This window comes from Cornus florida, unplaced genomic scaffold, assembly GCF_030987335.1.
Source record: "Cornus florida cultivar Cherokee Brave unplaced genomic scaffold, ASM3098733v1 CherokeeBrave_3.0.0_Hap2_Chr01, whole genome shotgun sequence".
Taxonomy (NCBI): domain Eukaryota; kingdom Viridiplantae; phylum Streptophyta; class Magnoliopsida; order Cornales; family Cornaceae; genus Cornus; species Cornus florida.
The window spans coordinates 33319972-33392060 of record NW_026775571.1 but is presented as its reverse complement, the minus strand read 5'-3'; the positions used below and the strand labels follow the sequence as shown (position 1 = coordinate 33392060).

Sequence of the window (72089 nt, the reverse complement as noted above, 5' to 3'; positions counted from 1 at the left end):
ACAGATCTTGATTCATCACATAGAGACAAGTTTTATGCAAAAATAAAATATGATGTATCATTCAATTAACAGATTAAATACTTACATCAAAGGTCTGAGTAAACCTTTAAATCTTTCCTCTAAAGTGAATTTTCTTACTTATTGTAGATCCCTTAGCGAGATGTCTTCTCCTTGGATCTCTATCTTCTTGGTAATTGTTTTGCCTTTAGGAATCACTCATAAGCCTTCATGAATGACCTTGAAAAATTAGGCTTGTGGGGGCCTTCATTAGATGAGAACATTAGCCCTAATTTTCTAGAGAAATAAAATATATTCCTTTTTTCCTTCTACGAAAAATCACACCTAAAATATACATGGACTATGTATATATATAGGCAACATAAAGATAAGGAAAAGGAAACAATAAATCATTCTCAATCTCTAATTCACATGTCTCAAATCTAATAGGATTCCAATATCAAGTTAGGTTATAAATGAGAATCCTTTGGGCTTATTATTTTATTGGATACAATGAATTAATAATTGGCCCAGTCCATGGACTCAATTCAATTAATTCATAAATTAATTTCTACTTCACTAAAAGAAATTAATTGAACTCCAATTAAATAATAAATAACCTCTAAGTCAATGTTGCACTTTGACCCCTCTATGCATAATTAGTTATCGGATAAATAAAGCCATCAATCCAACTACTTAATTAATATATTTATTTTGGTACCATTGATTATTTCTGGCTCAATCACAATAAAACATTTGTTTGACAAAAATAATAATTTAAATAATAAATATATAATAAATCATTTTGTCTAAAAACACACGAAGGCCTTCGAATTTACTTTGTGATCAACCATAATCAATAGAAAATAAATACAAGTAGCAATGATGCAAATGTTGAAAATATAACCCTCTAACTATTAATTACATAACTACCCAAAATGTCGGTCTAAGGATCTCGAAGTATCTGCCGAACAAATCAAAGTAATTATTAAATAATAAAAGAGTTTATAATTTTCTCATGCTTAAGAGCCAAATGCCATGACAGTGATAGGGAGAAATTGCATACGATGGCTCTCACAATATATCTTAACTTAATGCGGATCCAATTCAAGTCTTAATTAATTATGAGTCCATCCATAATTACCGACGATGAACAATTTATGATTACTATTTATATTCATGTATTGATCGCCATCACATACATATATAAATATCTCTTGTAATCAAGTGGACACTATCAATTCTATAATGAATCGAAATATAATACATTGAATTCACCAATTGTATCAAGCATAAATATTTCAAAAATGTCAGGAACATATGTCACTATAATCCAAATAAGAATTTGCTATGTCAGGGCATATAAATCCCAACAGCTCCCACTTGCCCTCATAGCCAATTCAAATTGCATCTAACTCCAATGTTATCCAGGTGATGATCAAAACTATTGATCGATAACACCTTTGTTAATGGATCAACAAAGTTGTGTTCCAATGCAATATTCTAACCATGAGCATATTTTCTTACCAGACAATATCATGTAGGACATGATACTTTCCTCTTAGTATACCTTGTTCATCTATGAAACCTTGGGTCATTGGTTTAGACTACTTCTGCACTATTGTCGCAATATAGTTCGATAGGCAGGCTAGTATGCTCCACAATCTCTAAATCAGTGAGATCAAACCAAAAGGCTTCCTTTGCTGCCTTTAAAGCTACAATGTACTCCACCTTCAGGTTTGAGTCTGCAATTGAAATCTGCTTAACAATCTACTAACTGATTTCCCCTCCATTGAGTGAACATACACTAAGTCATGAACCTCATAATATCTACTTCTGATTGGAAAACAGTTTTTATCATACCTGACTGGAACCACATCATCACATCCATAAATGAGTATGAGATCATTGGTTCTCCTAAGGTACTTTATGATATTTTTCACAACAGATCAGTTATCAAGTCTGAGTTCGGAATGATATCTACTGACTATCCCTACAATATAGCGGATGTCTTGTTTGGTATAGACCATGGCATATACAGACTCCCATATACTGAAGCATATTGTTCTAGTCTCATTTGCTCAATTTCCTCTGATAGTCTTAGAAAACTACTTACTAGAGAGAGCAATCCATGTCAATAATGCAATAACTCATTCTTTGAGTTTTGCATACCAAACCTGGTCAAAACTTTATCAATGTTGGATTATTAAGATAAGCCTATTTTCCATTTAACCTGATCTTGCAAAAGCTTGATCATAGAAATATAACTTACATCTTGAAAATCCTTCATTTCTAAACAACTACCTCTTTACTAATGACAAAACTTTCCATATCATACTAAATGAGTAGGATGTCATCGAAATATATAGATTTGTATCAATTTGTAGATTAACTTGCCTTCCATAGGTATCACCCTACTAGAAAGTTCTGCAAGATCCCAGACTTTATTAGAATACATAGATTCCAACTCTGATTTCATAGAAACTTGCCAAAATGATCTGTATCCATATCGGTTCACGCTTCCGTGTAGCTTACTGGGTCCAACTCATGTTTAGCAGGGATGTCCATAAAGGTCTCACCTAAAAACATGATTCTGTCAGATTGGATGATAATCCTCCCACTACAACAATGTACCGATCCAGGAATCTGTGTACTAGATGATGCTGACACATCAATAGGGAATTCATATATTGTTCTTAATCTCTATAATAAGTGTGCTCACATATGGTACATCTGGTACTCATGCCATATTCTATAACATTATGCTATTAGGTATGTGATTCATAATATGATCCTCCTATAGATAAACAGTGAGTGTAAACAATCAACTTTTATCATTGAGACCATAAAATAATCCATCCTAGTGCTTTTTAGAGTAGCTATCAAATCTATCGTGCGTATGATCTGTTTCCAACTTACTTGTCCATATCAAGCGCACATGTGTAAGACTACCCCATATGTGCATGTGATTCAAACTAAGATTTAGTCAAAAACACAGCTCAAACGGTATCCTTGAGACAGACTAAGATGGAATGCAGTTCATAATGTGCATTGATATTGTTAAAGCTAAACTCTAAAATGAAAGAGATAATGTAGCATAACTGATCATAGATCTAACCATGTTAAGCGGAATTCTGTTATTCCTATTTGACACCTCAATTCATTGAGCGTCAATTGCGGAAAACTAGTACACAACACCCTCATTAACCATATAGGCTTTGCACTATCCCAAGAAATACTCATATCTACGATTAGATCGAAGTGTTTTGATAAGTTTACATAATCTGTGCTCCACATTAGTCTTGACACTTTCGGAATATACCAAAAATTTAAAACTTGTGTTGCATCAGGTAAATTTATCCAAAACGTAAGTAATCTTGCTTGGATGTTCATAAGACCACACGTGTCAGTGTGTACTGACTCCAATTGTTCTTTATATCTATTTCATTTGGCTGATTAAGCCCTTAGGGTTATCTATCCTTCAAAACAGGATTCACAAGTTTGGTTTAGGCTCCTCTGCCTCACTAGGTTATAAACCTTCTTTGACAAATTTTTGAACTCATTTTGACTGATTACAACCCAAAAATAGACATTAAAAATACAGTGAGTCAGGAATAACAAATTTTCTCTTAATATTCAATCTGGAATATGCAACATTAGTTTCTACATCCTGCAAATATTAAGAGCTTGTGGTTATAGTATATTGACCATCTTTCAATACACCAGAAATTATCGCACATCTTTTCAATTTGATAAAACCAGTTTTACAAAATAATAACACAGTTTTTATAAACCAAAAGTGAAACAAGAATTAGATTGCGTCTAACATCTGTGCATAAAGATAGTTCTCTAATACTCATATCCTCATACTCTCTAATTTCATATATAATACTCCCACTGACTTAGCTACAACATTGGCATCAGGTCAAAAGACAAATATATATCCATATCATCGAGGCTTCTGGATTCCTGAAATCCTTACAATGAATTGCAAACATGTTTAGTGGCTTCAGAATCTATCTATCAGGAATTAATAGATACAACCACATAACATGGTTCAATGATTAAATATACATTTTCCTATGCCACATCATTGCTTAGACAGTTCGTCCTTTAGTGTCTTAGTTAGCGGCAAAAGAAACAGTGTCCTTCGCCCTCAACATACACTGCCTTATGCCCTTTAACCTTTTGGATACCCATATTTTGTGCTAGCCTAGTCCTATTATCATCCTTCTCCTTTCCTTTGCCCTTCCACTTGGGCCTAGAAGAAGATGGTATAGACTAGGTTAGATTGATAGGAATGTCCATACTTTTGATTATCCCTTTATCTGTTACCAATTCTATAAAAATATCAGCGAGTGTGAACTCAAACTGGTTCCTTAGTTCACTCTAAAAGAGTCGAATGAGTTTGGTAACAAGGCAATAATTATGTCAACTTCAAACTTACCACCCAAGTCAGCCCTTTTGACCTCCAGTTCAATTTTTAAATAATAAACAATCATTTTCAAAATACGATATTATACTGGAGTTTCTTAGGCTATCTTGATGGTATTTAAATTTGACATAGTACTTAGGCATATACTCTATCTAATCTCAGCAAAACATCACATTGATATTTAACATGATGCCCGAAGAAAATAATGCAAATAATAGCTTTGGAACGTATTCAAGATAAGTTCTAGAATATAGCACCAAACCAAATCATTTTCCTTATTTCACTTATTAAAAGCATTAATGTTCTCTTGGGTATCTTAAAGTAAAATAATTAAGTATGGGAGTAGTAAATATATTTTGTACCACTACGTTGTGAATAAAATATCTAAGTTCATTTTCCAGTCAATATAAATGAGGTCCAAATATATTGAATATGTAAGCAAACAAATAAAATGGATTAGACATAATATCTGAATATAAATGCATTTATACAACATGCAAGGTGAATTATTAAAACTATCATCCATATTTAAAATTAAAATGAGTTTGTTAACCACATAATATAATAAATCTCAATAGAATAAGATTTCATTATCACTATTGGTGAACATTCCTTTTTAATTAGTGTGGGTCCCTCAACTCCGTAGTATAATAAATCACACGACTAATACGTCAATAACTTATCCTGATGGAGGAGTTCATTATTACTATTGCTGAGATTTATTTGCTATTAGGCGAGCACTTCCATTAAAATAATATGTGAGTCCCTTAACCACTGCATGAAAAATCGGATAACCAATACGCCAATAACTTATTCGGTTGGCGAAGTTCATTATTGCTATTGGCGGGCAAATCCCATCATCTCCATATCTCTTAAGACAATGCCTTGTCTATCTATATGAAATGATTCCCGATTATATTTAGCCTTTCTAAAATCACCTAGTGTAGACCACTCCGTTGGGGAGCTAACACTATTGATTTTAAATTGAGTGTATAACGTTATTAATGCTCTAATGAAAAAATAAAACATTAAATATCTTGTCATTATAATCTAAACTCTTTAAATCATGTGTAGGGCCTTTTTTTTAAAGATCTAATTACAATGAATATTTAATATTTTTATTTTCATGAGACAACCATTCTTGTAATATTAAGACTCTTCAAATCATGCGTGGAGCCTTATTTTTTAAGATCTAATTACAATGGTTTTAATAACGAAGGCCATGGGGTAATGTATAAAAATCTCCGCTCCCACTCAATTTTTAATCATTCAAAATTAGGGTTTTCAATTTATTCATTTACATGATATAATGCATACAAAACGCCTTGATCTTAATCCAATTAAATTTAGAAAATATTTAGACTTTTAAATGATTCACTAATATTTAATTTGAAATACACTTTAAAAATAATTTACAAAAATAATTTTTCGTTTCCCAATAAGTGCTCTCAAATTAATTAGTAATCAAATCCAATTAATTTTCATAATTTAATTAATATAAATCAAGTCATTTAATTAAATATCATAGATCCAATGCATGAATAATAATTAATAAACAATTATTTATTATATGCATCACATACATCAATAAATGACAGATCAAGCAAATAAAAATGGCCAATGGATTTAGCTTTTAACATTTAATTGCTTTAAGTATTGCGCGAGGGTCAATCAAAGACTTGTGAACACCTGCAGGGAGCTGATACGCGCCTGCGGAGGCAACACAGCACTTGGAACGCGTCCGGAGGACCCCACACACGCTGGCACGCGCCTAGGGGGTGCAACAGCGCATGACACGCGCCTCCACACGCTTGCACGCGCGTGGCACGCGCAAGGACGCGCTTGCACGCGCACGTGGAAGAAATTGGATTGGCCTGGCGCGTGCTCCTCACGCGCCAGGAACTCCTCCACAGCAAAGCTTCACTTTGGTGCGTATACTCACGCGCCTTATGATTAGGTGCACTTCATTGCTGCGTCACATGGGATTAGTCTCCCCTATTCCGGAGCTGCCCTCGTCGTCGGCAACTCTCTGGTCGCCGAAAATTCACCGATAATTCTAGAAAAATAAAAAAATAAAAAAATCCCCAGAAAATTAAATTAAGCTCAAAAAATTCCCGAAAAATTCTGGAAAAATTCCAGAAAATTCCTAAAGCCTAATTTAACCCTTTTGGACCTTCTTGAAACTTCGTAGCATCATTTGATGAAGATTACATAGCTTTAAAAATATTTACAATTTAAAATACAATGGAAAAAATTAAATTACATTATTTAACTTTCAAACGACTAAATCAAAGCCTTAATTACATTCATCCAAATATAAAATTACATTCAATTGACCTATAAGCTTCATCCATGGCCCAATCACACATCATCATCCATTCACAATTATATATACATCATTATGTATCAATATATATCAATATATTAATTCATACATCAACATACATCAATAAATAAATATATGCATATTAAAATTGGATCCATGAATGATGAATTTTGATAAAAATATGATCTCTAGTAATGAATAAAACCATGCTCTGATACCACTATTGGGAAACGTGCAAGTTTTAAAAACTTTTCGAGAAATTTTCATTCACAGATCTTGATTCATCACATAAAGATAAGTTTTATGCAAAATTAAAATATGATGTATCATTCAATTAACAGATTGAATACTTACATCAAAGGTTCTGAGTAAACCTTTAAATCTTTCCTCTAAAGTGAATTTTCTCACTTATTGTAAATCCCTTAGCGAGATGCCTTCTCCTTAGATCTCCATTTTCTTGGTAATTGTTTTACCTTTAGTAATCACTCATAAGCCTCCATGAATGACCTTAGAAAACTAGGCTTGTGGGGGCCTCCATTAGATAAGAACATTAGCGCTAATTTTCTAGAGAGATAAAATATATTCCTTTTTCCTTCTACTAAAAATTACACCTAAAATATACATAGACCATGTATATATATAGGCAACATAAAGATAAGGAAAAAAAAATAATAAATCATTCTCAATCTCCAATTCACATGTCTCAAATCTAATAGGATTCCAATATCAAGTTGGGCTATGAGTTAGAATCCTTTGGGCTTATTATTTTATTGGCTACAATGAATTAATAATTGCCCCGGTCCATGGACTCAATTCAATTAATTCATAAATTAATTTCTACTCCATTAAAAGAAATTAATTGAACTCCAATTAAATAATAAATAACCTCTAAGTCAATGTTGCACTTTGACCCCTCTATGCATAATTAGTTATCGGATAAATAAAGCCATCAATCCGACTACTTAATTAATATATTTATTTTGGTACCATTGATTATTTCTAGCTCGATCACAATAAAACATTTGTTTGACAAAAATAATAATTTAAATAAATAAATATATAATAAATCATTTTGTCTAAAAACACACGAAGGCCTTCGAATTTACTTTATGATCAACCATAATCAATACAAAATAAATACAAGTAGCAATGATGCAAATATTAAAAATATAACCCTCTAACTATTAATTACATAACTACCCAAAGTATCGGTATAAGGATCTCGACGTATCCGCTGAACAAATCAAAGTAATTATTAATTAATAAAAGAGTTTTATACTTTTCTCATGCTTAAGAGTCAAATGCCATGACAGTGATAGTGAGTAATTGCATACGACGGCTCTCGCAAAATATCTCAACTTAACGCGGATCCAGTTCAAGTCTTAATTAATTATGAGTCCATCCATAATTACCGACGATGAACAATTTATGATTACTATTTATATTCATGTATTGATTGCCATCACATACATATATAAATATCTCTTGTAATCAAGTGAACACTATCAATTCTATAATAAATCGAAACATAATACATTGAATTCACCAATTGTATCAAGCATAAATATTTCAGAAACGTTAGGAACATATGTCACTATAATCTAAATAGGAATTTGCTATGCCAGGGCATATAAATCCCAACAGTCCGGTTGTGAGCATGGCGATCTTTTTGCTCGGGGAAGATGGCAATGACGTACTCCAGTGGTTCAGTACTCCAGTGAGCACAGAGAACGATACAACGACATGCTTGTGTATGCCGGTGATGGACATGGGTGATGGGTTTTAGAGAGAGTTTAATGGATAGAGAGAGAAATAATGGTAGACATGGTGCTGGCTTTTGGATCTGGGTTTGAGCGCAATGGAAGAGAGGAATGGTCAGCGCAGAGGAAGAGAGAGAGAGAGTTGTGCGCAAACGGCGTTTGTTGGCCTTTTGCAAATCTCAAGAATATCCTTATCCTACGGCTGTAAGAGAAGAGCTCGTTGGTACTGCTATGAGAGCGCCCCCGTTGTATCATTACTCCTAGCGAAATGAGTGAGATGGAAAGATGGCAAGTGTTAACTTAATGAAAGTTGAAGATTATTGAGGCAATTCCAAAAGTTAGAAGCAAGTTAAGGGGCTCAATGAAGAATAGCCAAAACATGTGCTTTGTTTAGCCAAGTTTGTCCCACATTGGTTAAGAGAGAGAGAAGTGGGAGACAAAGTTTGGTTATAAAAGGAGAGGCTGGTGAAAAAACAAATCACACCTTTCTTGGCCTTTTGGCTAAGATCAAGATCAAGTGTACTAATATCTGTTCTTATCAGTTTAATATTTGATACGTGGGCCAATGACCCACTTGATATTAAATTTATTTTTTGAGGCGTAGGGGCCACCACAGTAGCTTGCTATGGCGTTGCACTATAGCCCCGGCCTGGCACACTCCACCAAATCTGAGTTGAAATTTTAAATTCTAAATATAATAATAATTAATAGAATTTTATGATCTATATTAATAACAACTTGTTATTGCTATTTTGGGCTTGTTTGGCTGTTCTTTGTCTTGCGAAATGATCTTTAGTTTGTTTGGGCTTTACTAGCCAGATCAGCTTTGTTTGGCCATGATGCCCCTTCTCACTCATTGTTATTCCTGTACTAGCGAGATCGAGTATGGCACTTAGGCTTTCTTTGGAATCGATTATTTTAGGATTTGGAAAAGGAATCGGAATTAGAAAAGAAATTGGAATTAAAATGAAATTTCATTTCTATGTTTGGAACCAATTGAATTTAAAAAGGAATTTGAAATAAAAATAATATTATACCATTTTTACCCTTGTTTAAATGATAAATAAAATATTTTTATTGTCAACAAACAAAAAGAAGGACTACATGATATATGATATAACTGAAATATAAAATTTACTTATTTGACAGATCACGTAAAAGAAGAGGAATTATTTTTTAATTAAAAAACTAACTTATTAAACATGACCAACATACTTAAAAAAAATCGCTAAAAAAGTAAAATAATGTTGGTAAACAGTTCTATGAGAAAATAATATAGAGTTAATTAAATAACGGAGATAGAGATATGATAGTATATATTTAATAGGATAGGGTTAGACGAGAAAGAGAAAAAGACAGTTGGAGATTGAGTAGCACACAGGATTTGAAACACATCAAAAACAGTATTTGAAATCCCATATCTTTCACAATCCGATTATTCCAAACATTGTAAATCCTATTTCTAAATCCAAATCCCAACAAATCCAGCATTCCAAACACAGTGTTAAATGTTATAGAACATTAATGGCGGTCACGGTTCTCTTTGTGATCTCTTTCGCAGAGATGAAGATGGATACTCCTTCGTTACAGTGCCTCCACTTCCTATTCTCCAACTCCTCCTTTTCGTCGTCCTGGCATTCGAATGTGCAACAAGCCCTTAAAAGTTGAAACAATGGTTTCCAAGAGACCACTTTCTTTGAACCCTACATGTGAGGGTGCTTTGGATTCTTCAATTCACGATGATACGATCGAATCAAAGGCGTGTGTTTCTGCTCTCGAACTGCTCCAGACTTCAGCTACAGAGGGTGAGTCAATTCTCAAATCAATACTCATTTTATTTTCTGCCTCTATTTTTATTTTTTATTTCTCCAATTTTTGTTGTTATCCCCTGTTATTTGAAATTGGGACATAGTCTTTGCTTTTCTTCTTAAATGAAATTGTTTCTTATTTTGTGCTCAAATGGTACTAGTTTTTGTTGTTTTTCTAACTTGTTCATCATTTTTGTTTGGGCCATAACACGTAAGATATAACCAAGTTCATTGCCATTTTAAGATTGCATAATGAAGAGTACTCGAGCTCAGATCAAAATGCTTGTATCGGAATGATTCATGTTTATAAACAAATCCAATCTTTTATTTGGGGAAATATGTTTCAGGACAAGTCTTGACTGGTTTCTTTTAAGTGTCCACAGCCCAATACACAAATTGGCGACGTGGTGAAGTGCCCTTGTTAGAGTTGAAGTTCCATTAAGCTTTCAAGTAATAGATCTTCTTGTAGATAGAGGAAACCTAGAACCGCAGATATCCATGATTTGTTTATGTAAAATTTCTGAGCTTTATGCTGATCTTTGTTGAAAAGTTGTTAAAACGGGAGTTAGAATTATCTTTCTAACATTTCTTTTCAAATAAGTGAGAACTGGAGGTATAATTTATGAGTTACACTTTACTTTGGTTAGAATACTTCACATCATGTTGTGCATTCCTGCTCTATATATGTACACTAAGTCACTTTGATGATAATATTTCTTTCACTTTGGTTAAATCAAAAACACTTTACAGCAATATGTACCAGTCCGATACCTCTTGATCAAAACACTTTACACGTTATATGTGTTATATGTGATGTGTCAATTCTTGATCAAAACACTTCACATAATATTTGAGATGATGTGTCAGAACATTTCACATAAGACCCCTCGTCCTTGATCAGAATAGAACCCCTTCAAGAATCAATCACACCTCGATCAGAACACCACTTTAAGAATCAATCAGATTTCGATCAGAACACTTCATGTAATTATGTTCACTTTGATTAAAACACTTCACCTGATATTGTATTAGTAACTTTGTATCAGCACTCTTCAGTTCACTCTGGTCAAAACATTTTACTAAATTTTTTATTCAATTGTATTTGACTATTATGTAGTAGTAGGTGTTGTTTATGATAACTAAACATATTTTTACAAATAAAACATATAATTTTGACAAGTACTTTTTTTTTTTTTTTTTTTTTAAAAGCTCTAAACAAATTTTTAAGTCAAGATATTCAAATGAACAAATAAAAAAAAATCAAAACAAATAGTGCGAACTTACAACAAGATAACAGTAGAGTATTTCAAATTATTTATTTAAATAAATAACTATATATAGTATTTGTTTTTTCTATTTTTTAATGTTGATTTTCAGCACTCTTACTTTTACTTCCATACTAATAAACGCAAACCATCTTTGACACAAATGTTCAAAAACATGTTTTTCTAATTTAGTGCGTGTGTGAGAGAGAGAAAGAGGACCAGACGCGTTTACCAAACCGACAACGTGAAGTGAATGTAGAAAGTCGAAGAGTGTCTCAGTCAAATTTTTCGCACCAATTAACCAAACCGACGTTTGAAAATATCGTTGAACTCTCTGTCTCTCTCAAATCTCAAATTTTCACCTCTACCTGCTCTGATATTAGGGTTTTGAAGCTCATTAGCTGGCGTTCCCATGGCGATCGCAAGTTGTTTCGCGACCTCTTTGGCGAAGTTGAAGATGAAGCCGAATATGGATTCTACAACACTCCTTCGTTGCGGTGCCTCCACTTCCTATTCTTGAACTCCTTCTTTTGTTCCTTCTTCTATTCGATTTTGCAACAACAAGCCTTTGAAAGTTGAAACAATGGTTTCTAAGAGACCACTTTCTTTGAACCCTACTTGTGAGGTTAGGGTTGCTTTGGACACTTCAGTTCACCATGATAGGACCGAATCAAAGGCGTTCAGTGTTTCCGGTCTCGAACTACTCAAGACTTTAGCTGCAGAGAGTGAGTTAATTCTCCAATCAGTGTTCATTACATTTCGCAATTTATTTTCTGTTTCTTATTTTTTTATTTTTTATTTTTTATTTTTATCCCCTATTATTTGAAATCGGGACTTATATTATTTGAAATTGGGACACAGGCATTTCTTTTTTTCTTAATTGAAATTGTTTCTTAGCTGAATTTGTGCCCAAATGGTACTCATTTGGGCTGTTTTTCTAAATTTTTTAATCATCTTAGTTTGTGCCATAAGACACAACCAAGCTACTTGAACCAACTGTTTGATTAGAGGCTTATAAGATTGTTGACGATATTAATTAGTCAAGCAAATTCCAATATTGGGGCTTGGTATTTATCAAGTCGAGCTTTAACTACACGAGCAAGCTGATTGCCATTTTTAGATTGCACATTGAACAAAGTAGTACTCGAGCTCAGATCAAAATGCTTGGATCAGATGGATTCATGTACTAAACAAGCCAATCTTTATTGGGGGGAAAATATGTTTTAACACAAATAGGAGGTCACTTTAGAAAGCTTGTATCAGTGTGCCTTACGTATAACTCGCCTTATGTATAGCTATATATCAATCATAGAGAATAATAGTATATTTTATTTGTCTATATAACCTATTGACAAGGTAATAAAATTAAAGTTAAAAAAAATAATAATAAAAAAAAAATCCATTGCCTTAAATTGTAGGGTAGAATTATTTAGAGTGCTTATTCATAGATACAAATCAGGATATTTGATATCTTTACTACTTCCAAGTAAATATCTTTGAGAAAGGAGTGAAAAAGCAAAGGAAAAAAAAACAGTTTTGTTTTCTCATTGTAGTTGTTCATATGCCTCTTAGAATCAACATGAAATTTTTGTGGATTGTTGATTGTTGAATTATTCAATATTTTCCCCCAGGATACACAAAAGAAAGCAGCAGTATTGTGGTTATCGGGCTCAATGTTCACACAGCACCAGTTGAGATACGTGAGAAAGTTTCAATTCCAGAAGCACAATGGCCTCAAGCGATTGGCGAATTATGTGCTTTGAATCATATAGAAGAAGCTGCCATTCTTAGTACCTGTAACAGAATGGAAATATATTTTGTGGTTCTATCTCAGCATCATGGAGTTAAAGAAGTGACTTAGTGGATGTCAAAGGTACCTGTCTGCTCTATTTGATTTTTTTCTTCTTAGTTGGTACTCGCACACACATGCCTTCATTGAGGCTAGAACGCCTGACCTCCCCTTGGGAAGTAGGGGTCTGGTACCGCAAAGCCACTGACGTATTGGTCTCTATGCGATTTTATTCTCTTGTGTAATTAGAGAGAAAAAGGGGAACTATCCTTCCTTCTACATATGTCCGTATGTATATGTTAAAGCCTTCACAAATGGTCTATCTAGGGGTCGAACCATATGGCCCCCTAGAGAGAAACTTATCAGTTTAAATGGTGATAATTATCCAAGGCTCTGAGCCTTTACAGATGGTTTGCCATCGAACATTGTCTACGTTCCTTTATTCTTTTCGTCAATATAGATTCCCAGGAAGGATAAGGGGTAGGTCTACCTAAAATGCAAGGTGATTAGGGGTGTAGTCTTGACTATTTATCAAGAAAAAGGACTAGTGTGGTATAAATTAAACTACTTATGCAAATTTGTCCTTCAAAACAATTGTGATGGAGACTTGAAGTTTCCAATTGTATAAAGTGTGCTTAAAAATACATGTATGTATATATACATATGCTGATATATATATATATATATATATAGGACTTTACTAATGATAGTCTGGGCATGTAGGGTGCTGATTGAGGTGAACTGGGGAATGAACCTTTGGTGCCCTCAGACTTGAACTGGTGTTATCACAATTGGCAACCCAAATTTTACTATTGCACCAAGTAATGATCCTGAATGTGTGTGTGTGTGTGTGTTTATGTTGAAGTGAGAAGATTTGTCTACCTATTGACAAATGAGTGGAGTTCCTGTTTCAGAGCTTTGTCAACACCAGTTTTTGCTGTATAACAAAGATGCCACAAAGCACCTGTTTGAAGTATCTGCTGGGCTCAATTCTATTGTTCTAGGAGAAGGTCAAATTCTTGCTCAGGTAAGACAAGTTGTACATGTGGGGCAAGGAGTCCCTGGCTTTGGTAAGAAAATCAGTAGGCTGTTTAAGCATGCAATCACTGTTGGGAAACGGGTGAGAACAGAGACTAGCATTTCCTCAGGGTCAGTTTCAGTCAGCTCAGCTGCTGTGGATCTTGCCCTTATGAAGCTCCCTGAGTCATCTTATGCTAATGCCAGAGTGTTGGTTGTTGGAGCGGGCAAGATGGGGAAAATCGTGATCAAGCACTTGGTTGCAAAAGGGTGCAGAAAAATGGTCGTTGTCAATAGAACTGAGGATAGGGTTATTGCCATTCATGAAGGGCTTAATGATGTTGAAATTGTCTAAAAGCCTCTCCAAGAATTGCTGTCATGTGTTGCAGAAGCTGGTGTGGTTTTCACCTGTACCGCTTCAAAAACACCATTGTTATTGAAAGAAAATGTTCAGATTATCCCCCCTGCAAGCCATCAAATTGAAGGGCGGAGGCTTTTCATCGATATATCTGTTCCTAGAAATGTGGGATCGTGCATCTCAGATCTTGAAACTTCACGTGTTTACAATGTGGATGATCTCAAGGAAGTTGTGGCAGCTAACAAGGAAGATCGGTTTCAGAAAGCAATGGAAGCACAGGCAATTATCATTCAAGAAGTGAAACAATTTGAAGGCGGATGGATTCCCTCGAGACTGTTCCAACTATCAAGAAGCTTAGAGCATATGCTGAAAGAATTAGGGCTTCAGAGCTGGACAACTGTTTATCAAAGATCGGTGGTGATATCTCAAAGAAGAACAAGGCAGCGGTTTATAATCTTAGTGCGGGTATGGTGAACAAGCTCCTTGACGGTCCAATGCAGCACCTGAAATGTGATGGGACTGACAGCCAGACTCTGAATGAAATACTGGAGAATATGCATGCTCTTAACAGAATATTTGGACTAGAGACAGAGATATCTGTGTTAAAGCAGAAGATCCGAGCCAAGATAGAACAGGCTTTGAAGTAAATATTTTAATAAGATTATTTTTTCCTTCTAACATGCCATTTTTCAGCTTGGAAGAAGAGAGAACTTCCTCAACCACGTTACTGTTTTTCCCCGGATAGAGCAGGCGCGTCTAATTGGAGGCTCTTGTAGTCATAGCTCCTAATCTTTAGATTTCTTTTTGCTTCAATTATTCCATTTTTCCAGCTCGAAAAAGAGATTAACTTAGTCACCATGTTGTTGTTGCTGCTGTTGTTGTTGTTGTTAAGATAGAAAAGTGTTTCTAATTGGAGGCTCTTATGCTCAGAGCTCCTTGTATTCTTCTTTGCTTCAGTTACATCATACGAGGAAATAGTGTATCTAATTAATATATAGGAAAGAAAGAATAATAAAAAATCTCTGTACTTTTTTTTCTTTTTGTATTGCAATGTGTTGTGTTGTGTGTGTGTGTGTGTGTGTGTGTGTGTGTGATGCTCATATGTTTGTTTGGTGAAATGGGTCACGGTGCCTGCATAATAATACTATTGCTCATGGGTTTGCTGCGCATCGACTCCAAATGATGGGAGAGGAAAGAATGAAAATTCAAGTAATTCCAATATATATATTGTTGACCTTGAATCAAAGGTTTTTGATGATAATAATTCATTAATGATGTTCTATGATTACTAATGTATTCTTGAGTGAAATTACAGAGAAAAGCATTTATCAAAACAAGCACTATAATGCAAGGACAAAACTGTAGAAGCAACATCAAGGCATGAGCAAAGAACTAAACAGTCAAAATCAAGTCATCACAAAACATCAAGATGGGGCTAGCTAGGTTAGTGAGTTTCTTAGGATGCTTTGTTAAAGTGTATATGAACATCTTGAAGCTCAATCTCTCCATCATCATGCATTTCATCTCATTCATCATGACTAAGGAACAAAGGACTCAAGCATATCCTAATCTAAAAATAGAAGTCCATTTCGGTCTACCGAAATAGGAAGCTCTTATGCATCGGTCTACCGAACCTAGAGTACTGAGAGTATGCTATTCAAGCTTGAACCATTTCGGTCGACTGAAACAAAACGAGGCTTTACTTCGGTCTACCGAGAGTACTGAGAGTATGATGTCCAACCTCAAACCATTTTGGTCGACTGAAGCTGCGTTTTTCAAAAATCAAATGCACATTTTGTTCTTGGGATGCGTGTCCAACAGCTATAACTCTATCAGACATGTCTGAAAGTCTATAAGAACACTTTAGAACTTCATTTAAAAGAAGTTGCAGACATTGAGAAAGAAAGCCTTGCAATCATAAAGCTTTAATCATACACATATACTTTATTTCATCAAAAGAGTATTGAGCTTCAAGTTATTCATACATACTTTAAAGTGAGCTAAATCTTGTACTTCAGATCTGAGAAAGAAAACATCTTGTATTCCATCTATATTCTTCAAAACTTGTAAGGGCTGGTGTGGCCCAAGGAAGACTAAGAGAAGGTGTTTCTCTTAGCACTTAGAAGCTAAGAAGAGCTTCTTGTAAGAGGTTCGCTCTCCACCCGCAAGGAGAAGCCATAGTGGATTGGGAAGTCTCAAGAGGGGTCTTGAGCCGAGGAGTAGGAGTTTCCGAACCTCACTAAAAATCACTGAGTACATGTTTGCAACTTCTATCTCTATCTCTATACTTATTGCTTTATGTATGTCTTGATATGCCTCTTCATTTATGCGGACTATTGAAGTCTAAAATTTGGATTACATTGGATTTGTCTTTAATTAATTTTAGAATATTCGAAAATTGACCATAGTTTGCAAAGACTCTATTCACCCCCCCTCTAGAGTCTAAACATGGGCAACAATTGGTATCAGAGGTAGCTCTCTATTTGAAAAGCTTAAGTGCCTTAGAGATCGATCATGGCAAACTTAAATGGTCACCTTAAGAAGGTCAGTCCAATACTAGACCCCCTTGGTTCGATGGTACAAATTATGGCTATTGGAAAAATAGAATGATAGATTTCCTCCAATCCGTAGACTATCAAATCTGGTTGGTTATTGTTAATGGACCCTTTGTTCCAATGAAAGGATTTGGTGCTGAAAGGGTCCCTAAAACTGAAGCTGAATGGAATACAGAGGACTATAAACTTATCTCCTTGAATGCCAAGGCCAAAGTCAATCTGAATTGTGCTATAAGTCCTAGTGAATATAATAGAGTCTTTACTTGCACCACAGCTAAAGAAATCTGTGATAAACTTCAGATTACTTATGAAGGAACCTCACAGGTCAAGGAATCTAAAATTGACATTCTTATACATCAATATGAATTGTTTCATATGAATGAAGATGAGACTATTAGTGCAATGTTTGTGAGATTTACTGACATCATAAATGGCTTGAAACATCTTTGCAGAACTATGACTAACTCTGATCTTGCAAGGAAAGTTCTAAGAAGCCTACCCGAAAAATGGGATGCAAAAGCAACGGCAATCAAAGAAGCTCACAATCTCAACACACTTGAGTTGGATGAACTTCTTGGCTCTCTTCTCACATGGGAAATCACTCTAAAAGATCGAGAAGGAGATCATCATCGAAAGAAAGAAATTGCTCTTAAAGTATCTTCAAGAGAAAAGGAAGTTGTCGACAACGAAGGTGAAGACGATGATCTAGCTCTCATCACTCAATCCTTCAAAAAAATTCTTCTTAGAAAGAAATTCAACAAGGGAAGGTTCAAAAAGGGAGACTTATCTAATGAGCAAGGCAAACGTGATACCTCTACCTGTTTTCACTGTGAAAAACCGGGACACTTTAAAGCTGATTGTCATGCCTACAAAGAGGAAAAGAAAAAGAGAAGAGCAATGCAAGCCACTTGGGAAGATGACGACTCAAATGGATCCGAAAGTGATGAGGAAAAGGCAATTCTTTGTCTCATGGCAAATAAGGGTGAGGTAAACTCAAATTATGACTCTTCCTCCGAATGTGAAATGTCTTATGATGACTTAGTTGATGCATATAATGGATTACTTGATGGTTTTAAAGATTTGCATGACGAACTTGGTAAAATGGTCAAAAAATGTGCTTCTCAAAGAAGAGAGAAACTTATCATTGAAAACAAACTTCAAAATCTTCTTAATGAAAATGAGTGCTTGAAAAAGGAATGCACCTTGCTTAAAGAAACAGGATCTCCCGAACTCATCTCTGAAAATGCTTCCTTAAAGTTAGTCATTGAAAACCAAATTGATGATCTAGCAAAGTTCACTCAAGGTACCAAAAATCTAGAACTTATGCTAGGTGCTCAAAGAAGTTTCTTTAATAAAAATGGGTTAGGATATGACCCTTTTGACAAGAAAGCATGTCTATTGAATAAGAAAGAGCCTTTGACCAACCACTTTGTTAAAAGCAAAAACAAAAGTTCTAGATGTAATTATTGTAAAAGAATAGGTCATCTTATTCAAGAATGCTCAAAGAGAAAGCCAAAGTTCATAAAGAAGTGGGTTCTTAAAGGAACATATATGCCTTTAGCTAACTCCCATGGACCCAACAAGATTTGGGTACCAAGTGAAAAATTTTGAAATCTCTTTTGTAGGATGGTGTCAATTTCTCCACATCTTCTAAGGATAAATGGTTTCTAGATAGCGGATGTTCAAGGTATATTACGGGTGACCGCGCAAAATTCTCCTCTCTAGAAGCATACAATGGAGGAAGCGTTACATTTGGAGATAACTCTATAGGGAAGGTAATTGGTATTGGGATCATAGGTATTTCTCCCTCCTTATCAATTGAACATGTCTTACTTGTTGAGGGTCTAAAGCATAATCTATTTAGTGTTAGTCAACTTTGTGATAATGGTTTTGATGTAACTTTTAAATCAGATAAATGCATTGTTAAAAGAAATGAATCCCAAATATTTTGTGCTCCTAGAAGTGGTAACGTATATACCTTACTCTTAGGTGAACTTCAAGAACAAGATGTTAAATGTTTCATGTCATCCAATGAACATAGTTGGTTGTAGCATAGAAGGTTAGGTCATGTAAGTATGGACTTAATTTCAAGATTGTCTAAAAATGAACTAGTCAAAGGTCTCCCCAAGACAAATTTTTCAAAAGACAAAACGTGTAGTGCTTGCCAAATTGGTAAGCAAATCAAGTTTCCTTTAAAAGAAAAAAGGACATAACCACTTCAAAACCACTTGAATTACTCCACATGGATCTTTTTGGACTAGAGAGAATTGCTAGCCTTGGTGGTAAAATCTATGTCTTTGTGATCGTAGATGACTACTCTAGATTCACTTGGGTATTCTTTCTTGCTCGCAAAAATGAGGCTCATTCAATTCTTTCAAAATTTTGCAAAAGAGTCGAAAATGAAAAGGAATATAAAATTAAATCCATTAGAAGTGATAGGGGTAGAGAGTTTGATAACCAAGACGTTGAAAGGTTTTGCGACAAAAATGGCTATAATCATAATCTTTCGGCACCTAGGACTCCCCAACAAAACGGTGTTGTTGAAAGGAAAAATCGATCTCTTCAAGAAATGGCTAGAACCATGGTTAATGAGCACAAATCACCTAGATCTCTATAGGCTGAAGCTGTAAATACTTCATGCTATGTGATAAATAGAGTTGTCATTAGAAAGATTCTCAACAAAACACCCTATGAGTTCTGGAATAAAAGAAAACCTAACATAGGCTATTTCAAAGTTTTTGGATGTAAATGCTTTGTTCTCAATGACAAAGATAATCTAGGAAAATTTGATGCTAAATCCGATGAAGGCATTTTTCTTGGATATTCCTCTAGAAGTAAAGCATATAGAGTCTATAACAAAAGGACCTTAGTTGTGGTTGAATCCATACACGTTGTGTTTGATGAATCTCCAACCTCTCTCACAAAAAAGTGTGATGGACAATTATGAAGAAGTTGAACTTGAAAAGGGTACCAATGAACTTGATACAAATAGGTCCCCTAGAGAGCTTGAGAAGAGTATCAATGATCTCAACATAAATGAGTCTCCTATTGATATCTATCAAAGTTCCAATTCAAGTGATGATACCTCTCAAAACAAAACTACTCCAAATGAATGGAAGTTAGTTCATAATCATCCCATTGACCAAGTTATTGGTGATCCATCCAAAGGTGTCAGCACAAGGTCAAAATTAAGAAATGTATGCAATTTCGTGGCATTCGTTTCTCAATTCAAACCTAAAAATATATATGAGGCTGAAAATGATGAATCTTGGCTTTTGGCAATGCTAGAAGAACTCATTCAATTCAAAAGGAACAAGGTTTGGAATCTTGTCCCAAGACCTCAAAATAAAACAATCATTGGGACAAAATGGGTTGTTAAAAACAAAAAGGATGAGTCGGGAACTATCATTAGGAAAAAGGCTAGACTTGTTGCAAAATGGTATAACCAAGAAGAAGGTATAGACTATGAAGAGACCTTTGCTCCCGTTGCTAGACTTGAGGCCATAAGAATGCTACTTACATTTGCATCTAACAAAAATTTCAAATTATTTCAAATGGATGTAAAAAGTGCTTTCTTAAATGATTTTATTGATGAAGAAGTATATGTTGAGCAACCATCGGGCTTTGAAAGTTATGATTTTCCAAACCATGTTTTTAAATTAACAAAAGCTTTATATGGTTTGAAACAAGCTCCTAGAGCTTGGTATGAAAGACTTAGTGGGTTCTTACTTACAAGTGGGTTTTGTAGAGGTAAGATTGATAACACACTCTTTACTAAAATCATAAACGGAAATTTGTTGATCATTCAAATTTACGTTGATGACATCATTTTTGGATCAACAAATGACACTCTAAGTAAAGAGTTTGCCTCTTCCATGCAAAACAAGTTTGAAATGAGTATGATGGGTGAACTCAACTTCTTCTTGGGGCTGCAAATCAAACAAACTCTTGATGGAATATTCATTTCCCAATCAAAGTATACCAAAGATTTGCTAAAAAAATTTGGCTCGGAAGATGCCAAACATGCTAAAACTCCTATGTGTTCTTCCTTAAAACTTGATAAGGATGAAAAAGGTAAGGAAGTTGATATTAAGAAATATAGAGGAATGATCGGAAGTCTTCTTTATTTAACGGCTAGTAGGCCGGACATAATGTTTAATGTGTGCTTATGTGCTAGGTTTCAGTCCTGTCCCCAAGGAATCTCATTTAAATGCCGTCAAACGCATCTTCAAATACTTGAATGGTACTATTAACCTTGGTTTATGGTATCCTAGGCACACATCTTTTGAACTCGTAGGATTTACGGATCCGACTTTGCTGGCTGTAAAGTTAAAAGAAAAAGCACAAGCGGCGCGTGTCACTTTATTGGTCAATCACTTGTGTCTTGGTCATGTAAGAAACAAAATTCAATAGCATTATCCACCGCTGAAGCTGAATATGTTGCTGCAGGTAGCTGTTGCGCACAAATTCTCTACATCAAACAACAACTAGAAGACTTTGGTTTATTTTTCGACAAAATTCCTATCAAATGTGATAACACTAGCGCCATTTGCATATCAAAGAATCCCATCCAACACTCTAAAACTAAGCATATTGAGATCAGATATCATTTTCTAAGTGATTATGTTTTCTAAAGGCGATATTAATCTGATGTTCATCAACACCGAGAATCAATTGGCGGATATTCTCACAAAGCCTCTTCAAGAAGATAGGTTTTGCACTCTTCGGCGAAAAATCGGAATGGCTATAGAGAGTGAGATACATAATAGCAACTGAACCTCAACATCATCAGTAAATCAAGCCTCAGGATCAGCACTTCGGTAGACCGAAATCGTAGTTCAGTCGACCGAAATAAGATCTAGACATTCTCTATAAAAGTCATTTTGGTCGACCGATGAAGTCATTTCGGTCGACCGAACCTTCGGGCCCCATCATACATGGCCCATCTCTAAGTGTTAAAGACCCGCGAAATCAATATTTGGTTTTAAATCTCAAAACCCTATTCGCGCACCTATCTCTCACATTCTCTGAGGCGCCTCACGTCGTGCAAATCTCCTGCGATTTTCTTCCTCCATCTTCTCATGCGCATCACTCATAATCTCTCAAGGTAAGTTGCACATTCAAATCTCTAATCTTTTCGTATGTTTTATCCCTGAGCTTATACATCTATTGTTATCATCTCTTGTTACATCTCTGATAGATAGGGTATATTATATAAATCTCTGTCATCCTTTCACATTACCTCTAATCAGTCAAGTGAACCAAATGGCAACCCGGAAGAATACATCTAAGAGAACTAGGCACACACATGACACTGAAGCTGGAGGATCTAATCCCCCAAATCCTGTTCCTTCCGACTCTTATCCTGCCCCAGCTATGCGCCTATTTCATGAACCTGTATTCAAAGAGGTTTATGAAACCAAGTTTCTTTACAAAATAGTTGAAAAAGGAAAATTCTTTGACAAAACTGAAACTGAGGAACTCATAACTCACACCTTCTCTCTCTTTGAAGCTATAGGGTTAGGTGAATTCTTATCCATCAAAGTTCATGTTTACCCCAAGCTGGTTAGGCTGTTCTATACTTATCTTGAAAGGATAGCAGGGGAGAACACTTTTCTTTCCTTCGTTGTAGGAACTCAGATCACACTCCCTCTGTCAGCTATTCGTCGCATTCTTAACCTTCCTCATGGCGATATCACCTATTACACTGCCTATGATTGGTATGACGGGGAAGGATTTGACCCTTACCAAGTCGTTCAACAAATGAGCCAATTTCCTACCAACAATATTGACAAAATCTATGTAAGTCAATTGACGGTATAAGCCCATCTCATTTATCATGTCATCATTCATTGCATCCTTCCTAAATCTAGTGGTCGCTCCGATGTCTCATTCATGGAGGCATTTCTTATCTGATGTGTTCTAAATGGCAAGAAATTCGATCTCGCTTTTCTTATCTTTCATCATATGATCGATTGCGCCAAGAAAGCAAAAACTCATCTCTTTTATGCTATGCCGCTTACCCTAATCTTGCAAGCATTCAAAATCCGAATAAAAGGCGAGGACAAAAAGGAGCTCACTAATCTCTACAGGTTTGACTGAGATTTGTTAAGTCGAATGGGTCTCAAAAAGTCCGCACACAAGATTTGGTATGATCCCAAACATAGAGATCCAGTAGATGAAGGCCAAGACATTAATATGGCAGCGCACCAAGCTATAGGTGCTGAAGAAGGTGTAAATGTAGAAAAGCAAATACAGGATGAAGAGGTTGACGAGGAAGAAGAGGAAGAACAGGAATCCATGCATATACCTTCCTCCAACGAACGGTTCATCCGTGAGCTTCTACTTGAGAGTATTGCTCTCTCTAAAGAACACCTTGCCCTTGGCAAAGAAAACAAGGAAAACATTCTCGACCTGCGCCTTCGACTAGAGGAAGTAGCCAATGAAGTCGATCTCGCGAAGAAAGACCTTGCTGATCTCCGTGTCACGGGACTTCCTCACTTTTGATGATCTAATACCCCCCTATCTTTTTGATGAATGCTAAAGGGGGAGAAATTGATGTGTGTGTTGCTGGTTGATGCTGTGACTTTTGACGTTTGTGCTTTGTGCAGGAATATAGAATATTGATTGTTGAAAAATTGATGTAGTTGCGAATGTAAGTTGTAATTGGAACATTGGGGAATTGGGGAATAGATGATGTATCTTGTCCTTAAATTCGTGAATTAATGAAAATACATGTTTCTGGCAATTAAAACTTATATGCTTTCATACCTTCAATTCTTTCATGATTTGTTTATATGTCCTAAATATATTATGCTTTCAATTCTAACAATGGTTAAATGATTGCACAAAGAAAGGGGGAGATTTGTAAATCTCTTATTTATCTTAAGTATGCATATTGATAGGGGGAGAATCACTCACATACTTATTCTCATTTGACGAACACATCAATGAATTGTCATCATCAAAAAGGGGGAGATTGTTGACCTTGAATCAAAGGTTTTTGATGATAATAATTCATTAATGATGTTCTATGATTACTAATGTCTTCTTGAGTGAAATTACAGAGCAAAGTATTTATCAAAACAAGCACTACAATGCAAGGACAAAACTGTAGAAGCAATATTAAGGCATGAGCAAAGAACTAAGCAGTTAAAATCAAGTCATCACAAGACATCAAGATGGGGCTAGCTAGGTTGGTGAGCTTCTTAGGATGCTTTGTTAAAGTGTATATGAACATCTTTAAGCTCAATCTCTCCATCATCATGCATATCATCTCATTCATCATGACTAAGGAACAAAGGACTCAAGCATATCCTTATCTGAAAATAGAAGTCCATTTCGGTTTACCGAAATAGGAAGCTCTTATGCATCGGTCTACCGAACCTAGAGTACTGAGAGTATGCTATTCAAGCTTGAACCATTTCGGTCGACCAAAACCAAATAAGGCTTTACTTCGGTCTACCGAAACAGGAGTACTGAGAGCATGATATTAAAACTCAAACCATTTCGGTCGACCGAAACAAAACGAGGCTTTACTTCGGTCTACCGAGAGTACTGAGAGTATGATGTCCAACCTCAAACCATTTCGGTCTACCAAAACACAAATGTGTTTCATTTCGGTCGACCGAAGCTACGTTTTTCAAAATTCAAACTCACATTTTGTTCTTGGGATGCGTGTCCAACAGCTATAACTCTATCAGACATGTCTGAAAGTCTATAAGAACACTTAAGAACTTCATTTAAAAGAAGTTGCAGACATTGAGAAAGAAAGCCTTGCAATCATAAAGCTTTAATCATACACATACACTTCATTTCATCAAAAGAGTATTGAGCTTCAAGTTATTCATACATACTCTAGAGTGAGCTAAATCTTGTACTTCAGATCTGAGAGAGAGATCATCTTGTATTCCATCTATATTCTTCAAAACTTGTAAGGGCTGGTGTGGCTCAAGGAAGATTAAGAGAATGTGTTTCTCTTAGCACTTAGAAGCTAGGAAGAGCTTCTTGTAAGAGGATTGCTCTCCACCCGCAAGGAGAAGCCATAGTGGATTGGGAAGTCTCAAGAGGGGTCTTGAGCCAAGGAGTAGGAGTTTCCGAACCTCGCTAAAAATCAATGAGTACATGTTTGCAACTTCTATCTCTATCTCTATACTTATTGCTTTATGTATGTCTTGATATGCCTCTTCATTTATACGGACTATTGAAGCCTAAAATTCAGATTATATTATTCATTATCTGTCAAAGAAATTGGATTTGCCTTTAATTAATTTTAGAATATTCGAAAATTGACCATAGTTTGCATAAACTCTATTCACCGCCCCCTAGAGTCTAAACTTGGGCAACATATATATATATATATATATATGTGTGTGTGTGTTTATTGAAGCCTTCCAGTCTTTTAAAAGTTGAATATTATAATTATAAATCAATAACATATCTGAACACTAACATTTATTCTGTTTAAGCTTTTTATGAAATTTTTTGTATAACACCGTGTCAAACCGAATGATCATAAAAACTAGTAACAAATTATTCTTCAAAAGTATCGGAATTTCTTGTGCAAGAAAATATAAAAAGCTTTTGTGAACATGACAAAGAAAATGAATCAATGTTTTATTTTCAGTAAATAAAATGAACGAACATTTTATCTAAGAAATATTGCAATTCTCTACTCTCACTTTTGAATGGAAGAAGATGCTGACGGAGGATGTCCCATAATCTCATTCCTCTTTTCGTCCTTCCTCTTTGTTATACGCAACAATGCTTTTTCACCTACCAAATGCAAGGTTTTATTTATTTATTTATTATTATTATTAATTTTTTTTTTTGAGAAATTAACATAAACATAAATTATTTATTTCTTACTAATATAGTACAATTTTATTTTTAAGACATGAATTTTTACCTTTCATTTTAAAAGATAGATAAGAAATTACTTATAATCAGTACTTGATTACTAGTACTAATTAATTAATCCTTTCCTTACATCTAATAATAACTAGGGAACTAATTTTTGTGTAGTTTTTATTATTATTATCTTTTAAGAGAAAAGTATGAGCTCATTTAAAATCAGCTCCATTTGAATTTTATCTTTTATCACCTAAAATTTTTATAAAACACTTTTGATATACTACAGGGTCTCTCTATGCACACATGGAAATGAGGCCTTATCAAATTGCCATAAATAGCCTTTTTTTTTTAATCTATATTTATAATTGACCAAGGGATCTCTCATTTTCTTTCTCCGAAGACACGCGCTTTTCTCTCTCTCTCTCTCTCTCTCTACAGTCGAACTGCTTCTCTTTCTCTAAGATCTCTCTCAGAGATCATCGTCCTTGCCCAACCATCAATCTGATTTCGGTATGCTCTCGGTATACTCTCAAATCTTCAAGACCTTTGTTGTTCCTCAATTTCTCATTTTTAATTAATTCTTGTTAAATATCTATATATATCGATTTCAATTTTTTTGAACTACTGTAATTAGGGTTCGATTGAGTATTTCTTGTTCAATTTCAGATCGCCAATTTCCAGTTTCTTACTTCTTTTGTTCTTTTCTTTCTCTACCTCTGTTTGTTTGCTGGGAAAACAGAGAAAAAGAATAGAAAATAACAAATTTGAATGATGTTGTTTTTAATGTTTCAGTTTCTAAACAATGAAATTATAATTCAATTAAGCGAATAGGTTTTTCATTTTCTTTTCTTTAATTTTTTTATTTTTCTTGGTATGCATACTACATATATTAGCACCTTTCGTTTTGGCTATAATTTTAATCCTTTACTTGTGATGGGATTTAAGTTTTGGCTGCATATTAATCTTGACATTCGTCCAAACTGGTGAATTGATGTTTCAGTTTGTTTTCAAAAGCGTAAGGAATATGTTGTTATTTAATATATATGTCTATTGATGTGAAATGAGCTACAGACTTGGATCTTTGTCAAAATTTGATGTTGTATGACTGAGTGGTTCGCAAATTTAACTGCCATAATATTTCCATAGAGCTTCTGTCAACCTTTTACATCTTGAGTAAGTTCAAATAAAAATTTTTTGATCCGCTTGTTATAATGAAATAATTACATGATTGTTATATTGGAAATTGTTTATTTACCGGATGGACTTTGACGTTTCCAACTATATCATGCTTATTAGCATTTTTGGTATTACCATTTGATTGGAAGATAAATGTCCATACCATTCAAATACCATTCAAAGGAACCCCGTAAGGTACCATAACCCCCCACCCCACCAAAAAAAAAAATCTGACTTGTGTTGCCAGTCAGAGGTTTGAATCAGCGGAATTTCCAGATTAGCAGTGGTTGTAAACTGCTTAAAATTTAATCTGAATTGAAGTCTATGATTTGTCACTTTCAAAGATGATTATTCTAGAGTTTTGACGAGTCTGTTGGGAGCCAAGAGTTAATGAGCTATCATAAAACTGTTGCCAAATCCATCTTTAGGTGCCAAGAACATTAAGCTCAGAGGACAGGAATATTCTTAGGATTTTTAATGTAGGCCGGGATAGATGAGAATGTATGTATTTCCTGGTTGGTTGGAATGAGAAGTGTGAACTGAGAAGAATCGGAGGCTTATAAGTTATAACTCAGGTCTGTTAGATCCCTGGGGTTTTAATGTTTACACTACAGCAAAATATGGAGGATCCCTGGGGTCTCATTGTTTAGCAAAATATGGTTAATAGTAGTGGTTTGATACTTATAAGATAGCTTTCCCCAATCCATAGGGTCTTTGGGAATCCATTTTGAATTGACATCATGGTTTTATACGATTTTTATTTTTATTTTTATTATTATTATTTTTTGATAAGTATTATGGTTTTTTATGATCTTGGTGCTAACCTCTTTTATGTGATATCTGTAGCATAGCAGTGGCAAAAAAAAAGCTTTAGTACAAATTAGGAATTTTTTTATGGAGCATGCCTGGGGCATTGTGTAACCACGTTTTGGGTTGAGTCATTTGTTATCAGTTTTAGGTCAATATAATGATTGTATAATTCTATTTCCATCTTATTAGGTTGTAGGAATCAAGATATTTATATTTTCTGGACATGGGTTTAGTAACATTCCATATGCTATTTTGGGTCGAAGTTCTTATATTAAGAGTTTTAGTTCATGTAAAAGTAAGAGAACTACAATTGCCTAAAAGTTTCTATTTAATCTTTGTGTTATGATGAAATTGAGTTTTAGGGAATTTAAATCATGTGATTTGTGATGGAACCTGCCTTTAGGAGAGTTTTAACGAATTTTAGGTAAGATTTCTATCATGATTAGCCTACCCATACGGTGCGAGTTTATGAGGGAATCGCCAATCTTCTATAGTGGTCTTCTTTATGCAGTCATCCATGTGCATAAAGGTTTTGAGAGTTGACTTTGGTGGATATCTTCTCTGGTTGTATGCTAACAAGCAACACTACTAGTCTAGTAAGACCAGATGTTTGACCGGTCCTTTCAAATTTTATGCATACATGTTTTCCATGCTTTCTCTTTGAAGAGAGAAATACAACAATGAGTCGTTCTTTACTTATTGATGGTGAATATTACAATTGGAAGAGAGTTAATGATGGAGATAATTGTGTATTCTTGAAACACATGGAACTTCAATCTTCACCACATAGAAAATGCGCCATGCTTTATTGAAATTTAAAGAAATCGGCACAACATATTGGAGTCTATTATCAACGAATTTGAGTCTTTAAAGACTCGTTGAACACAACTTAGATAGATATTTTGTAATATTTGAATTCAAATATTTATCTAGATTATGTTATAAAACTTTTTTTGCTTAAGAAATTGTGTTATTAAATTTATGTTTAATATTAGCCCACCCCATTGACAATTCCAGGACCCTTGGCGATTCCGATCTAATTCAGGCGAGTTCAAAGCCCTAGCATCGCGCTATTGAAGCCTTTAGCTTCAGCAGGAAAAATGGCCGAGTTAAAAGGAAAAGGTCGGCGGGTACGGAAAGACAAGGAAACGGAAAATGTTTTAGATGACCGACATGAGTTTCCTCGCGAAATTACCGAAGGACTATATCCTCATCAGGCTGATGGAGTACGTTGGTTATGGAAACTTCATTGTACGGGCAGCGGAGGCATCGTAGCTGATGATATGGGTCTAGGAAAGACCAGAATGGTAATATCGTTTATCATTTTTTTAAAATTTTTCTTTATATTTGTTTCATAACCAATTAATTTTTTTTTTCTTTGATAGATATGTTGCCATATCAAGGGACTATTTAATTGTAACATGGCAAAGTGGGCAATGGTGGTGGTGCCAAAATCCCTTGTACCTCATTGGATTAAAGAGTTTTCAAGTGTGGATTTTAGAGAGACAGTTAACCAGTAAGGCTCTTATGTATTCTAGTTTATTAGTTCAAGTTTGTTAGTAATTCTCAATAGTTAAAATTAAATGTCCTGTGCAGGTATTCTGGAAGTATGCATTGTAGAAATCTCAAAGCCGTCATTCAGGTGCAGTGGATGGTCAATTAAATTAGGCTGTTTATTGTTATCAACCATGGTAGAAGTCACACATACTGATCTTCTTATCACAACTCAAGTACCCAAGAGTCCTATGGTTAAAAAGTTCCCTCAAGAACCTGCCTTCACACCAAGGATCCATAAATACTTCAACATTCTGCCCAGTTCCAATAATGTATCTGCAATTGGCTTTCAGAAACTCTCTAACATCAATAATACTCCTCCAGACAGCTGAAGAGGCAGCTTTAGGAATCACATTCCAGTAAGAAGCCTGTTTCAGATAGCAGTTTGAAAACCATGCCACCCACAGCCTGTCCTTAGACAATAAGAAATCCCGCGCAAGACTGATTTTCCCAGCAGTGTCAATATCTGCGATTCTTCTCAATCCCAAACCCCCTTCCTCCTTGGGAGCAGTAATCTTCTTCCATCTCATACCGTGCATCTTTTTAGTATTTTCAACATGACCCCGCACAAAGTTCCTCATTCGCCTTTCAATGCAACTAGAGACAGCAATAGGAAGAGCATAAACTGATGTCCAGTACTGAACCATTGGGATAATAACAGCTCTACTAAGTTCCACCCTACCTGCCATAGACAAATGTAGCCCATCCCATCTTGAAGTAATGGAAATAATTTTATCTACCAGACTTAAACAATCAGCTCTCCTCAGCATTTTATCAGATATAGGTAAACCTAAATAAGTGAAAGGTAAATTTCCTACCTTACAACCCAAGGACCTGATAATGGAATTCCTTCTTCTAACTGATCGAGTAAGATAAACTTCAGATTTATCTTTGTTCACAGCTAGACCAGTAGTATTCTCAAATTGAGTCAACAACTTTTTCACAGTTAAGACACTCCCCATATTTGCTCTAATCACAAGTAACAGATCATCTGCAAAAAATTGATGAGTAATAGGTAAACCAGCCTGTAGAGTTGCTTGAGAAGGTACCACCTTACCTTTCTGAACTTCCAAATCCATCATGCCAGAAAAATAATCAGTAACCAATGTGAACAGAAGAGGAGACAGAGGACACCCCTGCCTAAGACCCCTCTCCGGTTGAAAGAAACCTTGTGGAGTACCATTAATGAGAATAGAGAACCACACTGAAGAAATACACACTATAATCCATTTTATCCACTGATCCCCAAAGCCAAATAACTTTAATAACTTCAGCAAAAAAGTCCATTGCACCGAGTCATAAGCCTTTCTCAGATCAACTTTCCAAGCTAGTGTTGGATTAGTCCTCTTAGCCCCAAACCCCTTCATGAGCTTATTAGCAATGCTGATATTTTCATGAATTCTTCTGTCATGTATGAAGACTGATTGTTCATTACCAACTAATCTCCCTAAAACCTTAGCTAGGCGATTAGCTAAAATTTTAGCCACCACTTTATAAAACACAGTACATAAAGAAATAGGTTTGTAATCAGTCACCTGATTAGCATCCTTCTTCTTTTGGATCAGAGTAATAAAAGTACTGTTTGAGCCTTTACCCAGGACTGGATTTTAAAAAAACTGAATAACTGCTGCAGTAAAATCCTCCCAACAATTGACCAATATTGTTGAAAGAATCTAGCTGTAAATCCATCTGGACCAGGAGCTCTATCAGATCCCATCGCAAAGATTGTATCTTTGACCTCCTCTTTTGTAACTTCAGCCTCTAACATAAGCACCTCTTCCTCCTGCAAAGGTTTTCTAATATACTTTTGAGCCGGTTCAATTAAGCTATCACAACCCCTTGAATAAGCCTTTTGAAAATAAGCCACAAACAAGTTACTAATCACATCTGGATCAGTGATCAAAACCCCATCCTGATGTATAACTGTCAAATTACTTTTTGCTCTATGATATTTAATCTTCTGGTAGAAAAACTTGGAACATCTATCTTGTTCTTTCACCCAAGTAACCCTTGATTTCTGAGCCAAAAGAATCAGGATAAGCCAAAGCCCACTCCTCATTCATCAAACTTCGACCTAGTTTAGCATGTGTTCTCCTACTGCTAAACCTTTTGTTACACCACGTGTAAACTCCATTGGCCACAGGCATATCAGATAAACACAACTTATCAATTGTATTATTAAAATCTGCAAAAACCCTTGGAGGATGAATTCTTCCACCCTTCTTCTCACTATTGAACCTAACAATATTCCAATCACCCAATAACAACCATGGACCAGCAACCCCTTGAGTAACATCTTCCAAATCCCTCCATAACTGACCTCTTTCCATAGTAGTGTTTTTAGCATAAACAAAAGTGACAAAAGTGACCCCGCTCTGTTTATGGTGGGGTTTGTGGCGTGAGAGGAATAGGAGAGCTTTTGATGGAGTGGAGTCTCCTATTTGCAAGATTAAATCAAAAATTTTACACTCTTTATTTTTTGGTGATGGGGAGAAGTTGTTCATCTATGGATTCCCTAATGGAATTTTTGGGCAACCTCTCTTTGTAATGGTGTTTTTGTTGTCTTTAGTTTTGTTTCTTTTGTGAAGGGTCCGCTCCCCTTTTTCTGCTGAGCGCTTCTTTTATATTGCTGCCTTCGATTATTTATCGAAAAAAAAAAAATAATCTATATTTGGTTGCAATATTTTTATTTTGTTTTCAGGGCAAAGGTGTTATTGTGACAACATACACCTGTATAATATATAATGCAGAAGCTTTGAGCAAAGTAAAATGGGATTGCCTGTTTCTTGATGAGGTAAAACGATCAATTTAGTATTTAGTTTCCAGTTTGAATTTGAGATGTTAAATGTAGATTCATTGTTTTTCTTTAGGCGCATGAGGTTAAGAATATCAAGTCAGCAAAGGCGACAAGATTGCTTGAAATTCCTTGTGATATCCGCACGGCTGTCACTGGCACACCAATCCAAAACAATCTGAATGTATAGCCGACTTCTTGTTTGTTTGTCATTTTTCATTTTATTCGTTTACAAAACCAGGAGTTAATATAGAAGACTGCTCTTTTTATTTTTCCTAACAGGAATTATGGTGCCTTTTCAAGATTTGTCGTCCGAAGCTATTTGGTGACTGGCAGACGTAACTATTTTAATCTTTACTCATTTGGTTTCCTAGTGTTTTTTTTTTTTAATTAAATCTATTTTTGCAGCTTTAGGGGCGAATATGTCAGATACATCTCTCGTGGACTGGATAAAAATGCCACAAATCCTGAGAAGCGTTTGGGTATTAAGGTTGCAACGGTAATATACTAATACCTCCTCATATATTTGTGTGTGTATATATATGTATATACTTAGGGAATTTCAATTATATGTTTTAACTTGTATGATAGGTAATATAATTAAATTAGTATGATACTACAGTGAAGCCCTTGTGTGTGTCCTTACTCAGCGTTGGGTGGGTGGTGGTCGGAAATTGCAGGAGTATCCAATTGAGTGCCTAATCAAAAGACCCAATTTCATATTATTTGGATTTTGAATTGTTGTGTTTTGATGTGCAAAAATTTGTGTATGTCGCGCCCAGAAATTTCCCTCAACATCTATATAGGGGTTTATACTAAACTTGTATGAGGGAAGAAAAGAACTCAATGCGACGAGTGGCTATGGCCAATGATTATTATGAATGGGGCCGATTAATGTCTATTCGGAGTTGCCACGTAACATGGATTTAAGGTGTGTTAGGTAATCTAAGTAATGTCTAGGGATTTGTAAGGATATCTAAATATTTTGACACATAAGAGGTCTAATAAAGGCCCTAAATATATTTGACTACCGTTTAGCCTTCATGAACTAGATTAATGGATTCGGGGGTTTGCTTATGCATGGGGAAGGTGTTAGGCACCCCACACATCTGTGAGACACGGTTACCTTATATTTCATGTCGCTTTCATGGGTTAAAATATTTTACAAAATATAGAATATTGCATCAGATATGCATGATTTAATATTATCTTAAAAACTAGACCATATCAATAAGTGATAAGATCTAGGCCTCAGTAGGCGTATGTGACCTTAAAAAAAGGAAGTGGTTCTTAAAAATAGATGTTTTGAGCAACATGATAGGGATCAGGTTTAACGTAGTTTAATTAAGTCTAGTATTAACTTATTTTAGTGTGAACATAGAAGTCACTTGAAAAAGTATTTTGAAAATAATATGGAATAACTTAGAAAAGAGAACTTAAGAGTCCTTGGAAATATATTTTAGAATAGTGGTTTAATTTTGAAGAGAGTGTTTGTCAAACATAAGAACTTTATTTAAAAGAGAGAACTTAAGAGTGTTTTTATTTATTTTTATTTTTATTTTTGATAAGTAAACTTTCAATAAAAAGCGTTCAAAAGGGGAATGCGTCCCAAATACATAAAAAGCCCTAAGGCGCCAAAGAAGACACAAAATCAATCAACTCCTCGGAGGATCCACAACATCTACCCGATCCCCAAAAGACAAGAGAGGAAATAACAATGTGCTTGAGAACAACAATCGAGGCCTCCTTTCCTTCAAAAGCTCTGTTGTTGCGCTCCCTCCACAAGCACCACCATAGACATAGAGGCACCATCCTCCAATACCCTCTAGCTTGGCGTCCAACAACCGCCCCACTCCAAGCCTCAATCAACTCTCTCGTAGATCTAGGCATGACCCACTGTACTCCAAACAGCCCAACAAAAGGGACCAACAATCCATAGCCACTGGGTAGCACAAAAGAAGTTGATCCACCGACTCATCGTTATGCTTGCACATGTAGCACCGGTTAACAATGATGAGCTTTCAACTCCTCAAATTGTCAAGCGTCAAAATCTTACCCCACATTACCGTCCACGTAAAAAAAGGCCACTTTAAGTGGCACTTTGGATCTCCACACTGCCTTCCATGAAAACCTCCCGGCTGAACCAGAAAGACAACCGAAAAAAGATCTCACGCAAAAAGTGCCCCGAGATGAAGGGATCCAAACCAAAGCATCCCTTCCGACACCCCGCATCTCCTGTCAGTGCAAGAGCTCCAGGAAACTATACACGTCAACCAGTTCCCAGTCCTGAACAAATCTGTGAAAACGAACATCCCAAGTCGTCCTCCGCTATCAAGCCGATAACAGTCAGCAACCGAGACGTCTATCCACAGCAATTCGAAACAGTCTCGGAAAAGAGCAAGCAAGAGAGCAATCTTTGGTGTGGGTGTGTGGCATTCCATTAGGAAGGGGTGGGATGAGTTCTCCAAACATATTAGATTCAGATTTCGGGAAGGTCGAAATGTTCGGTTTTGGGAGGATCCCTGGTGTGAGAATCGTCCATTGCGCAGACGGTTTCCTAGATTGTTTAGTATTGCTGTAGACTGTCATGTTTTGGTTGCTGACTGCTATCACCTTGATAGCGAAGGTGGATGGTACTGGGGCGGATATCTTGACTTGGGTGCCTTCTTCACAGGAGATTTTTCAGGTCCGGTCTTTCTTTTTCTGTATTTCCGGTTTTTAGGCCTCCTCTTACCCGTGGAAAACGGTTTGGCATTCGAAGGCTCCTCTGAGGGTGGCTTTCTTTGTTTGGACTGCTGTTTGGGGTAAGATCTGGACTCTCGACAATTTAAGGAAGAGAAGACATATTATTATTAATCGGTGTTGTTTGTGTATGACCGATGGAGAGTCTGTGGATCACCTTCTCCTGCCCTGCCCAGTGGCCATGATTGTTGGAGCCTTATGTTGGGTCTTTTTGGCATCCAGTGGGTTATGCCTCGGACCACACTGGGACTTATTGATACTTGGAGGAGGCAAAGGGTGGGGACTCGTGTTTGCGATTTCTGGAGGGTGATTCCTTTTTGTATCTGGTGGGCCTGTGGAAAGAGCGTAATAGAAGATCATTTGTTGGGGAGGATTTACCCATTGGGGTTTTAAAGTACTCCATCATTTGTTCTCTTTTTTGTTGGGGTACGGGGAGAGATTGTTCTTCTATAGAGGAGATCATGAATTTTTTGGGATCCTTAGGTTCATAGGTCTCCTCTTTCCTTGGTTTTTGATTGTTATTTTGTTTTGATTTTGGTTTTTGTACTATTATCGGGACGTGTTCCCCTTTTGAACGCCTTTTAATACAATTTACTTATAAAAAAAAAAAAAACTAACCTCCCTTCCATCTTGAACTCTGAATCTGATATGTTTGGAAAACTCATTCCACCCCTTTCGAATAGCTTTCCAAACCCCCACCCCTCCGAAAGTCGAGACCAAACACGAAACCCACCACGCGGCCTCCTCCCCAAAGCGGCCTACCAAAACTCTCCATAACCTATGCCGCTCCATACCAAACCTCCACAACCACTTCCTTAGCAAAGGCTTTTTGAAAGGCCCAATTCTCCTTATACTTAGACCCCCAGACTGAATGGGCCTACACACCTACTCCCACCTGACAAGGTGATACTTGAACTCCTCCCCAGATCCTCCCCACAAGAAGTTCCTCTGAAGTCTCTCAATTGAATCAGCAACCGAGGACGGAATTTGGAATAGGGAAAGAAAATAAGTAGGAATATTCGACAAAGTACTCTTCAACAAGGTGATCCTCCCACCTTTTGAAAGATACTGCTTCTTCCACCCTGCTAGCCTCCTCTCCACTCTATCAACCACTGGATCCCAAGCACTCACATTCCTAGAAGAAACACCCAAAGGCATGCCCAAATAAGAAATCGGGAAAGAGCATACCCCACAACCGAGGACCGAAGCCAACCTTTCCATATCTGGCACCTTCCTTACTGGAATCAAAGCAATCTTCCCCACATTAACTTTCAAGCCCGAAAGTGCTTGAAAACAAATCAACACTGCTCTCGAATATCTCAGCTGGGACTCTTTAGCCTCACAGAAGACCAGAGTATCATCAACAAACAACAAATGGGAAATATCCAACCCTAGAACCCACCCTGAAACCACTAATGAATCCCAGCTCCACAACCCTCCCCATTAACCTATTAAGAGCCTCCATCACGATAATGAACAAAAACAGTGACAGGGGATCCCCTCGACGCAAACTCCTTGAGCTGCTCTCAAACCTCCCCTGCATGTGGAAAGCATGAAATGTACCCATCACATCTCCCCTGACCACCTCCCAACTCTCTAAGAGGAAACGCATGGTAAAGCCGTCCGGGCCTAGAGCTTTATCCCCATTACAACTCCTTAACGCCCTCGGCACTTCTTCAGAAAATGGAATCTCCAACTCCTCTCTAGAAATGTTAGAAATAGAATCGAACTGCAGGCCATCCAAGTGAGGCCTCCAAAAACTCGGCTCTGAAAACAACCCTTGATAGAAACCAGCGATCCCTCTGCGCACATCCTCCTCCCTAACAAGAATCTCCCCATTAACAGTAATCCTTCCAATATGATTACCCCTCCTATTGGCATTGGCAAGCCGATGAAAAAACTTGGTATTCCTGTCTCCCTCCTTTAGCCATAAAGCCCTAGATTTCTGTCTCCAGGATATCTCTTCCGAGCAGGCGATCTCAGCAAGCCCTCCTGCCTCTCTGACCCTCATCAATACCACACTCACCTTCCCGCCGATCAATCTCTGCAATCTCAGCTAAAGCTTTACCCTTCCTCCATTCCAAATTCCCATAAACCTCCTTACTCCACTTTTTAAGCTCCAGCTTCAATGCCCTAAGCTTTCCAGCTAGAATATAGCTTGGATTCCCTATCACCATACACCCCTCCCACCAAGATCTCACACAACCCTGAAAATTCTCCGACCTAAGCCACATATTTTCAAATTGAAACGAAGTAATTCTCGACCTTAGCCCACCATAGTCCAAGACCAAAGGAATATGATCCGATGTCAGTTTGGCCAAAGCTGCCTGAGCCACATCCGGAAACTTCTCCTCCCTATCTCCAGAAATATGAAAACGATCCAAACGAGAGAGTAGGAGCATCTCTGCCACTTGTCCATGTAAAAGAAGCCCCCTCCAACGGCAAATCATGAAGACGATGCCCATCAATAAACTCCGAGAACTGAGCCATAGCCGAAGTCCGCCTGCCTCCTGTTGATCTCTCCAAAGGGAATCTAACAACATTAAAATCTCCTCCGATGCACCACAAAAGACCCCACTGCTCCTTAACCGCCCCCAACTCCTCCCAAAGACGAAATCTCTCCCCATCTATACTGGACCATACACCCCAGAAAACATCCATTGAATCCCATCCTCCTCCATAGAAAAGGAGCAAGAAATTGAGTAATGCCCTCTCCGCACATCCGCTTTTGACACCCATCTTTTATCCCACATCACCAAAATTCCCCTTGACGTCCCAACCGCATTCAATGCTTCCCAATCAATGAACCTCTCTCCCCACAAACTCCTAACCCGATTTCCTCACAGCCATTTTCACCACCTTCCTCTTATCCGAGTCATTTAAACCTCGGACATTCCACGATATGATTCGACACTTCATTTAAAACCAGAGATACCCCCTCCCCTACCCGTCTCCCTCTTCCTATCTGTGCTCCTTCCCTGACCCACCTCCATTTTCTTATCATAATTCACGTTAGAAATAAGACCCCGTATCTCCCTTCCCCCGCTCCATGGGGATACCTCGACTTCTTCTTGACTTCCCGATCCCTGCATTGGTCCACCCCCGTTGTCTTCCCTACAACAATTGTGTGTAACAGAAGTCGAGTCTGCTCCTCATTGGGTTCGAAAGAGACACCAAGCATACTGCTCACACTATCAATATTATTCTTGACCCACTTCCCTCCTCTATCCTCACACCCTGAACCAGAGAACTCCACAAGTGTCCTATCCGGTCTAATTTCAGCTAACGGTTGCATCATCTCCATCACCTCTGTCTCCTCCCATGGAACCCCTAAGGGCCCAAGGAAGCCAAAAACTCAACAGTCTCCTCAGTATAAGAACATAATCTACCCAAACCCCCAAAACAAAGAGAGCTAATAACAAAAGATTTCAGAGTTTTAAAAGAGAGAACTTGAGAGGTTTAGAAAAAAAATTAATCTGAAGATATGACATCTGAGCCTACAAGATATTTTAGAACAGAACGCTTTTTGAAAGGACTTTGTGAGATATTTTGGAAGATCCCTGCATTGGTCCACCCCCGTTGTCTTCCCTACAACAATTGTGTGTAACAGAAGTTGAGTCTGCTCCTCATTGGGTTCGAAAGAGACACCAAGCATACTGCTCACACTATCAATATTATTCTTGACCCACTCCCCTCCTCTATCCTCACACCCTGAACCAGAGAACTCCACAAGTGTCCTATCCGGTCTAATTTCAGCTAACGGTTGCATCATCTCCATCACCTCTGTCTCCTCCCATGGAACCCCTAAGGGCCCAAGGAAGCCAAAAACTTAACAGTCTCCTCAGTATAAGAACATAATCTACCCAAACCCCCAAAACAAAGAGAGCTAATAACAAAAGATTTCAGAGTTTTAAAAGAGAGAACTTGAGAGGTTTAGAAAAAAAATTAATCTGAAGATGTGACATCTGAGCCTACAAGATATTTTAGAAAAGAACGCTTTTTGAAAGGACTTTGTGAGATAGTTTGGAAGAGAGTGAACTTGAGAGTTCTTAAAACTTGACTTGAAAGAGGCAGTTTTTATTTTGTAAAGATATTTGACTTTAGAGTCTAGAATTATTTTGTTTGTACATGAGTCTGTTTAACTATGGAAAATCTAATTGAGGTGCTAAGGGTTGTGAACCTATTACTACTTGAATGATTAAAATTACGGAAATTAAGGTTTCTTAATTGGGATGACCTAGTATAAATGGAAACTTAACAAACTTTGAGAGATCTAATCTTATATGGTAACTAGGGTTTCCTATATGGTATACCTTGGCTTAAATGAAAAGTTACCCAATTTGAGTGACCTAGCTTATATGGAAACTAAGGTTTTCCTAATGGGATAACTTAGGTTAAATGAAAACTTACTCAATTTGAATAACCTGGTTTATATGGAAACTAAGGTTTCTTTAATGGGATGACTTTAATAGAAACCTTACCCGATTTAAATGACCTAGCTTATATAGAAACTAGGGTTTAAATGAAAAATAATTTACCTTTTAAGAAAGAAAGAGACTTTTGAATTGTAATTAAAAAAGAATGACTTTTTAAGAAAGTCATATTTTAATTTAATTTATTTTAAGAAATAGATTTTGAAATTAAGGAGATTGATTTTTAATAAAACCATGTGGTCTATTTAATTTATTTTAAGAAATAGAATTTGAACTAAAAGGGAATGATTTATAAGAAAATCATATGGTTGATTTAATTTCCTATTGAGAAATAGAATTTGAATTTTTTTTTTTTTTTTTGAAAAGTAAAATTTATAAAAAACACTTAAAACGGGAGCGGACCCCAATGAAAAACACAAGGCCAAAAAGCGCCTCAAGCCTTCAAAGAGGCCAAAAAAACAACAATCTCCTCTACAGATCTATAATCTCTCCCCGAGACCCAACAAAAAAGAGTGGAAATAATAGAGAACTTAAGCATAGAATTAGGCTTCTCCTTTCCATCGAAATATCTCTGATTTCTCTCGAGTCAAATGCACCACCAAATATAAAGAGGCGTAGCCCTCCAAGCATCCTGAATGTGAGCCCCCACTGAAAAACCTCTCCAAGCCTTAATCAACCCTCTAGAGGATCTAGGTATGAACCAAGGGATACCAAACAAACTAAACATCAAATCCCAACAGTCCCTAGCCATGCTGCAACGTAACAGAAGATGATCAACTGTCTCCTCATCACGCAGACACAAATAACAACGATTAACCACCACCTGATTCCTCCTCCTCAAATTATCCTGGGTTAAAATCCTACCCAAGACAGAAGTCCAAGCAAAGAAGGCCTCCAGAGCCAACCGTAAGACACTTGAAAAGGACCGAACTTCGAAGCGACCCTGAGAGTTAGGATCCCAAAGCTAACAATCAGAATCTCCAGCTGTAATCACCTAGCAATACAATAACTCCAAAAAGCGAGTGACCTCCTCAATCTCCCAGTTGTGAAAGGGCCTCCTAAATTGAACATCCTAAGTTAGTCTCCCGTTATCAAGATGATAACAGTCAACCACCATGGCCTACCTATGAGAAGCAATCTTGTAGAGCCGTGGGAAAGTGAGAGCAAGAGGAAGCTCCCCACACCAAAGATCCTCCCAAAATCTGATCCTCCTACCATCCCTGATCCAAAAACGAACATGTTTGCTGAAATCATCCCACCCTTTCCGAATGAAAGTTCAAACCCTCATCTCTCTAGGACCACGCACCTCAAGAGAACTCCAACCTCTATTGCTCTCCCCAAATTTGTTCGCGATAACCTTCTTCCGAAGCTAACACCTCTCCACCCTGAACCTCCAAAGCCATTTCCCAAGGAGAGCCTTATTAAAAGGCATCAACCTCCTAATCCCTAAACCTCCACTCCGAATCGGACAACAAACTTGCTCCCAACGAACCAGATGATACTTGAACTCCTCTTCTTTCTCCTACCCCCCCGCCCCCCCAAAAAAAAATTGCACTGCAGTCTCTCAATTCTCTTAGCCATAGAAGAAGGAATCTGAAAAAGTGATATGAAATAAGTGGGGAGGCATGGATGGGTACTCTTGATCAAAGTGACCCGACCCCCCTTAGAGAGGTACTGATTCTTCCATCCCGCCAGCCTCTTCTCAAATCTATCCACAACCAGTTCCCAGCACCCCACACACCTCGAAGGAGCTCCCTGAGGCAACCCCAAGTAAGAAATGGGAAAACATTAAGTGGGAGATCTCCAACTGACTAGGAATATCCCCATCCACCCGAAAGCCTCTCAAAAAACCCAACTCGACCGACCTCTTAATTAATCTACTAAGAGCCTCCATCACAAAAAGGAACAAGAAAGGAGAAAGCGGATCCCCTTGTCTCAATCCCCTCGAACTAGAGAAAAAACCCGTCGAAGCTCCATTCACAAGGACAGAGAAGCGAGCACTAGAAATACAAAAAAGAATCCATTTCCTCCAATGCACTCCAAACCCCATCCTTTCCATCAAGTAGAGGAGGAAACTCCAACTCACATGATCGTATGCCTTCTCAATGTCCAACTTACACAAAACACCTGGAACCCCACTACTCAATCTGGAGTCCACACATTCACTAGCAATAAGAACTGAGTCCAAAATTTGACGTCCTCCCACAAAGGCATTATGAGAGTAAAAAATGACACCATCCAAGACCTTCCTCAACCTAGAAGCCAAGACTTTAGCAATCAACTTGTAAAAACACCCCACCAAGCTAATAGGGCGAAAATCCCTAACATCCAGTGCCCTTCCATTTTTCGGAATGAGAGCAATAAAAGTGGCATTCAAGCTCTTCTCAAAAGAGCCCTGAGCATGGAAAGCGTGAAAAGTGCCCATCACCTCCTCTCGGACCACCTCCCAATACTCCAAAAGGAATCTTGGACCTGGGGCTTTATCCCCGTTACAGCTCTTTAATGCAGACAGAACTTCCTCTTCAGAAAAAGGCTCTTCTAGAATAGAGCACTTTTCACTCGAAATAGAGTCAAAATGAAGCCCTGCAAGCAAGGGTCAACCAGCAGATTCTGTGAACAACATCAAATAGTAATCAGCAAAACCCTTACAAATCTCCTCCTCCTTACAAAACATCTCCCCATCCACTTGGATGCTCCTAATGTGATTGCCCTTTTTATGAGCATTGGCAAGTCTATGAAAAAACTTCGTGTTATTGTCGCCCTCCTTGAGCCACAAAGCTGTAGACTTTTGCCTCCATGAAATCTCCTCCATGACAGCAATCTCAGCAAGCAAACTCCGCCCGACACTCCACCTCCTAAGTCTCAAGGAATCCGCCAAATGCCCTGACCCTTCATCCGATCAATATCAACAATCTTTGAAAAAACCCGATTCTTCCTCCTAACCAGATTACCGAAAACCTCTTTGTTCCAAACTTTAATATCATTCTTCAAAAGGCGCATCTTACTTGCGAGAGAATGACTTGGGGTGCCAACCACTGCATATCTCACCCACCAGGCTCAAATTTGAAAAGGGATATTCTACTATGCAACCCACCACAATCCAACATCAGCAGAACATGATCAGATAAAGGGCGAGCCAAAGTGGCCTGAACAACGTCAGAGAACTTCTCCTCCCAATCACTTGACACAAGGACCCTGTCAAGTCGAGAGAGGGAAGGAGGAGAGCGACCACTAGACCAAGTAAAGGGACCACCCACCAAAGGCAAATCAAACAACCTAGACACATCAATGAACTCCGAGAAGGACTTTATGTCAAACGTCACGCTATTCTCTGTAGGACCATAAACACCAGGAAAAACTGAGCGAAAACCATCCTCCAACAAAGAAAGGACGCAGGAAGCAGAGAAAAGCCCCACCTGGACCCAACGGTTATCACATTCAAAGCAATCCACTCCACAAATCCCCACCCCCCCCCCCCCCCCCCCCCCCCCACACACACACACACACACAAAAGCTTCGCACAATCAAGTCCGTCACCGTCTTTACAAATCCCCGACTTCATAACTTTTCTTCTAACCGAGTCATTGAGACCCTGGACATTCCATGATAGAATTCGTAGCTTCATAAGGAAACAGATGAAATAGCAATCCCACTCCTCCTTCCACTGTCCCTTTCCCTGGACCCCTATTCCTCCTTTCATAAGTAACGAAATCAGAGGGACTCTGCACCTCCCTCTCCCCCATCCCAGCCTGAGTCCCACCCCTTCTTCCCACCCTATTCAAAAGCTGAGCATCAAGAACGTCATGGAACAACCTCATCGCCTCATCCATCCTACCTTCAAATGACACTCCCAAAAGAGTACCCACCCTTCTCTCTCAATCACTCCTCCTCCAAACAATCCTTTCTGTCAGCAGCAGCAGAATCCCTCACACACTCCCTCTCCGGTCTAACAACAACCAAAGGGACAAACATATCAACATCTGGCTCACCCCCTTCCCACTGAACCAAATCCAACTCCCCATCAAAAGAGGAACTTGCAGCTCCCTCCTAAACATCAGAAGAGGAAGGGGAACAACAAGCCAACGATGTCACAACCTCCTCATCAGACACATAATCCCTTGAATCACACTGCAAACCCTTCAAGGCCATATGATCCCGCAACTCCTTCAATAAAACATTAGTTGTAGCTTCATCAAGCTTAATCTTCACATCTCGCCCCACACAAACAGTAACTCCCTCACAGCTAATGTCACAAAGCCGAGAGGAGCCCAACCCTTTAACACTACCTCCACCATGCCGCTCCACACAGTCAGGCTCCGGATCTTCCTCAAAGACCGGGGACAAAAAATTTGAAACAGAAGACAACACTCCCTTTTCCACCCCCAAGCTCTTTCGTGTCACCCCACAAGGATGAGAGGAAAAAGAAGAAGAAGGGTGAAAAGGAGAGAGCCCATGCGAAGAGATGGACTTACTTGTACCAGAATCGGACTGCAAACATGGATCGAACCTGACGGCTTAGAACCATTGCCATCCACCACAGGAACCAAGGGCCCAAAATTGTTTCCCAAAACTGGCTCAGAACAAGCAGTAATAGAATTTGAATTAAAGTGAGAATGATCTTTAAGAAAATCATATGATTGATTTAATGGATTTTTAAGAAAATCATGTGTTTACTTGGAGAGTTCTGAAAATAGAATTTAAATTGAGAGAGACCTTATACTTGAAAAATATGATTTTCAAGAAAGTAATATGCTAGTCTAATTTTTGAATAAGATTTTTAAGAAACGATATATTACATTCGAATAAGTTTGAAAGGATGAAATTTAAATTTTCAAAGAGACTTGAAAAACAATTAATATATTTGGAAGAATACTTTTTGGAAAAGACTTTTGAGTTCTAACTTATAAATATTCTATTTAAAAAGAGTGATAATTAATAAAACTTAAAAATATATTTTAAGAAACATACTTTTAGGAAGACTTTATTTTAGAAAAGTTTTATTTTAAGAAATATAACTTTTATGGTATATTTTATTTTAAGAACATATTTATTTTAAGAAGCATGAATTTTAGGAAAGCTTATTTAAGGAAAATTTTACTTTATGACATATGACTTTTATGGAAGTTTTATTTTAGAAAATATGACTTTTAGAAAAATATTATTTTTGTTAATCTGAGTTTTAGGGAACTTGTACTTTAAGAAAATTTATTTTTATAGAGAATAATATTTGGAAAACTTATGTTTTAGGAAACATGATTTAAGAAAGTATTATTTTTAGGAAAATTATTTTCTTTTTATGAAAGTTTTAATTTTTAAAAGATATGACTTTTATAACGAAAATATGTCAAATTAACCTTTAGGCACTAATTTGACCTAAAAGTAAATGAATTATTTTTAGTTTACTTTGGAATTTAATACTAGATTTTGAGAAAATTAGAATTTAATGTTTTCTTAGTATTGAAAAATATAAGAGTTCTGTTTTTATGAAAGCATGGCAATTTTATTTACACTAGATTTTTAATGACCTTTGCTTAAAATATATGAATCTTAGGGTTCCAAAAAGATTTTTTTGGCTTTTATTTACTCTAGGTTATTTTAGAAACCTATGCCTAAAATATGTGTATTTTAGGTGAGAAGAAGAATTCCTGATTTTTTTATCAATTATATTAATTTAATGAAAATTTTGAAAACAAATTTTTAAAAGAGCTTTGAATGATTTTTAGTAAAACCTAAGTTTATTACTTGGTTTAGACAACATAGAGTGAGTGTGTGAGCAATACAAAGATCATGACTTTGAAACGTTTCGAACTACACCGCAAATTATTGGTAGTCAAAACAAGGGTATTGAGATCCTCGGTTACATGGACTCTTCAAAAGTAGTGAAGTACCCGTGTCAGACACATTTCCCTTGGACATAGGTGTGGAATATGTGTCCAACACTTTTGGTTGGACATATACTTAAAAAACATATCCAATCATTCAATTACATTATATTATTATTTTAAAATGAGTTAAATGCTTATATTGAACATTATATTAGATAAAAAACATTACTTTACTCTAGAAAATAAAATAAAATAATTAATAAAATGAATATTTAGCCGTGTCCGCGTGTCCTTCTATTTGGAGATTTGACACGTCTAACGCATGAATACATACCCGTGTCTGACACCCGTATCCGAGTCCATGTAACATAGTTGAGATCCCTACAAGAGTCATGGAGCATGGATGACCATCATGACAACTAGGGTGCCATGAAGCCATCACGCTTGTAGATAAAAATAATTGTGTAAAAAAAAAAAAAAAAACAAGAATTATTTTTATTTTTATTTGGATGAATGCACACACAACAATAATATTGGGTTTGCACAAAAATATTCCTTTCAGGAAACTACGGTATGAAGGGTAGGTTGAGGGAACTCATCATTCTTTAACCCACCCCGGATATAGGACCCATGGGAGCCATGGTGTACACTATATCTTCAAGGGTATCATGCCTAAGAATGATGAGGGTTACTGCACACAGACATGGGTCATGTAAAGAAAGAGTAGAAGAAGAGATATATGCATAAGAGCAAAGGTGAAAATATACTTACCTGGAGGCAGCTTGCGGCGGTAGGCTTATTGTTCTCTATGGAGAACTTGAAGGATATTGAATGCTTTATGAAAGTGAGTGAGAGGGTTGGGTATTACTTGATAAGGTTTTATTTTTCTTCCCTTCCTCTCGTCGCCCCCCTCTCGAAGAAGTGAATGGTTGTATTTATAGGCCTCCTAGAAGATACTAGAAAATTTCATTACCTTATTTTGTTGGTAATTGGTGATACTATTAACCCCTTAATACGATTTTAAATTGATTATTCAATTTTATTTATTTGTTATTTTATTATTATTATTATTTCCTTAAAATTAATATTTTATTTTTTTACCAAATAATTGATGCCACAAACCGTGATCTGAGTAAATTTGTTACCTTAAGTACATAATGCCACCAAACACCAATTATTAGAACTCGTGGGCTCAAATAAAGAACTGATTGCTTGGATTACTTTACCTATATATATATATATATTGTTAAATATTATATTATATATTATATATTGATGTTCGGAATTTTAGGGTCGGATGCTCTTGAGTTCTTAAGGATCGAGGGTGTAAGAAAATTCGGTTGTTTGGACTTCCGCCTCACCTTTGGTGAAACATCAGTCTATATTAGTACTTTTTTGCATTCACTGTTAGTTTCTTCTCACTACTATCTTCTCTTATGCGTGGTACTCACAATGTACCTACCAGGAAAAAAGGGGCACTCATAAAGTAATATGTACTATGAGAATTTCAGTTAAATTTTAATTTCTTGCTTGTTTGACTTTTTTGTTTAATCGTTGTCTTTGCAAGTGAACCAAGTTCTCAAGAGGTTAGAAGAAATGTTAATAATCCGATGTTACTATTTTTGCTATAATTTTCTCCCAGGAATTGAGGGAGACAATTAAACCATATTTTCTACGTCGCATGAAAAGCGATGTATTTTGCAAGGACAAAATCCCAAATGCTCCAGAGAAACACGACATTATCGTTTGGCTAAGATTGACTACCTGCCAGGTACAACTTCTTCAACTCCTACATTCACGTCATCTCTCACTGAAATTTGGGTAACTAAAAACGTTGAGCACTGACTTTCTTTCTTTGTTGTAGCGTAAAATGTATCGATGCTTTTTGGAAAGAATGCACCATTCGAAGCTTGGGGGCTCCCCGTTGGCTGCAATGACTGTATAGTTTTTTAGATCTTTCCCTTTCCTGTTACGTCATTAGAAATTTATTGAATAATTTGTTGAATGCATAATCTACTTGATTCACACATCTACAATATGTGAAGAAATAATATTGTCTCAAGGAGGGAAAGCATGTTATAGGATCTTCAAGGACATGGTCCTTAATGTTGCTAATTTGCTAAGGTAGGCATTAGGCATTAGAGTTCTTTTAGCTTCTAAAGCAGTTTTTCGTTTGCAAAACAATATACAGATGTTGATGGATGTGTATCTTAAATAAGAAAAAAAAAAAAACTAGATAAACAAATAAAAAACAAAAAAACAAGACATAGATGACCACTTTATGTACTTACAAACGACAGGATTAATGGGCGATGCACAAAATCCTGAGTATAACGCACACATGTAATCAAGGAGGAGAAGAAAAGAAAATGAAGGAGAAAGGAAGGGGGCTGTGTTGGCAGAATGAGTTGGGGAACCGTTCTCTACTGTAATATCCTGAAATTTGTTATATATATAATTGGTATTATTGGTTTAAGGTTTATTAAATGTTTTTTTTTTCCTTATTTTCTCTGTAAAGAGATGGACTACACTTTACTTTTTTTGGTTGTTTTGCTATTTTTGGTTACCATTTTTAACTCAGTCAAGATACTAACCAAATATTATGTCTTTTCAAGCAGGTTATGATCGACATATGCAATCATCCAGACATGCTGAAAGACTATGATGAAGCTGATGTATCTGAGCGGTTGACTAATGCAGCTGAATTTGTAGAAGAACTAGGGGTTGTGGAAAACACGAAGGCCCAAAAATCTAGATCTCCTAAAAGCAAGGATGACAAAAAATCTCCTGGAAAAATGATGGCCAAACACATAAATCATGTTTGTCAAAAGTTGAACTGCGAAAAAAAGAATGAGAATGATTCGTGCAAGCTATCATTCATCTTATCTTTGTTGGTTAGAGATTTCTCAAACTATAGAATTAATAATTTGGATAGATCATTTAATTGCTTTATCTAATGTTATATGCTTATCACAGGATGCATTAATTCCCGAGGGGCATAATGTTCTTGTGTTTTCTCAGTCCCTGAAGATGCTAAATTTCATTCAGGTTAGTCTTATATCATTTTGTAATTTTATGTAATAATTTTTTCTCGCAGGTGGATCTAATTAAGTGTTCTCAACGTGATATTCCTTTGGTGTTGGATTGTATTGGTTTAAGGTCTAGAATGACTTCTTTTTGTTTTGAAAATATTTGGCTTAGGGCGAATGATTTTCAGGAGTGTGTGAGGTCTTGGTGGGAAAGGGGTATGTTGTCTGGGAACCCGAGTTTTATTCTTGCTAGAAAGCTTGGAGTGCTGAAAAGGGAGATAAAAAGGTGGAATAAGGAGGTTTTCGAGAATCTCGAGTGGAGGAAGAGTAGGGCTTTGGCGGAGATTGCAGAGATTGATCGCCGGGAAGGCATGGGTGATATTGATGATGAGCAAAGAAGTAGGAGAGTGGTGTGCCAAGGTGAGATTGCTGTGTCGGAGGAGATTTTGTGGCGATAGAAATCTAGAGCATTATGGTATAAGGAGGGGGACAGGAACACTAAGTAATTTAAGGTTGTCTCACATCTTTTGTCCCACAATGACCCGAAAAAACACATGGACACATTAATGTCAACGTCAAGCCCTGCCACTTTAGAGTTTAGACAACAAAGGCTAAACAAGTGCCTGGAGGGATAGGTGTTTGGAAAGACATTCGGAAGGGATGGAATGAGTTTTCTAAGCATGTCAGATTCAAAATTCATGATGGTAGGGAGATTTGGTTTTGGGAGGATGTGTGGTGTGGAGACCGCATGTTAGCATGTTCTTTCCCTAGATTGTTTAGGATTGCGGTGGATCTTGGTGGCTGACTGCTATCGTCTTGATAGCGGGAGACTGGTTTGGGATGTGCTGTTTCAGCAATCTTTTCAGGATTGGGAGATGGATGATATTTTTGGTTTTTTAGAGGAGTTGTTTTGCCAAGTGATCCGGGGAAGAGGTAGGGATTCTCTTGCTTGGATTTCATCTGCTAGGGGAATGTTTAGTGTGAGATCTTTTTTCGGATGCCTGGTGGATTTGGATGGGGTGGTATTCCCGTGGAAGGCTGTGTGGCGCACTAAAGCGCCATTGAAAGTGGCCTTTTTGGCTTGGACGGTTGTGTGGGGTAAAATTTTGACATTGGATAATTTGAGAAGGAGAAAGCTTATCACGGTGAATTGTTGTTGCATGTGTAAGTAATGGCGAGTCGGTTGATCATCTTCTCTTGCATTGTCCAGTGGCGGTCGATTGTTGGAACCTTTTGCTAGGTTTGTTTGGAGTTTGTTGGGTTATGGCGAGTCGGTTGATCATCTTCTCTTTGTTTTTGGGGTTTGGGTCGACTCTGTTCTTCTGTTGAGGAGACTATAGAGTTTTTGGCTTCCTTGGGGCCTTAGGGTACCCAGGTTTTTGTGTTTTGTTAGGGATGAGTTTTCCTTTTGAACGCTTTTTTTAATGAATTATTTATTTATCAAAAAAAATTTAGGTAACGATATAAGATAGTCTTTGGTTAAATTGACAACTGCATTGATAATTGGACATCACTTGTTATAGGATTGAATGTTCAATCCTGTATATAATGATTTTTTTTTTTCTTTTTTTTTTAAAATACAATTAACTTGTTTAATGTTATTTGAATCCCGTTATAATTCTAAATTTTATTTGCTCCAGCACGATGCTAATATTTTTGACAATTTCTTTCCAGGAGTCACTAGTATCCAAGCCATATGATTTCGCTCGTATTGATGGTCAGGTTAAACCAGAGGACCGAACAAAAATTGTGGACGTAAGTGGTCTACTTCAAACCCCCCCCCCCCCCCTCCCCTCTTCCAATTTTCATGTTAAGTTAATGTCTCAGGATTTTCAACATGGGATTGGTGGTCCCATCTTGTTGTTGTCGAGCAAAGTTGGTGGCTTGGGCCTAACACTAACAAAGGCAGATAGGGTCATTATCGTGGACCCAGCTTGGAATCCGAGGTGCATGATTTTTCTTTTTCCTGTTCAAATTTTTTGTACTTTAACAAGCATAAATATTTCTGGAAACAAATATCAAGTAGTTTCATTATATTTACAGCGTACTCCTTAAGTGATGAACATCATATTTCAGTTATTATGTGCAAGTGTTTTTGAGTGAGGATATTGCTTATTGCGCTTCCAAGAAAGGTGACAATGTGACTTTCTATAACAAGTGTTTTTTATCGTATTCTTTTATGCTTGCAGTGTTGATAATCAAAGCGTTGATCGAGCCTATCGGATTGGGCAAGAAAATGATGTTGTTGTATATAGATTGGTGACATGTGGGACAGTTGAGGAGAAGATGTACCAGAAACAGGTTTAACATATACGTTTTCTTGAAACTTGTCTGGTTATTATTCATGGAAGAATTTCTTTTTTGTTATAAGCATGACTGCTTTAATTTAATGATATAGGTACTAAAGGCCGGATTATTTAAAGCCACAACTGAAAAGAAACACAATGTTCGGTACTTTAGTCAAATGGTATGTTATTAGAAAGTAATTCTTTCCTTTTTTATAAGGTACTACATCTTGAAGATAAGGTAGTCTAAATATTTGATTTCAATTGATTCTTCCAGGAGTCCCAAGAGGTTTTCAAGCCCCCCAAACTGGGGTATGATTTTTCTGATACTCAGCGGCGGTTGCATAGCGATGACGGCAATCCGAAATCAATGTACTGAAAAATAACATTTGAAGTTATATTTCTTTTTTCCCTTTCTTTAATGTTAGGTTTGTTATAGTAAAATTGTTTCTAATCTGGCCTGGGAAATGGGTGGGTTTGGACCGGGTCAAAAAATGGGTTGTGACTGGTCAAATTTGGGTTGGGTCAAAATGGATGGAGTCAACCCATCGTGACCCAATGAATCACTTTTAATATAAAAAACATAAAAGCCATTCTTAGTTTGTGCTAAATTCATCATCATATTCAGATGGATAAAAAATAGACGGATAAAAATATGTAGGAACAATATTAACTGTGTGAGCCAGGTTGAAACGGGTTGGTCAAACCTGCTTGATAGCGTAAATCCAATAACCATTTTTTTGAAAATTCTATACTATTTTATGAAATTTGAATGTAAAAAAACAAGTTAGCATGGGCTGACCAGTTTACAAGAATCCGACTTATTCGCAACAACTTGACCCATGAGAATGACCTGATCTGTTCAGACCATAAAGTTTATTTCTTGGAAAAATATACTTTCTTTTGAATTCCTCCTTGTCTCCCAAAACATTTCACTAATTGGCATGGGCTGGACAAGAATTCAATCCGTTTAACAGGATCCAACACATTAGAGTAACTAGACCCTCCCAGATTAGAATTTTTTCAAATTATGCGCTTCAATTCCTTGAACTAAGACTTTATAACAAAAATAAATAAATATTCCTTGAACTAAGACATTTATTTTGTTGAAAAAACCAGGTTTGCATCTTTGAAGTTCATCGTGCAACAAAATATTATTATTATTATTTTCAGCTATGGCCTCAAGGTTTCCTCTAAGTTTGTTCTAGTTTTTTGACTTTAGCCTTCAAATTCTTACTTAACCTTTTAGCTTGAACATTCTCGTGAAATAGTTCATTTGCTTTGAAGGATTATCATCCTTCTTTTCAGCTTCACTTCCAGTATGGCTATTTGCATCATCTTTTGTATTTAATGTTTAATTTAGAAGCTCATTTTTGGAAGTACTTTGAGGTTCAACAATTGCAACCAATACAATTTGAGGTACATCATCAGCCTCAGAAGAATTATTATCACTATTCGATTCAAATGAGTCAGAGAGTGTGTGGATTTCATTGCCCTAGCTTTAGTTTTCTTCTTCTTTTTATCCTTTGACTCTTCTTTAGGTTACTCTAGACAATCACCTAGAAAATGACATTTTTCGCCACAATTCCTGCAAGTTACATCTGTTGAATTTCTTTTATTTTTGTCCTTCATAGAGTCAAATTTCTTAGGAATTTTACCTTTCTTGCAATTTTTGTTCTTTAAGAATCTTTTGAATTTTCTTGCAAGCAGAGCAATTTCCTCATTAAAATCATACTACCTCTGATAGATTTTACAGCAATGTTTTTTACCTTCTCTTAGATGGAGGAGTATTTAACTTAGAAGTTTGAAGTGACCCGACTAAGTCAATTAACTTAATTTGATCTATATCTTCGCTTTCGTCAATGGCAGTGGCTTTAGCCTTAAATCGATCAAGTAATGATCTTAGTATTTTCCTATCAGCATCAGTGCCACAATCAGGTTCACTAGTCTTACCATCGGAATAATGGGAAGAAATAGAAGTTGTTGAGTGAATCAAATTTGGATTTCTATGAAGCTCCTATGAAATTTGAGATTAAAAATTTGTTATTATGAAATCGCCTATTTTAAATCTCAAAAAGTTGTCATGACATTTTACTTGCAGCATACACACTCATCATGTTCCTTGATTTGTGCTTTTTGGTTTAATTGGGTCCACATTGGTACACATTAAATCTCGATCTTTCTTAGTCTATACAAATTATTATCAAAGCTCTTTGCTTTTGCATGTTTGCTTTTGAAGGAGGTATTATATCACATCTCAAGTAAATGATTTGCACCATGATTTTTTTTCCTGCTCCTAATTGCTCTATTTTTAAATGGCAGCGATGAAAATTTGAAAAATCATGTAGAGTTCCTGAAAACACTGAATATAGCTGGAGTGAGCTATCATAGTCTGTTGTATTCCAAGATAGCACCTACTCTAATGGGAGAAGAAGAGCCTGAAAGGTAAGATCTTTCTGTTTTACCTCCTAGTTTAGGTAAAATGTAGCTATATTTTCGATGTCATCTAGTGAGAATTATTCTTACAATCATGTTTTGAATTATTAACTTAATGTTTATGGATGCAGGCTAAAAACAGCTATTAGGAATAAAAAGTCAACTTATAATGGCGAAGCTGACTGGTATGGCTCTTTAGCAATCTTTTAGTCTTATGCTTCATGAGATTCTCTTTATTCTTTGAAGGGATGTGTTCTATTAATGCCATGAGACTTGCATTTCTGCAGGGCTGTGCATGCAAAGAATCCGAAGGATTGGAAGTCGTCTCTTGATAACCTCCAGGACAATAATAAGGAAGGGAGCAGGTTGAAGGAGCTAATTGAGCAGAGGGATGCGCTCGAAGATGAAATGAAACAATACCAGAAACTTCTTGCAAATAAGGTTTGTTTTAAGCTTACGTTTCCTTATTTTTCTTTTTTAGTTTTTTCTAAAGAAGGCTTAGAGGAACTCTCTTGAAACTTTTATAGCTAGGGTTGGGGGGACAGAAACATAATTTGGAAAATCTGTTAAAGTTAGTTTTTTTTCTAAAGTTAGGGTTGGCGGACAGAAACACAATAGACTTGCATTGTTTTGAACGCTATTCAGCTTCTTGATAGAAGTAATACTAGCAATCTCATTCCATAATTTATCCACGTTCCTCTACCACTCCTGCACCAAATCCCACTCAAGAAACCCTTTCACGTGATACATTTTTTTTTTTTTTTTTTTTGAGCCAATCTTTTAGCTCCTCCATACCAGACCCTACAAAAACGTCCAGCAAAAGACATGGCGTATCCAAACAAGCATTTGTAGATGAATTTTCCAAAAATACACCATTGGAGTGTGTCGTTGCTGTAAACACAAGGTTGCTGAGAGTGGTGAACGGTGAAATCAGCGGCCTTCAACTTGCAATTCATGATTAGTCTTTTGATTTCCGCTTTTACAAAACTGCAATAATCGTGAAGCTCGACGATAAAGTTAAGGTGGTGGTGCTCAAAGGAATTGAGGCTTCTGCTATTGGTATAGTGATCGTACTGAATGGAAAATTTTCAAAACATCTCCTCTCTGGGGAGAGAGCAGAGGTGGCCTGCCTCACCGGACGGTGATCGGAGCAGGTTTCTACTCATTACGGAAAATGAGGGAAAAAAAAAAAAAAAAACCCTAGAGAACGGTGGGAGTACAAAATTCTGATAAGTGAGACATTAGAGGAAGTGCTAGCTGGGAAAAACTGAGCGTGGCTGTCTGAACGTGATAGAAGTGGTTGTGCCTACCTTAACAAAAACACATACCATAGCACTACCTCTCTCACACACTACCATCGAAGCCCTTCACTTGTCACCATCCTAGCCCCCCACATGTCACCAACCGCACTAACACATGGTCCAATGAAAACAAAAACTTGTCCTAACTTTTCTTAATTGCACAAAGGTTCCTCCAATAATATATCTCCAAAAGATGATCGTACAAATGAAAATATCTTTAAAAGATATTCGCTCAAAGACCCCCAAAAATGAAAATGCCCCCACAACATAATCGCACAAATACCCCACAAAATATAAGTTAAAATGCATACAAGTGCTATGCAGTTCTATAATGTCATGAGGGCTATGTTACATGGACTCGGGGTATGGGTGTCGGACACGGTTATGTATCCATGTGTCGGATATGTCAAATCTCCAAATAGAAGGACACACAGACATGGCTAAATATTCATTTTATTAATTATTTTATTTTATTTTCTAGAGTAAAGTAATGTTTTTATCTAATAATATGTTATGTATAGGAATTTAACTCATTTTAAAGTAATACTATAATGTAATTGAATGATTGACTAAGCTTTTTAACTACATGTCCAACCAAAAGTGTCGGACACATATCCCATACCCATGTCCGAGGGATATATGTCCGACACGGGTACTTCACTACTTTTGAAGAGTCCATGTAACAGAGCACGAGGGTAGAATATATAATGATGAAATGAATGAAGTGTCGGGAGCCATTCCCGAACACTTGTTCTTGGGCCCACACAACACAACCCTAAGACGAAAAGGAAATAAAATAAAATAATAATAATAATAAATAATAAAAAAATAAACTCGGAAAAAGAAAAGATGACACGGTCATCACAACTATTCTAACATAAATGAATCACAATATTTTGAAAATATAATTTTGTTTGTTAACTTGGTTGTTCAAAGCTATTGGTGGAGGTCATTCTGCTTTATTGCTAGTAGGGCATGCAAATGGATCTGAATGATATACAAATCACATTGCTTAAAAAGCCAGCTTTGGACTTCTTGTTTGTATCATACTTCAAAATTTTCCCTTAACCTTCATTTATTTTTTTGGGCTAATAGAATGCATTTTGTACTAGTATCCATATTAAGTGTGATTAAGCTGAACACAAACACTCTTTAAATCTCGGGAAGAGTTCAGCTTGTGCTGGACTAATTTAATTAAGTCAATTTTACAAGTATAATTGCTTGCATGAAGATATCTTAGTTACGATTTTTTAACCTTGTGTTTTTGAATTTAAATTTTCAGGATTTGGTCAGGACAACAGACGCAAAGAAAAGTATTGTTGATAAGATTCGTGAACTCTTGATGCAGCTTGGTGGTATTCAGGGTGCTATAGAATATATCAAGGGCAAGTCCAAGTGCGACCTACATACTTCATTAAGAAAAAAGGTGATGAAGGTTCATTAATTATGTCTAGGGTGGGAGCTGGTTTTGGTTTTGGACAGTTCATTTAACTCCTATAGATGTTTATACGTGGAAGTAATAAACTAATTATTCAATTATTTTCATTGAATTAATCTTTGCTGATTAGATGTCCATCCAACTTGTTTTAATTAGTAGATCTCATATTTCATGTTTGTCAACCTTAGCTATTGACTAATGGTTGACTTTTCTCTCTACCTTTTCTACCTTCCTTGACGCTGGAGTCTTCTACTTCATCATTTCTTTTTTTTGGTGCCGGATCTCTGGTTTTTTTGGCAGGGATCAGCGTCGTGCAACGTTCGTATCTCAAAGTGGCGACTCTACCACATCTCAATTTCCATGGAGAGATCAAAAGCTGTTCAATCGGCAGAGATGTGGTTTTTAGGGTTGATCACAAAAAGTATAACGGAACGAGAATCTGTCCTGAAATCTTTTTGGTTGGTCGTTTTGATCGAGATGTGGGGTGTACTAAGGGGATTGAGGAGTGGGCGACGAAGTGCTGGAAGATTTCGTGTGGGGTGAAGGTCTCAACCCTACCTGACGGCCTTTTCCTGTTCCGACTACCATCGGAGGCCGAAGCACGAAGGGTTTTGGATGTGGGGAGGAAGAGATGGGGAGAAGCTATTTTATACATCGACAAGTAGTACTTTGCGTGGGCTGCTCAACCGTGGAAGATCGAGAAAGGATACGAAGGGTGATGTTGTTTGGGTTGCCCCTTCATCTTTGGTGCCACAAGCTATTCGAAGCCATAGGAGACCTTTGTGGTGGATTCAAAGGTGTGGAGGCGGATGATTTGGCGAGTGGTGAGAGAGTTCTTCTCTATGTCTCTGCCGGAGTTGTGGTGCCGGAGTATGTCTTTGTAGAAGACCAGCGAGTGGCCTTTAAGGTCAACTTGATTGAGGAAACCTCACCTTGCATCCTTCCTAAGTCCTATTATGATGTTGGTGAGGATTCCCACATCACGTCTGTTGGAGAGTTTAATGGTGGACGTCATCGGCATTTGCAGATTCATCTTGGTTCCCAAGGAAAGAGACGAGTGTCCATCAACACGCCGACTGCAGCAGAATCACGAGACGTACGCATAACGCCCTTCATTAGCGCCATTCAAATCTTCGTTTTGATCGCCTTGATGGTAACCAACCACGTGGATGAGTACGTGGCATCATAGGAACCTTTCAAGCAGTGGCTTCAGATGGGCTTAAGTTTGGCCATGATTTGTCTTATGGGCTGCTAAACCCATGAATAATGGGCTGTTAGTTCGTCATGGGCCACAAGTCACAAAGGATATTAAGAGGAATGTCACATGGGGTCCAGCAACCATTTATCTATTTCCTTCCTAAATGACAAGTCCAGCCCACAGACCTTTTTTTTCCTTTTCATAATTGGTGTTGTATTGAAGCTCAAAATGTAAAAATGAATACAGGAGCACAGAGGGCATACCCTCAGAAATTTGGAAAAGAAAAAATATAGGACAATGGGCTTATTGAAAAAGCCCATTTCCAGTACAAAAACAAAAAATCAACCCAGAAATTAAGGAAGAACATCATTAAGAAGAATACCCTGGACTTCACACACCTCCATAAGAGTAGTTCTTGCTACTACCCCTAAAAGAGCACTAGGAGAACCATGTAATCTATTATTCCTCTCTCTCCAAATATGCCAAAGACCAGCAGCAAACAGGCTCTGTAGAGATTTAGATTTGTGATACAAATTATCCATCCATAAAAACAAATCCCAAACCGAAACCACCTCCTGAAATGAAACCATATCCCAACCTAATAACTCTCCCAACCAAGTCCAAAAACCACAAGAGAAAGGGCAGGAAACAAAAATATGATTTGTATCATCAATGTCATTCTGACATAAGGAACATCTGGCAGCTAGACATATTTTCCTTCTTTGCAAATTTGTCATTGAAGGCAATCTATTCTGGAGGACCAAAACTGCAGTTATAGACCACCTAGGCCTTGCCTTACCCCAACAGAGTTTATACCATGGAACCTCTATCTCCACACTTCTAGTGACTCTCCAAGCACTTTTAAAAGAGAACTTTCCTTCTTCCCACTTCAGTAGATTGTCTCCAGCACTAATGTTAACTGTCCTCAGATAATCTCGAACTGGAATCAAGCTATCAGCTTGCAATATATTGAAATTCCAAGCACCATGCAGAATTAAAGAATTAACAGAGGCTTCTCTAGGCAATTGCAAGCTGCGTATCACTCTATGGCCAAATAAAGACCTTAAAAAAAGTCCATCACACCATGGATCATTGAATAAACTGATCTGCAGTCCATTCCCAATCTGAAACTTGATATGTTGTTGAAGAATTTCTTGAACTGCCACCAAAGATTTCCAAACAATTGAACTTGTGATTCTAGTAACCGCTGTCCAGTAATTAGAAGCATACCTGAAAGTGTGCCAAGAAATCCACAACTTATCTTTACTATTTAGAAAATCCCAAGCTAAAACACATCTGGAGGCCATTTGAATATCAGATAGCTTGCTTCAGCTTTAGTTTGAGTAACCCTGTTCCAGTTTAAAAGATGCAGCTTCTTTGCATTTTCAGTACTGCCCCATAGAAAATCCCTACACTTTTTCTGAATTTGATTAATAACAGCCATAGGAATATCATAGATGCTACACCAATATTGAAAAATAGGTGTGACCACAGCCCTAAGCAACTCCAATTTACCTGCTAATGATAATATTTTGGTGCTCCAACAGGTTAGTTTACTAGAGATCTTATCTAACAGCTCGTTACAGTGAGCTCTCTTCAAACCAGTTGGGCTCAAAGGCAGCCCCAAATATTTGATAGGGAAACAATCTTCTGCACATTTCAGAACCTGCAGCAATGGACTTTTTCTTCGGACAGCTCTAGAAAACAGAACCTTGCTTTTCCCTTGATTAATCTGCAAACCAGTGTTCACCTCAAATCTCTTTAAAATAGAATCAAGCACTGTAGCATTGTGAATTGATGCTTCACATGCTAACATTAAGTCATCTGCAAAAAAATATGAGTAAAAGGATGTTGAAATTTTTTCACAGCTTTCAAAACAATCAGCTCCTTCTTTTGCACAGCCTCAGCAACAAGAGATGAAAAGAGTTCTGTAACAAGAGTAAAAAGCAGAGGGGAAAGAGGGCAGCCTTGTCTCAGCCCCCTCTCTGGTTTAAAAAATCCAGCAGGTGTACCATTCAGTAATATTGAATATCTAGATGAATTGAAAATGAAAAGAATTAACTCAATCCAGCCATCTCTGAAACCAAACTTTTTCAAAGCTGCCACCAAGCACTCCCAAGAAACCGAGTCATAGGCTTTTCTAATATCAATCTTTAGAGCCATAGCAGGTTGAGTAGGCTTTCTAAAATCTCTCACTAATTCATGGGCCATGATAAGTGCTTCTTGAATTTTCCTACCTTGAACAAAGGCACATTGTTCCATACCCACCAATTTGGGTAGAACCAAAGCAAGTCTATTTGCCATAATTTTGGTGATGATTTTATAGACCAAGTTACACAAAGCTATAGGTCGAAAATCTCCTAATTTAGAAGCATCTCCTACCTTAGGAATCATTGTAAGAAAAGAACGACTTACCCCTATAGGCATAGATTTAGTAGAAAAGAAATGTTGGACAGCAGCCACCACTTCTTGATCTACCACAGTCCAAAAAACTTGATAAAATCTTGCTGGAAAACCATCAGGGCCAGGGGCTTTGTCAGGGGGGAAAGCCATCACCACACTCTTCACTTCTTCATAAATTATAGGACCTTCAAGCATATCTATATCTTCAGGATCCAGTGAGTGCCTAGGATTAATGTCACAAACTACCTCTGTAGACCTCCTTGTAAAAAGTTTAGAATAATAGTTAACAAACCAGTCAGTAATGGTCTTTGGATCTGTAGTGACTTCCCCATCCTCATTCTCCACCTTTGTAATAGCATTAAAATTACGATGTTGCTTCAGTTTTTGATGGAAGAATGCTGTGCATCTATCATTGTCTTGAAGCCAAGTGACTCTGGACTTCTGAGCTAAAAGAATATCCTGATCTGTCAAAGCAGCATTATAATCATCTCTAGCCTGTTGTTCTTCATCAAGGAGATTATCAGAGGGGGCCTTTAACAAATTTTCTTGCACTTCAAGCCTTCGAGTAGTCTCAATAATTTTCTCTCCCACATTCCCAAAGATATTCTTATTCCACTCCTTAATAACCTTCTTAACTTCTCTGAGTTTTTGAAGCAACTGATGTATGGGAGAACCAGAAATCTCACAACTCCAAGCCTGCTGAACCAAGGGGAGTACCTCACTCTTGTTGCAACAAACTTTAAGCATTTTGAATGGTTTTGGACCTGTAGCAAAGTGCTTTGAAACTTGTATCATAACACCATAATGATCTGATGTTTTGGCCATTGTATAAGAGAATTTTGTACCAGGAAACTGAGCCATCCATTTATCATTGAGAAAAACTCTATCAAGCTTCACATGAATCCTCCTTCTGACCCTCTGTCTATTAAACCACGACCATTCACCATTAATAGGATACAATTCCCTTAAATTGGAATCCTGCAAACATTTATTAAAATCATCCAGCAGCCGTTGTGGAACTGAACCCCCACCTCTTTTATCACTATGGAACCTAATTGCATTCCAGTCCCCAAAAGTAATCCAAGGCCCTTGTATCAGAGAAGAATAATTTGTAATAAATTTCCATAAATCTTTCCTTTCCTTATTCTGATTGGCTGCATAAACAGGAGTACAATGGATAACATCCCCAGACTGTAAGACACCACTTTGAGTAGCATGCATTGATCCTTGCTGTCCAACACAGAAACAGAAAACAACACAGGATTCCAACCAATCCGGATACGACCCCCCAGATGTGCATCATAATTATTAATCCAACACCAATCATTCCTAATTTTCTTGGAAATAAAAGAAAACTTGCTAGCTTGAACTCTAGTTTCTAACAAACAGACAAATTGAAAGGCATTTCTGGCAACCCAGTTTCTTACCTCTTTTTGTCTTCTAGGCTTATTTAAGCCTCGCACATTCCATGCCCCTATCATTGGGTAGGAGGGGAAGAACGAGGCAGCTGCCCCACCTTACTTCTAGTAACTCTATTTGATGCCTCAATCCCAGCCTTTTTGGATTTAACTTTTTGCACCGATTCAGTAGTGGCAGCTGGGACACCATCCTGATCTATCTCCTTGCCTCTGTCTATGGTTGAAGGACTTATTTCCTCCACCTCAGCCAAACCATCCACCAATGATAGGGTAGGGACATCAGCCTCCTCCACTGCATGCTGTACAACAGCTAAAGTATCAATGGGCACAGTAGTTTCCATTAGAGAACCATGAGAGCTGGAATTAGTAATCAAAGGAGCAGCCTTCTCAGCAGTGACCAAGACCTCCCCTTCCTCTACTTGAGAGTTGGAAATAAAGACTGGAATACTGGACGAAGTTTTAACCCCTTCCTCCTCTTCCAGAACTGCAAATGAATTAGAAACTTGGACTACTTCAGGCGTAGAGACTGAAGCCTTCATAGGCAATACTTCGAACACCTCATCTACCATCACATTTTTTCCCTTATGCTTAACCACCCATTGATCTACTCCCTTCTTAGGTTTAGGTTTTGCCTGCAAAGATTTTATAGGGCATCGATCTTCCAAATGATCCACCTTCTTGCACACTGCACAGAGTTTGGGACGCCACTCATATTCAAGATCAAGAGAACAATCATCTTCATGTATATCAACCACCAAAGGGTCTGGTAAATCTTCTTTAACCCCAACCTCAACCATGACACGAACATAATCACCCTTATCGCGGTGTAACTCTGGATCATCCATAAAAATTGGTTTAGAAAAATTAGAGCAAACCATTGACACTGCATCGGCATTATGACAATGAACTGGCAAATTATGAATACATAACCAGACAAGAACTGACTCCAAAACCTCCTTTGATAGATTAACATTTTTGTCCCATTGTTTAATGACAATAGGTCGGTCGGCCTTCAAAGGTATGAATACGTGATAACGTTTGCAACACTTCATCTTCTGAATCGAATCGAACAATGAAAAAACTGTCTTTAAGGTACACCACAGTAACCTTCTTAGCCCAGCGTTTCTCCACAAAACTCTTAAAACGATGATAGTAAGGTCGTTTTCCCATCACATACCCTACCACCGAAGTTTTCCAGAAATGTATCTCTTTTGCAACAACTGATTCAGCGATGGAAACCTTTGCACCACGACTGGCACTATGGAAGGAAAGATTAGTAAAAGATTTGGAGGACGAAGAAGAGAAAAGATTATGCCATGAGGGTGGCGATGGGGGAGAAGTAGAAGAAGAAGTAAGTAGCGGGGTATTTGGCCAGCCCGGAAAAGCTTGCCGGTTGTGAAGAGGGGGGAACCCCCTCCTCCATAATGCACGACACCCCTCGAAACCCTAGATGCTATCGCCAGTTAGGGTTTTCCCTAGAGAGAAAAAAATAAACTGGGTTGCCATAAATTCCTTTCGTTCCAGCCCACAGACCTTGCCCAAGCCCAGCCGTGATAAGTCACGAAATGGGCCACCAGAGTGCTTAGACTTAAAAAGAAAGGTTTCTTGGGGGCCAATAACCAAATCTCTTTTCTTAATACAAAGCCCAACCCATCTATTGAACCCAACATCAATAATCATTCACAGAGGAGTCCTCTTCATGGTACTTTTGCAAATTTATAGACTTCGCCGGAGGAGAGGAGATGGATGAAACTTAGTGCCGACGAGGCTGGTGTGAGCATAGATGAGAAGGGTTTTCGTCATATTCAGTGTTATGCTAATGTTTCAAAAACGTCTTTACCCGTCACTGCACTACGGAAGGGAAGAAGCTCTAGATTTTCATCTCGGGACTCTCATAGACATCGCCATGTTAATAGATGGACGACAAAAGACACAGAACTGGACGTCTACTAACGACCCAGGTATGACCTCTGTTATTCACCCCTGGAGCTCTCTTACTGCCCCTTCTTCCTCTTCTACTCCTTGTGGGGCGGTGAGAAGTGATGTTGAGACAGCAACGGAGAAGAGTTGTGTGTTATCAGTTGTGCCTTCGGCGGCACCTGAAGTTGAGCATGGTATGGTTACGGATTGGAAGGTTGCTTGCGGGTTTGTTACTTATGGGCATGTTGACCGAGTCGATTGTGCAGTTCAGGACTCATCAGAGGGGGTTACAGTCTGTGTGGGGAGAGATCTCCATTTTCAACTATCTAATGAGTCAGCTATGGCTTTGCTCAAAGAACTCCGCCTATATGTAGCCTTGAAAGGCCTTAATTGCTTGCCACCTCTAGGGGTTGAGGAGAATGAGTTTGTCAGATTCGTGAGTAATGGAATGGGAGACTATAACACAGATTCTGATTCGATGACAGTGCCGCTTGAGTTAGGAAGAGATAGTGTAGAGGAGGTGACAACTGATCTGGTTTCCATCCAATAGGTTAGCTCCAATGAGTTTGTCCCTTGGCTGGAGAATGACTACTCTAACGTGATAGAGGAGGAACCATTGGCTGTCATGCGACCTGGTAGTTCTGGAACGGATACAGATTTGGGAAAGGATTGGGTGGTCGAAAATGTCAGAGCTACTAACTATTGAGTTGTTGGGTGTTTCATCTGAGGGGAACAATGACCTGACACTATGCATTCTTCAAGCAATAGTGGAAGGAAGAGAGGTTGTAGTGACTGATGAGGTGGTGAATACGAGGCCTTTATCATCCTGGGATGGGGCACAGGAGGTCAAGAATTTTATCTCTTACTTCAATTATAAAGGGAAGAAAGGGGCGGTGAGGGAGAGGTGAAGGACTAGAAGTAGGAGTTTGAGGAAGGGAGGAGGGGAGATTATCTTATTTGGTTCTTAATGAAGCTACGAATTATTACTTGGAATGTTCATGGTCTCAATGATCCAAATAAAAGGAGGGTGGTAAAGGTAGCTTTAAGGAAGTGGGGGCCAGGTTGTTTGTTTGCAAGAAACCAAGTTGGCATCCATTTCTGATGGGGGTGATTAGGAGTTTGTGGGGAGGAAGGTTTGTGGAATGGGAGGCCTTTGAATTCTACAGGTACTTCTGGCGGAATTTTAGTTATGTGGGATTGTAGATGGTTGTCTAGGATGGATGTGTGGGTGGGGAGATTCTCTGTGTCCTGCAAGTTCAAGTTGGAAGAGGACAATTTCAGATGGGTTTTTACTAAGGTCTATGACCGGTTATTCATAATGATCGACCTTTTTTTTTTTTTTCTGGGAGGAGCTTTGTCATGTTCAAGGACTGTGGTCTCTTCCTTGGTGTTTGGGTAGGGATTTCAATTCTGTTAGATTCCCATTAGAGAGGTCTACAGGAGGAAGGAGGTCTTCTGATATGGATTAGTTTTTTGACATCATCGACGAGCATCTTCTTATTGATTTACCAATAGAAGGCGCAGCCTATACATGGTCAAATGGCAAGGACCCAGTCACTTTTTAAAGGCTAGATCAAATTTTGATTTCTGGGGAGTGGGAAGAGAAATTCCCGAATGTCGTTCAAGCAGTTTTAGCAAGGGTCACATCTGATCATGTTCCTTTGGTTTTGGATTGTAGGGGTTTGTGTTCTCGAAGGTCCCCGTTTCAATTTGAGAATATGTGGCTGGAGCGGAGGACTTCCAAGGGAAAGTTCAGTCTTGTTGGGAAGGAGCTTTTGTTATAGGTTCGCCTAGCTTCACGTTAACTGTGATGTTGTGGCACAAATTTGGTGCCGGGTCACAAAAACCCAACGACCCGTTGAAAATTTTTTGACCCGTTTTTGCTCATGGGTCGTGGACCCTAATTATTTTCTTGTAGCCCAATATATAAGGGCGCTTAGGGTTTGGAGTGGATGTTGAGAGTGTCTCTGTAAATTGTATATAAACAGAGAGGGGCTGAAAACTTTCGCCGGATCCCAACCGTGGACTTAGGCTGTTGCCGAATCACGTATAAATCTTTGTGTCTTAGTGTGGCGTGTTTACTATTCTGTCGTGATTCTTGATTCTGATTTGGGTTTGATGCGTTTTTCATAACAAACTACGTAGTTAAGGGCTCTCAAATTCGATCTTAAGAAGCGGAATAAGGATGTTTTCAAGAATCTTGAATGGAGGAAGAATAGTGTCCTTGCTGAATTTTCTGAGATTGATTGGCTTGAAGAGGAGGGTGGGGATGTGGATTTATTACGTTCTAGAAGAGCCTCCTGTCAGGTAGTTCTTGCTGAGATTGCTGCTATGGAGGAGATATCGTGGCGACAAAAATCCCAGGCTCTTTTGCTAAAGGAGGGAGATCGTAACACAATTTTTTTTCACAGACTCGCTAATGCTCATAGTAGTAATCATATTGGGACGAATTCGGGTGGAAGGTGTGGAGTTGTGGAGGGAGGAAGAGGTGCGAAATGGGATTGCTTCTTTTTATCAGAAGCTTTATACCGAGCCGCTAGCTTGAAGACCTAAACTTGATGGTCTCCATTTTGAGGCTATTTCTGAGTTGGATAGAGAGGGGCTTGAGATTCCTTTTACTGAAGATGAAGTTCTAAAGGCTTTATCAAGTTGTAATGGGGACAAAGCTCTGGGGCCTGATGGGTTTACTATGCGGCTTCTGATGGAAAGTTGGGCGGTTGTGAGAAACGAGGTGATGGGTACATTTCAGGAGTTTTATTCTACAAACGCCTTTGAGAAGTCGCTAAATGTCTCATTCATTGCCCTTATTCCTAAGAAGGGAGGTGCTTCTGACATTAAAGACTTTAGACCAATTAGCTAAACAAGCTAATGGCTAAGGTTCTTGCTCTTAGGATGAGGGAAGTAATGGATGGGATTATTTCAGATTCATAGAACGCTTTTGTAGGACGGCAAATTCTTGGTTCAGTTCTTAGTGCAGGCGAATGTGTGGATTCTAGATTGCGAAATGGTGTTCCGGAGTCTAATGCAAACTTGACATTGAGAAAGCGGATGATCATGTGAATTGGAATTTCCTGCTATATTTGCTATAGAGAGTGGGGTTTGGAAGTAGATGGAGGAAATGGATTGAGACACGTCTTTCGTCTGTCAAGTTCTCTGTTCTTGTGAACGGGTCTCCTGCGGGTTTCTTTGGGTGCACTCAGGGTTTAAGACAAGGAGATCCTTTGTCGTCTTTCCTTTTTCTTATTGTTATGGAGGGTTTAAGCAGACGTATGCGAAGGGCAGAGAATCTTGGTCTTATTAAGGGCTTTATGGTGGGAAGAGATCTAGTCCATCAGATGGAGATCTCTCATTTACTTTTTGCGGACTACACCCTGGTTTTCTATGATGCTTATGTGTCTCAACTTAGATATTTGAGGTGCATCTTGGCCTGTTTTCAGGGTGTTTTTGGTCTTAAGGTCAACGTGGCTAAAAGCGTGCTTGTCCCGGTAGGGGATGTTTAGGATATATCTCCTCTTTAGCTGCAGTCCTTGGGTTTAGGGTGAGTTCTTTTCCCATTCCGTATTTGGGTTTCCCTCTAGGGGTTTCCTCTAGGACAGTGGGGAGTTGGGACCTTGTGATTGATAGGTTTGTGAAGAGATTGGCAAGATGGAAGAAGCAATACTTGTCGCGCCGGGAGAGGGGGGGGGGGAAGTTACTCTTATTAAGAGCACTTTATCGAGCCTTCCCACATATTTTTTATGTATGTTCCAAAATCCTTGCTCTGTTCTTGCTAGGATTGAAAAAATTCAAAGGGATTTCCTTTGGGGAGGAAAGGGCGAAGAGTTTAAGTATCACCTTGTCAGATGAGAACAAGTTTGCAAGCCCATGAAGTTGGGTGGTATTGTTATTAGAAGATTGGTTCCCTTTAATCAAGGTCTCTTGGGTAAATGGATGTGGATGTACGGGAGGGAAAGACATCGCCTTTGACAAAGGCTAGTCTCATTCCAGTATGGGGAAGAGAGTGGTGGCTGGTCTACCTGTCCGGTTTCTCTCGTGGGAGGAGTTGGGGCGTGAAAATTCATTTGGAAGGGATGGGATGCTTTCTCTTCTCACATCAGATTCAAAGTTCGTGATGGCAGATGTGTTCGTTTCTGGGAGGATCTTTGGTGTGGTGACCAGCCTTTGTCTCGTACATTTCCCAGATTATATCGTATTGCAGTTGATAGACATGCCTACGTAGCTGACTGTTATCGGCTTGATAGTAGTGGGATTACGTGGGACGTACACATTCAGCGTTCTTTTCAGGATTGAGTGTTGGACGATGTATGTGTTTTTCTGGATTTGCTGTATTGATAGGAGGCAGCTGGCAGAGGTAGTGATGATTTGGCATGGATTCCCTCTTCCCATGGTCGCGTCGAAGTTCGTTCCTTATTCTTATGTCTATCTAATTTTGATATCATTAATTTTCTGTGGATGACCATCTGGCGTTCTATGGCTCCAACTAAGGTGGCATTCTTTGTATGGACCGCTGTATGGGGTAAGATTCTGACGGTCGATAATTTAAGGAAAAGGGGTAACTGTTTTGTTAACTGGTGTTGCCTATGCAAACAAGACGGTGAGTCGGTTGATCATATCCTCATGCATTGTCCCATGGCGAGCGACTGTTGGAATCTTATTTAATCATTTTTTGGATTTGCTCTCTTTTCAGTTACGTGAAGAGGAAGTTTTGTTCCCATTCCGATGATTTAATCATTTTTTTTGGATTCTTTGGGGCCTTAGACCCCGGTTCCACTTTTGTATAAGAGGCGCGTTCCACTCTTGAACGCCTTTTTATTTAATTATTACTTATCAAAAGAAAATTAGTAGATCTCATATCCATTTATAGGTGTCCCTTAGGTAGTGCACGGTATCTGAATAGCCATTATTACTATTCATCATGTTATGCACACTTATACGGTAAGTTTGATGGGGTATATCACTGGGAGATAATCCAAAAACTAACACAAATACTAGGTGATGGGAGTAAAGGTCTTAGTCCTCTGACATTATTGAATTCTTCTTTATTTATAAAACACCCTGCATGTAATACCAATACAATTGTTAACATTAGGTTTTTATGATGTTTATAAATTTCTTTTGAAGTTTGTATATAGTAACATCTTTTGTCAGATTAGCATCTCGTATTCCCTTGTCATCAAGGTTTTGTCAGTTTGCATTATTAAAATGCTCCATTTCCCAGGAAGATGCGTGCTAAGCAGATTGTTATTCCATTTTTTGAGTTGTGATAAGAAAACTTGAATGATGACAACAACAAATTCTGTTACAAATGGTAGAGGTTGACAAAACGTACCTGGCTTTGTGCTCCATGGGCAACAGTACTATGAAAACGGTTAGTTGTGGATTGGGCCGAATAGGCATTGTCAGTTAACTCGTAGAATTTAAAATATCCCACCTGCTACCTACTAGTGGATCGATTTAAGGAAGGAACTGTCAAGCCTGTCCTGTACAGAACTCAAAACCCAAAACCTTGTTTGTCTATTCAGCAACAATTTAGAGGAATCTGTTATCTACAACTAAAGCAGAAGGGACTTCTATTTTGAAGTAGGCTGTTGAAAGGCAGTTTTCTTTGAATAGAGGTTTTGGCTTAGTTGTATGATTTGTGTCTCAATCCTATTTATTTTATATAATGTCTGTGGCAAGGAAAGTAAAGATTAGATGGTTTAGGGTGCTAGAACTTGTCTTTTGGGGTTCAAGAAAGAATTAAGAGAATGAAGATGATCATTCACAAGTATGGGCCTGTGGTAGTATACTCTTTTTCTGAAGTTGCCCTTTCAAGTTGGCTCCTGAGTTATATAACTTTATATTATGTATGCTGTGCACGAGGTCTTTATACTTGGTAGAACTAAATCGATTTCTTACCCAAGAAAAAATTATTTGGATTACATTCATCAGTCAATCTAGTTTGTTACTCTTCTGCAGATGGCTGAGCTCATTTAGAGATTTTTTGATTTTGACAAGTCCACATATGAGTCACTATATATTTTATAGTGTTGCTGATTTTGTTGGTATATGCAGATGGATAATGGACAGTCGTGATGAACATACGAAGGAGCGCCTTGATGCAATATGTGATGCGTTCAAGCTATACCGTTGTCCCTGCAAAACAATTTTTTTTTGGCAGATTAGTATTTTACAAAATTTTGCCGTAATTGTATTTGGTTAATTTCAGATATTTCTTGTTCTTAAAAACGTTTGGGATGTATATGTATGTATATATAGACTGATTGGCTTGGAATCAGTTTACAAGAACAAGTACTTGAACGGCGGCAGATCAGCAGTTACCATTCCTGGCGGCCTCGGTTAGGTTGGAGCCATTTGATTGAGATCATATATCCTTGTCCTGTTTCTTTTTTTGTTGCTCTACATTTCTCTCATTTTTGTTTTCCTATTGGGTCTACAATGAACTTCCCTGGTTTGGCCTAATTACAACTAAACAAGCGGTTTGACATTTTTTGGCAAGGATTCCCAATGTCCAATTTTATGGGTGAATTTACTCATCTACCCTTATTATTATATTTAAAAAATGTTCATAAATATCTAAAAATAACAATTGACTGTTTTGCCCACTAACAGTTACCCAATAAAATATTTATATATTTTTTCATTTTCTCACTGTTCCTCCTTCCTCTCCATCACCAGTATCCTCCACACCGCCATCACCTTCTCCCCCCACATCCCAATAGAATCATGTATGCAGTCCGTTTAGTTGCTCTCTGGTGTGTAGGAAGTAATATACGTGACTTCTATTTTAGTCGTTGGATTATTTTCAATGACTGAAATTGAAAATAATTATTTTAGTTGTTTTTGGTTTTTTAGGACTCTAAAATAACTCAATTTGAGTGTTTTAAATAAAATAAAATACCTTATAATAAAGAGGTATTAGTAATGAAAAAATTAAATAAATATTTCTACCAAAATCGTTTAGATATAGAAGGGTGGGAGTAATGGAGTAACTTGACAAAAAAAAAAAAAACTACTTTCCTTATGGTCCGAAATTTGATAGAAAGTGAAGTAAAGGAAAAAAAAAATCAAATTCCTAAAGAAAGTGAAGTAAAGGAAAAAAAAATCAAATTCCTCAAGAAAGTGAAGTAAAGGAAAAGAAAATCAAATTCCAGTGTGCAGAGGAAATTTTTTCAAGAAAATTAAGAGAAAATATTATTTTGTTAGTTTGAATATGATGAAAAAGAAAATAAAATGATTCTATTACCAAAATTACTCTTAGGAATTTAAATATTTTAAAATAAAATAAATTTGTGTTTGATGAATCACTTTATACTTAATTGTTTATATTCATTTTTAACAGTATAAAATAAAATAAAAGGAAAGTAAAATAATATATTATTAAAAATAATAATATAATTATTTCTATTAATATCTAAATTGTATCTTTAACGGACACAACAATTGTAAAACCCAAATTTGGAGATTGTAAGTTTTCAATCAATTGTAAAACCCAAATCTGGAGATCGTAAGTTTTCAATCAAACTAAAAATCTCAATCGCCTACAACACCAACAATAAAAAAAAAAACACATGTATGTATATCACTCGATCTCAATCACTATTAATTATAGAACCCAAAATAATAATAATAAATAAATAATTTTATATGCATATATAAAAATAAAAATAATTAAATTAGGATTATATCAATTTACAGAAGGAAATCCACATAAGTTTGTGACAAATTGAAGAGTGGAGAGAATCAAGGAGAGAAACATGGAGAAACTAAGAAAGTGAAGAAGAGGGAGGAGAAACAATTGACAAGGGCACAAGAGGAAACTAAGATATAAAGTGGCTAAGTTTTACGAGAAAGTAAATTTTTGTATGTTTTATACTAGAAGGAAAATTCATAACAGCGAGAATCCTACTTTCCTAAAAAATTTCAGTTTCCATCTAACCAAACGCATAAATATTTTTATTTTTCTTTTCTAATTAGTTCTTGCTAACCAAATAGACCCTAACGAAATGAAAGGAGAGAGAAAAAAACCTTTGACACCTTCCTTAACGAGAGAGAGAGAGAGAGAGAGAGAGGAAAAAAAAAAAAAAAAACCTTAACGAAATTTTTTTTTAAAAAAATTGCAAAGTCTCTCTTCTTGTTCTACTGGGTAGAGTCCTCCTTTAAAAGTTGATATTTTGGAGAGAGAAGGGTCCTCCAAGAAGAGAAAACAAATAAAATAAAAAATAAATAAATAAATAAATTGACTACAACTTGTTACTTTATAATTAAGCAACAAAGTTAAATACAATAGTGCATCTTTTTAAGAATTTTATTAAAATTTTGATGAAATGTAATTTGAATAAGGCCACCTTAATTGATGGATGAATGACATTTTTTATTTATTTATAAATGTTCCTCTATATGTACAGAAGAAAATTTGTAAGTAACTCTAGTGGCTAGTGTTTTTGAGCAAGACAAATGATGGGTAACAAATGTGAACCTCAATGCCAGCATTTTCCAAACACAAACGTAACCACCAGTAGTTAGCCCTCGATATTAGGCCCTTTTACTATTGAAATACAATTGATTTAAACTACAAAAATAGTGTCAATTTAGTAAGACCATTAAATGAAAAAGAAATCCAACCTTGAAAAGGTATACAAGTACTAAATGAAGAATTATTAAAAATTCTATTAAAAAACAAGCTTTGAAAAACAGAGAATTAAATGTAATTACTAAGGAGTTTCATGTACTTGATAGTAAGCTAGATCGATATTCAAAACTTGATTGCAGAGTTTGTAAAAAATCCAAACAACGAATGCAAAATAAAGCATGGCAACTTCAGCTGCTGAGAAGGTGGAACAAAAGAGGGACTTGGGTGGGGTGCATGTGACCGAGCCTGTAACCGGTTTGCCTTGATACTAATTTTTTTCAGTCTTTAACATGTTTCACCAATAAAACTCCAAAAAAAAAGCGAAGGACAATTTCAATCTTCTTCTCTCCACCTCCAACATACCTAAATAAAAATAAAATAATATTAAATTATTTTGTACAAGTGATAATAACAAAAAGAAGAATACATAAATATTTAAAGTAAACAAAATCATAATTATTTTGAAACAAATTGATGAAAACATGTTTTAAAAAAATAATAATTTAAAATATATAAATCTTTGACACAATTT

At 37.2% G+C, this 72089-nt stretch overlaps 2 protein-coding genes, 1 non-coding gene and 1 pseudogene across 4 annotated transcripts; all 4 read left to right on the top strand.

Moving 5' to 3' along the window:
- The first annotated feature begins 8998 nt into the window (after window positions 1-8998).
- On the top strand, window positions 8999-9201 carry LOC132282410 (U2 spliceosomal RNA). Its single transcript, XR_009471759.1, has one exon. It is a non-coding gene; the product is annotated as a U2 spliceosomal RNA (small nuclear RNA).
- A 2648-nt stretch (window positions 9202-11849) lies between these two features.
- Window positions 11850-15800, top strand: LOC132294587 (glutamyl-tRNA reductase 1, chloroplastic-like; annotated as a pseudogene).
- Window positions 15801-17361: 1561 nt separating this feature from the next.
- On the top strand, window positions 17362-22086 carry LOC132270593 (uncharacterized). Its single transcript, XM_059771772.1, has 4 exons — window positions 17362-18613; window positions 18982-19085; window positions 21708-21759; window positions 21947-22086. Exons 1-4 carry the CDS (start codon window positions 17362-17364, stop codon window positions 22084-22086), a joined length of 1548 nt encoding a protein of 515 aa, XP_059627755.1.
- A 4442-nt stretch (window positions 22087-26528) lies between these two features.
- Window positions 26529-69883, top strand: LOC132294572 (protein CHROMATIN REMODELING 24-like). 2 transcript variants are annotated; one of them, XM_059792482.1, is made up of 22 exons: window positions 26529-26673; window positions 29167-29456; window positions 29535-29665; window positions 29746-29791; window positions 32405-32497; window positions 32574-32681; window positions 32780-32835; window positions 32906-32996; window positions 47140-47268; window positions 47362-47436; window positions 48116-48391; window positions 48474-48545; window positions 50201-50281; window positions 50354-50472; window positions 50716-50827; window positions 50925-50993; window positions 51089-51183; window positions 53134-53256; window positions 53379-53432; window positions 53535-53688; window positions 55831-55974; window positions 68980-69883. In XM_059792482.1, exons 2-22 carry the CDS (start codon window positions 29250-29252, stop codon window positions 68998-69000), a joined length of 2256 nt encoding a protein of 751 aa, XP_059648465.1. In that variant the 5' UTR covers window positions 26529-26673; window positions 29167-29249; the 3' UTR covers window positions 69001-69883. The 2 variants fall into 2 exon arrangements, with proteins under 2 accessions (XP_059648465.1, XP_059648473.1); XM_059792490.1 differs by having other exon boundaries at window positions 26529-26684.
- Window positions 69884-72089: the final 2206 nt, after the last annotated feature.

Excerpts from the sequence above, each read along its gene's own strand:
- LOC132294572 (XM_059792482.1), top strand. The coding sequence starts at position 29,250 with ATGGCCGAGTTAAAAGGAAAAGGTCGGCGGGTACGGAAAGACAAGGAA. Across the intron at positions 50,282-50,353 it reads ACCGAACAAAAATTGTGGAC|GATTTTCAACATGGGATTGG; the intron begins GTAAGTGGTCTA and ends TTAATGTCTCAG. Across the intron at positions 50,828-50,924 it reads AGAAGATGTACCAGAAACAG|GTACTAAAGGCCGGATTATT; the intron begins GTTTAACATATA and ends TTAATGATATAG.
- LOC132270593 (XM_059771772.1), top strand. The coding sequence starts at position 17,362 with ATGATAGATTTCCTCCAATCCGTAGACTATCAAATCTGGTTGGTTATT. Across the intron at positions 18,614-18,981 it reads TCTAGCAAAGTTCACTCAAG|ATAGCGGATGTTCAAGGTAT; the intron begins GTACCAAAAATC and ends AATGGTTTCTAG. Across the intron at positions 21,760-21,946 it reads AGCTGAATATGTTGCTGCAG|GCGATATTAATCTGATGTTC; the intron begins GTAGCTGTTGCG and ends TGTTTTCTAAAG.